We start from the raw sequence: 64,589 nt of genomic DNA on the forward strand, positions 1-64,589 counted from the left end.
CTTGGATAGAAGAAACACATTTGGAAGTAGTAGCAGTGTAATGTTTTTATTTTCTTTCTGCCTTTAGGTGCTTTAATATGTGCCTCTTGGCTGCAGAGCCCACACTTCCTAAAATCTTAAATCACATAGTGCAAAGAACAGATTAGAATTTCAGCTTTACAGAAGAAATTAATGTCTCAGAATTCAAGTATTCTTAAAAAATTTATTTGAAAATGTTTTATACAGGTATGTTACAAGAGATCATATGATCTCCCTTTCAAACACCAATGCACCTAAGTAAAGGCTTTTCACAATGTCAGTCTACACAATCTGAGGCAAACCACCATTAAAACTGGTTAATCTGCTTCCATAGAATCTCATTAAAACAAGGTACTACACAGATCGTTTACTTGCAGTTTTCCTACAGCTTAAAGTTGAGGATTCCCAACAGCTCCACAATTCACTTAATGAAGTCTGCATTACACTTCGGATTGTACCAATACACAAGCGTTCTTTTGCTCAAAGTCTTCTGCCAGTCACGGTGCTTTCCAAGTCTTCTTGGCTCTTAGTTTTTCCAGCATTTTCTGCAAATCAAACAAACCATGAGATGACAGTAGTCTAGCTTAAGTGACTGTACTAAAACAGTGTAGTAAGGTCGATACAACTGAGGTGCTACTCTTGTTTAGGCTGAACATCAGTAAAGGACAGTGGCAGTACTGCTCCAAAAAAGAGGTTTCGCAGGGGAGGTGTGCTTTTTTTCACTTATTTTCTGTTAGTTATGGAATGTGTAAAACAATATAAAAAGAAGAGCGATTTATTCCACCACAAACACATTCAGGTGGTCACTGCTAAAGGCAGGATTTGGGCCTGGAGCCCCTCAGAGCAGTCTCAACCTGTCAGGTTTATCAAACATTTAGTTCCTCCTGGTTGTCTGAAGGCCAGCAGGGGGATGGAGAAGTAACAACTCTCGTCTTCTTGTTCTAGACCAACTGCAGGCAAACGCAGACAGAAATCTTGCAGCTTTTGAGTGCTCAGCAAGGCAGAATCTTAACTTACTTAGAGTAGCAACAAAGCCAGAAAACAAGAGACTACCTTAATGGAAATTCAGTCAAGTTGGGACTAATAAAACCCCTGCCCTTCTTTGGCCCAGTTGACTTTCTAGCAGCTGGAGTCCCTCAAAGCCTTTTTGCTCTACTTAAAGTCACCAGAAACATTCAGCCTGAAGTAGATGCTTTTTTAGAGAAAATTCCAGCCCAGTCATAGTGCTGACAAGGAAATTAAGTGGGATATATGCCAGTAGCACCACCTGAAATCCAGACTGGTTTGATGGCCTCTTTCAGTTGCACTCATACCACAGAACTATGTCTTAATTATTTTGATTAGAAGCTTTGAAGTCATGAGAACTAACCAGGTTAAGACAACACTGTAGTACACTATTACCTTTTGAAACTCTTTCGCCTTTTCCCTGTTTTTAGCATAAGTTTCTTGCCTTGTTTTTTCTTCCTTTTTGATTTTTACTTCTGCAAGTTGATTACAAAGTCTGTCAAAACAGTAGAAAAAAATTGTCTATTGTCAGGAAGTGAAGTGGCAAAGCAGAAATCAGTTAATAGGCTTAAAGGTTTATGCTCAGTTGTTAGAAATTCAAAAAAATAAAATGGACTCAGGTCTCCAGTAACCTAGAATCACTTAAAATTCCTCTTTGGCTGCCTGTATCTAACAAACACCCTACTTAGGAGTTGTATTTGCATGTTAACATTAATAAGCATCCATATACAATTCTGAACTTTGTGTCACGTTTAATCGAATTTCACACGTGAGTTGACGCTAGGAGCTGAGCAGGCTGCAGTCCTGGCTCTCACCGCCAGCGCTGGGGGGAATTTTCCAGCAGGTTCCTGGGTCAAACACAACATCCCCTCTCCCAGCGCGCTGCTGTTGCTCTGACTGACTAGGAGCTTTCACAAGACAGAGGTGAACTGCTTCTCTTTCCTTAATCTAAACTTCTCCCACTTGTGTCCATGCAATACCTTGAAGTACGCTGATGCATTTCAATTTCTCCAGCTTGCCTGTCTTCTGGAGAAGACACCTTCACTTCTCCTACTTTCTTCAACTGATTGGCAACTGCACCTTTTTTTCCTTTTAAAAAAGAAAGCAAAGCATATCTTAACTCTCTGGTTCAGCTAACTCACAAGCATGAGAGGTTTCAAAGATCTTTAAATGCCACTACAAAAAAAACCCCAAACAGGCTAGGAGAACAGACACAAGGGAGATGACGCCTTGTGTTGAAAATAAATCTTCCGTCTCACTCGTTAGGCTGCTGCCAGTCGTGCTTCTCAACAGCCAACGTCCAGCTCCCCATTAACAGACAGAGATGCATCAGTTCACTTAATATGGTTGTCCTTTATCAAAGAACTATTGCTTGCAAGGAGATGATCTATGGCCACAAACATGTGGGCAGACTGTGAAAATATGAAGAGGACTCATGAAGGGCCTTTACAACAAGAGGTGGCTGACAGTGGCAAAAAAAAAAAAAAAAGCTCCCTGCATCACTGAGAAAACAAATTAAAGACTGTTTCAGTCTGCAACAGCAAAGATGCAACAAACGTGAAATGTTTTCTTCAATAGAAAACAGCAACTGAAAGGATACCTAATGTTACATCTTGTCCCCAGATAAACCTACCAGAGGCAAGAACAGATTCCTTTCGCCTGCTTATCTTCTCAGACTTTCCTCTTTGAAACTGTCTGGCTTCTGGCTTTGCATTTTCTCTCTCTTTATTTTTTATTTCTTCTACTCTTTTCAGAGATTTCTGGATGAAGTTCTTCTTTCTTTTTAAAAAGGATTCTTGCAAACTTCCTGGTGTAGACACAAACTCCAGCAGCATCGCTGTGGAAGAAAAAGTCAAGTCTGAACATTTCTCACTTACTAGAGGTGATATCGCTCATGGAGAGAAGTCCTGCATTTCAATGCATTTCTCCTAAAATGCTGAGCTGAACTACTTTTGTGAATCACACAAGAAAATGACATTATGGATGATGAGTAATCTTGCAAAACAAGCAGCAATTCAGACCTGTGGAATCTAATAACTGCAAGCAGGTCTGCGGTCTGCCAAGGCAAATCCTGTGATAAACACTGCATTGAAAGCATCTTGATACCTCAAAATGTATTAAAAGACCTGAGAAGTCCCTAACATGGTTAAATTCTGTCAACTCCTGTCTTTCATGTTACTGCTGTTCATCTCGGACAAAAAAACCCACTTTACTGCTATTCCACACTATCATCAGAATAGAAAAAAGACATTCTTTGGCTATAAAGCTTGGGGACAGACAGGAAAAGAAACCAACCAGCCCACCCAAAACACAAGGTGCATAAACTACATGACAGTAAACCACAAAACACCACAGAATTTTTCAAAATTAAATAGTTACAACACAGTAAAACCAGCAGAAGTTATGAAGTCTCATGAGAGACAGCCCAGCACAGGAAGAGCCAAGTCAAGACTTCCTTGTCAATAAGACACACTTTAAACCTGGGCCAAATGATCTCCAAACCAGGCCTGAATAGGAAGATGCACTTGCCTAGGTAAAAGCAGCTCTATGTTTTCCAAAGGAGAGGTGTATTTTATTGATTATTTTAATACTGTAAATAAAGACTTTCTCTATCTCAACTTCAGTATATTGAAGTCACATATAATTACCTGCCATCTGATGTGATGGAAAGTGACTGTCATTGGGACTCTGGGCTTCAGAAGAACCATCAGGACTTGCAAACACCGAATAATCCACATCTGGAGCTAGCGGTAAAAATTCTCTCTCCTGTTTCAAAAATAATCAGCGATTGGAAACAAAATACGCCACAAATTTGAGTGAAGTGGTAGTACAGTGCCAGTAGCATAGACCAGATTCAAATAAAAGTTGTACTATTATGCCGTTACAGCAGATGCAAGAAACACATCAGAAAATGATCTGCATAGTAAGTGTTAAAAAGCTCCTTTCTAAAAAACATTTTAAAACTTGAAAAAAAAAAATCCATTAGAGACCCTTTGCCCACCAGATCCCAATTTGTTCTTAGTTCGGGGCTGCATAATTTCATCTCAACTGATCTGATTTTCTTTCCTCTCCCCCATCACTCTCCTCCCTGTTGTCAAGGGAAGGCAGCACCCACCGCAGAAGCACATCCAGCCACCAACCTCCACCCTGCCCACGTTTCAATTGCTTTATAAAGACCCATCTTTAGGCACTTTTCCAACCTTCTCTAGATGCTTCCTGCAACTGAACCATGATTTCACCCTATCTATTCATCTAACACACATTACTTGGTTCTACTTCATTGCTTCAGCACCAAAACTATTCTCTCATTACAAACTAGTCCCTCTATAATTTATGGAATCATAAACAGTTTGGGTTGGAAGGACCTTCAAAGCTCATCCAGTCCAACCCCCTGCAATGAGCAGGGACATCTTCAACCGGATCAGGTTGCTCAGAGCCCCGTCCAGCCTGACCTTGAATGTTTCTGGAGAAACGTTGCTTTATGTAAGCACACAGCAAAAAGCGGACCATAGACAAGTGAAGTACAGCAGAATGACGAGCTGATCCTATTTTCCCCATAAACCAAGAGCTGCTATGTGGATCTGGTGTAGCTCCATCCAACAGGCAGGGGCTTTTTTTCCTTTTTTTTTTCCTGTTTAGTTTGTAGCTTTTGTTTTCTCCCACCCTCTTCCTTCAAGTCTTCAACTTAATGGGACACAACTTAGTCCTGCAGACAGTGGCAAGATGTTTCTGTTTCTCAGCAGAAGTCTTCCCAAACTCTACCTCCTCTGATATGACAAGGTAGTGATGTTACGGAATAGCCTTAACTTAAATCAGTTCCATTAGATCTGTCCACAAAACATAACAGCAAAACCAGATGATCCAGGCACTCACTAAGCTCAGGCAACCCTCACATTCTCTCGTTTTGCAACAGTGGATTAACTGCTACCATGGGGCCTCTCCGTGTACCATTAAGTTAAAATCACAATTACATTAGAAAATGAAGACTCACCTCAGTAAAAACATTAAAATCAGGCTGATCCACGCATGCTGCTTTATTGATTTCATCCTCTTTAATTTTCTCTTGGTTAGTATGTTCCATGTCTGATTCTGCCATACTGATGTCATTTGAGCTTATCAGAGTGAGCTCAGGTTCTTCCAGAATACCACACCCTGACTCAGTCTCCTGGAAAATAAATTATACAAGACATCACTATTAAAAAAAAAAAAAAAAAAAAAAAAAAAAAAAAAAAAAAATCACTATTTCCAGCAATAGGATCAGCCATTATCTTGTCAAAAGAGGAGGCTCATTCAACACGTAGAAGAAAGAAAATTCACACCCAAGCTATAAATGAAATACAGAAAGAACACTTTGCCTGAGGTATTGATGTGTGCAAACCCTGGAACCTGAGTCCAATGCAAACTATTTTATCTACCAGTGTTAAAAAACAAAAACAAATAACCAAAAGCAAGCAAACAACAACAAAAACTCCACCTGTCTTCCACTCACCTCAAGTTTAAATTACTTAGTTCCAGAGCAAACCTTTTTTTTCTTTTTTAAAGCTACATCAAAGCTGTTTCCTCAAGTTTTCTTATGCTCTAGTTAAATTACTTACCTCCTTCAGGCTTCTAAAAGGGGGGGAGGGGGCTGCTCACTAAGTAACTGTGCCAGGTAGCACAGACGCGTGTGTTATCCCGACTGATGCTGAGAGAGGGAAATGCAAGAGAGATGCTACAGCTCCCCCAGCAACCATGGGGACTCCAGCTCAGTTTAGCCACTGCTAATTACTGCAGTGCTACGATCTGAAAGAAGTAGTAGGGCAGAAGTCCAGGAAACATGCAGGTCTTAGACTAGAATTGTAAGAATCAACATTTGCCAGGCTTTCAGATAGTAAAGGCCTACAGTGGCTTAGTGCGATAACAATAAAACCCAAACAACAAAAAAACCTGCACAAATTACTGCTTTTGGAAATCTCTAACTCACCCAGACTGGAATAGGACATGAGCTTCTGGGCACAGAATTAGAATGTTTTTCATGTCTTCCCAGGAAAGAACCATTCTGTTGTGTGACAGCCTGTAAATGGATGTCCGTGTCTTCCAAGTTGGCTCCTCTGGGAACCCTTGATGCTTTTTTTACTCCTGGAAAGCCTTGATCTGGCTCCTTTATATTTGTATTGCACTGAGAATCCAGTTCCACAGCTTTATTTGCTTCATGTACATGAACTGATTTTTCAAGCAGCTTCACATACTTCTTATCAAATGCCTCCACGGGTAATTTTTCAGAAGTCACGGTCTCTTTTGATAAGCGTTTAGGGAAAGTTTCACCTGCTGTAACTGGTGTAGCATTTAGCGGATAAAATGATTTTTGCTCTTCCAGTGGATTCAGACTTTCATTTTGCTGATCTTCCATGGAACACTGGAGATTAATATGTTCCATATTTCTTGCCAGTTCTTCATATTCTCTGGCAGATGAAATGCAGTTCTCATTGCCCCATTTTTTAATTCCAGAGGTTTGTTCAAAAGATCTCTGGAACACAGCATCGAGGTCCACTGGCTGATCAGCATTCTGACAGTGGTCACTCAGGGTAGATTCTAATTGCAGTGGGTGAAAAGAGTCTTCAGAACCTGTTTCAAAAAATTATCAAGTCAAAATTCCAGCTAACACAACAGAATTCCAACTTTTTAAAGCCCCTCCATAACGAAAAATTTTAGTAGTGTATAATAAGAAGTCCAGCAAATAGGAAGAAACATTTTATTTAAGAAAAGTCTCAGTTTCTTCTAGCGTAATACCATTAACATATATAAAATGATTCCTTCACTGTACACAAAACAATTTCAAGAAACAACACTTTTTTTTCCTTCTTAGAATATGTTTAGGGACAGACTTTGTCGTGCTAATGACGTAACTACATTGAAAGTCAATGGATTTTACAATTTATACTCTGTAAATGAAACCCCTTGGAGTCACCTTTTGGGACCAAGTCTCTAAACCAGGAAGGAAACAATCTAAAACACCATTACTTGGGCATAAACTCTTAAAAGTAGAAGGAAACATCCAAATTGGAACAATGATTGCTGTTCCTGTAAGCTACAATATTGCACCCTAAATTTCTTTCCCTTAGGATCTACACATACACATCAAGATATTTCTTTCCCAGAAGAGGCTGGGAAGAGAGAAAGATCAGGTATCAACATTTTAATTACTGGAGAAGCATTTCAGCAGGGCAGTATATGCCAAAAAAGGTTTTTTAAATTTTTTTTAATATGCCTCTGCCCTAAGTTTGATAAAATTGGTTACACCAACTCCAGCATCATGCTATCAATAGGCTTTTTATACACACAGAAATATATAACATAAGCCTTTAAGGGTTTCTCTAAATATTTTTTTGCATTCTTAGACACATACAAAACATCTAGTTTTACACGTATAAATAATATTGTCTCCTGATAAATAGCTGTTAATGGGGAGGGAGGAATTACATTGCAACATTAGCCACTACTAGAAAATTCTCCAGATGATGGACTTACACATCAATCTACCTTGAACTGACAACCCAAACCAGTTTTAACTTGCTTAGCCTGTTGATTGTTATTTTTTCCCTTTTTTAAAGCACAACAATAATAGAATAATTGGTTCAGGATTATAAAAACCTGTAAGAGATGGGGAGATTTTGTAGTTACATTTAAGTCACAAAGATCGTTTCTATAAGCAATATAGAAATAGAATGTTTTGAAGTTAGAAGGGAGTTTCCTAAATCCTATTTGCTGTGACCACAGGTAGTCTCAAAGTATAAACCTCTTCTGGCACTTTTTATTACTTTTTTTTTGGTACCAGCATCTGCCAGCTAAAGGGAAAGAGAACTATAATAGACACAGAATAGCTGCTTGCAGTTTTAAAGATAAATTGTGTGTGTTTCCAAAAATTATACGTGTATATATATATATGCAAAGAACAATGATAATTGACCAGGAACATTTACATTATAAATACCTCTGTTACTTAAAATATTGTGCTGTGTTTCCTGTTACTGTTCGGCTTTCTGTTGGAGCATGTTAAAATGATGAAACATCTGATTCTTGGTAAATAAGAGCTTCAGAAATATTTAGACTACTACGAGATGCATATGAAACTTGAGATTGGTCCTTTTGTTTAGAATACATGAAATATCAAGTTAATTTAAATTCAACTGCAAAATATTAAAAAATACTTTTCCTGCTATGACCTGCAGTTAACTTAAAGCAGCATTAATCTACTAAATTAATTACTACATTGTAACACAAAAGTTTATTCCTTCCTTTCTCTTTCCCCCCCTTTAATTTGTAGATAAAGCTGTTCTACAATTACACCAAATATCCCAGCATGCAGTACATAATGACTATTGGTGTGACTTAGAGCGGAAAACGAAAATTCAATGGTTTGCTGAAGGACACAAAGTATAATAGAAAAAGTAAGATCAGAGAGATTCTAACCCCTACATCTCAAAAAATTTTAATTAAATTTATGGAACTTCCTTAATGTTCTCAAACTTAAAAAAATCACGGATATGCATGAACAAATATTTGGAAAAGTACTTAGGCTGACAGTTTCAGCCAGAGTTGATATTTCTTCACTAGTATCATAATTTCTGCACAAGTAATAAGAAACCAAATATCCATTACAATGACATGAATATGCAGGTCTGCTTTTGTATTGAAGTAATAACTGCTGAGAAAATAAAGAACTCCACGAAATTTAGGAGTTCTACCCATTAAGTGTGGTGGAGAAGACAGTGTGTGAGAGCAGCAGCAGAGTTAAGACATTTCAAAGTCTGGCTGATAGAAAAGTGAAGGTTCCTGCCCAGTTTCAACACAGCAAATTCACTTCAAGGGTTGGTATTTACATGCTGGCAATGGGTTGATTGTGAAATCATTGATCTGACTGCACTGTACGTACCTAGAGTAGAATGTTCTTTAACAGACTCTTCTTCTGCTGTAGCGTTTGGCCTGTTTGTTTCAAGAGCAGAAGGCAGACTGCTCCTTTGTATGTTCAGACTGGAGTTTCCCACTTCTAGGAATGCAGACATGTCTTGGCATTTTGTTGAAAGTTTTGAAGTCTAGTGACGGAAAGAAAAAAGATCTTGATTTAAGATTAATTTTCTCAGAAATAAGAAGGTTAAAAGTTAAAGGTAATATTTGATTTTTAGATCACATTTCTGCTATAATCAGCATAAATACTTCCAGTTCTAAGTACATCAAAGATTATTACTGTGTTTCTTCTAAACAGAAGACAGTATAGGGATTATACATTTAAATCTTAAGCCAAAGTATTCCTCCATCAGAGTTTTTCTGTAGTACCTTGGTAAGTTCTCTACTGTCTTGCAAAATTCTGTATTGAGAACTGGATGATGACGAACTATCCAAGTCAAGACTTGGTTCCAAAGGCTGAAAGAGCTGGTGATGAAAGTTCGGAAAATGTCTCTGTGTTTCAGGAAAATCAAGTTCAGCTGCCAGAGCTGTAAAAAAAGCAGTTATTCTAAAAACAAACAACCAACCTCCCCTAGCACCTCCCCCTCAAAAAAACAATGGACATACCACACCTTGCTTCTATATGCAGTAAATAAAACATATGGAATTCTGCAAGTATACAAATACTAGCTTGTAAAAATTAAAAAAATAAACAAGAAACCCACTTTATAACATCCAATTTTTTCACTCTGAAACAATGCAAGTACAAAAAAGCAGCAAGGAAGTGCTATACCAGTGCCACTTCTTTTTTTTTAAATGAAAAGCTAAAATCCATAAGCTGTCAGTTCAGCACTTGTGAGACTGCATCAGAAGTTCTGTGGGCTTCCCAGTACAAAACACACAGTGACAGAGTGAAGCAAGTCCTATGAAGAGCTACAAGGATGATTAAAGGAAAGATGAAGCACATGATGTTCAAAGACACAAGTTTGTTCAATCTTAAGAAAGGGCTTGGGGGTGTGGGAGAAGGGCACAGAAATCTCTGCTGTGTGCTGCATCCTAAGAGACCGTACAGAGGAGATGCAGGCAGTCTGCTTGAACATGCTCAGTGAAAGAAAAAGATAATGGACGCAAGATGGAACATAGGAAATTCTGGTTAAATACAACTGAAAAAAAGGGAGGAAAAAAAAAGAAGTTGTTAAAACGTCGCCTCTGTCCTTGGAGATATTCAGAAGTTGCCTGGACAGGGCCTTAAGCAACCTGGTCTAGGTTGGCTCTGCTGTGAGCAGGAAAGAGAATTTGGATCACATAACTGGTCTAGATTAATTCTCTGATTCTAGGTTTTCAAATATTCCAGGAGGAAGCAGTTCAAATTAAAATACTAGTGTTATCTTCATGACAGCTAATAAAGATGCTCTTATTTTCATGAATCATTACATTTTTCTGGAGAGCACAGAACTCCCACCGGTCTGGTTATCAGTGTTTCATCAACATGTGACCCTATGTGAATAACAAAGTATTACATATTACTGACTCTACCTTCCTGAAGCAAAAGTTGTGCATAAATAAGTTATAAAATTGGCACAGATAACAAACAGCCTTGTAGCAGGAAGCTGCGCAGAACTAGACTATGATCAGGTAGATACCTAATCAGACTGTTTTGGGGTTTTTTTGCACTACACTATGTTATGTGGACATTTACATAAAGCGAAGTATGAAGAACATCAAAGCAAAGTTCTCACATCCTTACTGACTTTAAAATGTAAGCTGAATTTAAATAATATAAACTAACACATAACATCGAATAAGCTCCTCCTCATTCTATATGACAAGAGTGCAGCACAAAAATTCTCTAATGGCAAATACCTTGAAAACATGTATTGTCCTCTGAGCAGGAGTCCAAGTCTCCACTACGTTTCCCCAGCCCCTGCTGTCTCTGATTTCCTTTATAATGATACATCTCTCCGTCAGGCAACAGAGTTCCCGATGCTCCAGACAAATTCTCTTGCCTCTGCCGCATGGTAAAAGGCAGCGAGGAGTTCCAAGGGTGTCTTGGTGTTTCTCTCAAAATTCCATCTTCCGTACTATCAGAAGACAATCCTGAAATGGTAAGTTAAATGTTCAGAGTTTTGCATATAAACCACTTACATGAAATTGTCTGAAAAGACACTGCTCGATATCCTGAAATATTTGTAAAGAGCTCTGGGGTTTTTTTTCTTTAATTGTCTCCTGTCAATGCTCCCACAAACTGTACCACAAATTTCCACAAATTCAAGCTGATAATATCTAATTAGGTAGCAGCCAGTACAGCTTAGCACTTCTAGGGTATGTAGACTTAGGAAAGACTAAAACAATAACATCAGTTACAGAATACACTGTTATTTTATACTAGCTAGCATATTTTCCCTTCATATCACATATAAATTTGACAATCCTTTAATGTGGGATAATCCTTATCCCTTGAATTTCTTTATGACATCGGGCAATAGTTTCATTCATGCTTAAATAGAAATTGCCTAATACCAAGACGTCTGAGGAAATCAAGGAAACCAAAATGGGGTTCCTAGTTAGCGCACGAACCCCTCTTTGTCTATACGCTTGCAGCAGAATTGCACAAAGCCATCAGAAAAAGTCATTACTAAGCACCAAGTGCATGCTAAAGATAAAACTAGACTTGAAAAACTTATTCGTGTAGCTAAGTAACCAAAACCTTTGGTATTTTTCTTCCACAAATAAAAAAATTAGAAAAGCTACTATCAATCTTAGAATTTGCCTTAGCTTTCTTATGTCAATAAAACACAGATTTGTCACATGAGTTATGAAGTTTATTACTCAAAATACCACTTACCAATTTAGAACATTAGGGTTAAAATAAAGCCTGAGATTTCGGTGGCTCAAAAACTGTAGTCTTCAAAAATTGATTTATAAATATGGACTAACTCATACATGTGGTTGTGTATAAGATCAGATGTGTCACATTAACACAATATTAAGTCTTATAGTATATAAATCCACAGGTCACTATCTAATCACTTTCAAACTCATTTCCCATGTTCACAAGTGAAAATGTCAGTATAAAGAGAACCAACTACATATTTATTATAAAGGAATTATTTTTAGTTTTAAGGAAAGGTAACTTAAGATCAAGAGGTAGACTGCAAGCAAAAAATGATACTAACAGATATCTTCCAGAAAACTATTAAACATCAATATGGCATTCAAATGACATTTTTGCAAATACGTTATTAAGAAATACTATGGTGACAAGCACGTATTGGAACAATTCTCTTAACAGCAAGACAACAATCATAGCTCTATAACAATCTATGATATGTATCAGTTTATCATTTGGGGATAATTTTTTTTTAATTTGCCACTTGAAAAAACTGCTAGTGTTCGAGTTGCTTAACAAAATTCAAAATACCCTTATTCAAAGCTGACATATTATAAGGTTAAATTATTATAAAAATTAAAAAATCATAAGCACATAATGAAATATTTTGGTTACACTTATCTCTGTAAGACATATTATCATTCTTAAGTGAGGTTCCACATTAGCCTATTTCAGAATAACGTATGTCCAGTGGGTTAGACCCATTCTGCTATAAAGAAAATACCCAACTTTCCTTTCACAAGAACAATAACAAAAACCAAACACCTACCAGTATCACCAGGGCTTACATCCAATGTTTCACTAGTCAAAAGGCTTCCAGTCGAAATTGTTGAAGATAAGTCACAGGGTTTTCCTGGCATGAAAGCCTCTGAACCTAAGGTCGTAGATTCTACTTCAGAAAGTACTTCCTAGGATGAAATAACACACCTGTTACCATGTATCTGGATGTCCATAATTAAAGCTTTACAACTACACATTTTATTCTGAGCTCAGTTCAAGTGTAGAAGCCTTCATGTGTTTGCGCAGTCAGGCAAATACAGATTCATCATCGCTCAGTACAGAACACTCACACCCAACAGCACAGACACGTCACCCCCCAACACCCCCCCAACACACACACACACAAAATTTATAAAGCCTCTCAGAACTGCGTACAAATCATGACACCTGGAAGATCACCTTATCTTCTGGTGGTCAGATTTGGCTATTTCTCATCACAGACCCACTTCTACTAATTGTGGATCTCAGAGGGACATATATGAAATACATGAAAAACTCAGGAATTTTACATGCAAGACTGAGCCTTTTACATACAAAAAAACTCATACAAAATATCCTAAAATATTATCTTCCTTAAATTTGAGGTAAGCTCTACAAAGTCACAAAACATAGAATGAGTGTTCTTGTACTTCCAAATTTTGAAGAATTAGATGTGAACATTTCTTCCCAAACTCCAAATTAAACCGTGCACAGTGCACCCTGGCAGCAGAGGGGCACCAGAGCCCTGCGCTGTAGGAACAGGAATACAGCCAGTAGATCCATCGCCAAGATTACCTCTCTTTACTTACTGTTTGTTGTACTGCTGCGCCTAAAATGCTACACCCAGTCTTAGCCACCCAATATGGGATAGAAAGATTTCTTCACAAAATAAAAAGTGACATTACATGGTTATTTTGAGATGACTAACCGTATTATAGAGCTTGGATGATGGTCCAGAACGTGTTGTAACTCCCTCTCCAATTTCAGCAGCAAGAACTGGTGAATCTTGAACCACATGAGAATCCTGGGACTGGGCTGAACACAAATGTAACAGAATCAATACAGAATAGAAAACCACTTTCTATTATAGTTCATGGTTCGCATTTTTTTTTGAGCACCAGATGGCAGCAATACTCTGCTGCTCCTGTCCTCACTACTAAGGCACCCATTTTGCACATCTTTACCACTTTGTTCTCACCTGCAACACACTTTCTGCTCCACTGTACCACCAAGTTAATTGGCAACCAGTGGTTCTCCTTGACCAGCCTTTCTAAAATGTCTGACTAGCATGACAGCTCTCTCCAGAGCAAACAGAAGCTAGAAATTCATGCTTTGGCTTTGCAGAATGAAACATGGCTTTGCTAGAGTTACCACAATCATTTAATTGAGGTGGGAGGAATCTTTTGTCCTCTACTATTACAATGATCACAAAGAAAACCAGACAGTCTATAATAAGCAGATGAGAAAAATCAGAAACAATTAATTACTTAATTATAGCCTGACTATTACCACAGAACTGAATCACCTTTGCCATAATGCTCTTACACATAAAAATAAGGTCAGTATCTATGCGAAAGTACCACCACAGCAGCACCAGAAAAATGCAATTTCTTCATTCAGTGCTGAAAAGCGCCTTCGAGTTTGACAATTCTAAGATTGTAAATTAATTGCCAAGCAATTCTAAAATAACTATTCTTATTTCCAGTAATAATTTTCAAGAAAGAAGTGCTAAATATCAAACTGAAATTAAACAGTAGTTCAGTGGGTGTGTTTTCTCCTGATTCTACGAGGGCTGCTCGTGACAGACATTTCAAACCCCCAGCATTTGTAAGGCTCTATACTAAGGCAGATATCGTAAGAGTTTGTGAATCCTAACACTAGTTTGTACCCTGTATAAACCGAAACTCAGTGTCTCACTGGAAGGTCAAGTACAGTTGTTCCATCTATACTACTATACAAAAAAAGGAGGGAAGAGATTTACCAGTGAGGTAACATCAGTAAAGTGTCTATATGATGTGATATTTATGTATCTGAATCCATACGAAACATTTAGAAACTCATTACAGGGAAGGGAAAACAAAACAAAACAATCCAAGGTTTTCTATAGCCGCTATCATCCAGCAGTCTTCTAGGAGAAAGTACAAGACATGAAAGGAAATAGATTGAAAATGTATTTATTTGAGTTAAAAGAAACTATGTTATTACATTAACTGCTAACCAACTGATCTCAAAATAAATGGTAAAGAAATTCTCAAATGGCTTCTTCCGCCCCCCACTCACAAATTCTCCAGAAACTTCTAGCAGGCTTGATCCTGATCATTTATGACATTTTAACTGGTAAACGAACAGAGCCATTGGCAATAGAATTTGCAAATAACATGAAGGGTGGAAGAATGGTGGAGAAATGCAATACCTCACCCTCCTGCGGAGCTGGGTCTGTTAACGCTGTTCCAATATAAATAAAACTACAAATCTAAGAGCACAGAACACTGGTTTCCGATCCCTTTTCTACACATATGTGACAAAGGTCTTCAGGCTGACAGGCAAGATAACTTTTAAGGTTTGAGTAGACCAAGGTGGGACAAAGGTGGCAACAAGCTCCTTGGCTGGATGTGGCAGTTGTGAGACACAGCAGAAGTTCTGCTCTTTTTCTTTGGAGCAGCGTATAGGAGACAGAGCATCCTGAAAATGAGCGAGGCCTTGAAGAAAATTCCTTGAACCAGCATGAAAACTGCAATCATGTCATCTCTTGGTATTTCAATATCTCCACAGGAGGAAAAAAAAAAATGCACAATCCAAAAGATTTCTAAACTTGAAGAAAGTAATAACAAGAAGCAGTGGCTAGAAATGTCTGCCAGACATTTAGAAACTGGAAATAAACCATTTATTTCATAATTTGGTAAAAAAAAAAATGCTGGAACAAACTACCAAAGAATTCTCCATTTCCTAGTACCTTTACATCAAGCTCAGATATTTTTCTGAAAGAAATGATTGTACTTTCTACAAAATACCAGCATGACAGGAAGTAATTTAGGATACATATGAGATGAGACTGAAGCATTTAATACTCTCTTGTATATAAATTCCATGGAGAGCTATGCTCCAAGTTTTTCATTATTATACTGTAATAACCTGCACTGTTCTTGTGACATTAATATAAGGAATGAACAGTAGCAATTTCATGCTATAAACCATATTATTTAATTAAAAATACAACATGCTCATATCTCATGACTTTATTACATTAATATCCTTTATCCTTTGGTGTCTCATAGAGGAGGGTTTTTTATTCTTCTCTCCTCTCTCCAAAACAATAGTGCTTCACAGCCTTCCTGTTACAAAGACACTGGTGACAGTTTTGGCAGTTGAACTGCTCGAAAGGACAATCCTCTTAAAAACATAATCACAGAAAGCTTTGCTCTTTTTTTTTTAATAAATACAGATGTTCACATGAAGTTTTCTAATCCTCTTATATAAATCATTTCACTGTTCATATATAACTCTCACTAATGTAAAAAGCACCACACTAAGATATTTCATATTAATTTGTTAATGTCTGATCTAGCAATGATTCTATAATTTAGTCAAAAAAATACAAGACTTTTCTTCAAATATTGTTAAAAAAGACAAAATTCTTTAGTGATAATTTAAGTTTAGATATAGGTATATTTCAAAAAGTGTATTCTGAGAATTAAATGAAGCAGCTAAAAGAAAATGAGCTTATATGTACATATTCAAAACAACTTAAATTTCTAGTAAATATTGATTGAATTGAAAAGGATGTCTCAACATAAACTAAACGAAAAGTTATCTTAAGATTTGGGGCAGTGGTGACATTTCTAGCAAGCCCAGGAGAAGCACACTGCATATTGCACATAAAGATGTACATACAAGGCAGCAAAGTTGCTGGAAACTCCTTTGCAGCTCTAGTAATATATTTCTTTTAGATGGCTCCTAAAAACTGTACTGGACCACAAGATGCTGACATCTTGCAATAAGCTTCAAGTTGCTTTAGTCAAGGTTTCGCAAACTTTGTGTAACAGCTCCCAACAAGTCCGGCACAGCATTTCTCAACGATAGCAGCAATAAACTGCATTTCAATCTGCAGGAAAATTGAAGAGAAGCAAGTGCATTGTAACTGAAAGTACTGGAGCCTTTCAGTTAACATTACTCCAAGACTGGAGAGACAACCTAAATTTGTACAGGCAGGGAAAAACAGTAGGAATTAAAAACCTTGACGTCCACTTGTTAGTCCAATTTCTAGAAAAACTTCTTAATAACCCACTTGCTTCATTTACTTAAGACTAATCACCTTTGTCCTTTTATAAGGCAGTCAGGCTACCCATAACATGCTTAGCAGGCTTCAACAATCTTGTAAGAAAATTATTTTGAACATTCACAAACCATGTTATAAGAAAAACAGAGGTTTTTTTTCATAAGGAAAACAATTTGGTTTAATTTATGGATCAGACTTTGTGACATATGGACACAGCCTATCCTCAAAGGTGTGATCTATAATAAAAGCTCTTCGCAGATGAACAGAAAAGATCAGAATTAAAGTAATTCTTACATTACATCCACCTCAAATCCTGTGTTCAGTTTTGGGCCCCTCACTGCAAGACAGACACTGAGGTGCTGGAGAGAGTGCAGAGAAGGGCAACAGAGCTGGTGAGGGGTCTGGAGCACAAGTCTGATGAGGAGCAGCTGAGGGAGCTGGGGCTGTTCAGCCTGGAGAAAAAGAGGCTGAGGGGAGACCTGATCGCTGTCTGCAACTGCCTGAAAGGAGGTTGTAGCATGGAGGAGGTTGGTCTCTTCTCCCAAGTAACAAGTGATAGGATGAGAGGAAATGGCCTCAAGTTGTGCCAGAGCAGGTTTAGATTTGATATTAGGAAAAATTTCTTCACGGAAAGGGTTGTCAGGCATTGGAACAGGCTGCCCAGGGAAGTGGTGGAGTCACCATCCCTGGAGGTGTTTAATAAATACATGTAGATGAGGTTCTTAGGGACATGGTTTAGTTGTGCACTTGGCAGTGTTAGGTTAATGGCTGAACTCAATCATCTCGAAGGTCTTTTCCAACCCAAACGATTCTATGATTCTACAATTGCACTTCTACAATTTTTATTTCTGTCATAACAGACAATTCTTTCAAAGTTGTGTCTTTGAGCTAAGGATAACACCCAGCCTTCTGTTTTTTTAATCTCAACGGTATTTTTAAGCAATTTCTTATACACACTGATCTTTCAGTGGACATCGATATTAGCATGTCATCACTGCAGAGTCTTTAAACAGTGTGAATTCAAGGAACAGTGTGAATCCCAGGAATCACTGGGTACTGAATCAGGCACATCCCTGGTCTGCTCAAACCAGGTTCCCACCTGGCACAGCTGCAAACCCAAACACCCACATTAATTACTTTTCTTTTATTCAAAAATGTCTCATATCAACCGTTCCAATTAAGTATTTCATTATTTTGCTCAAGATGAATCAAGACAAATCTCTGAATTTTTTACAAAGAGTGTTTTGTAATTGAAAAAACCTAAATATATGGTCTAAAAATTTCTGTAACTTTATACTAAATCCGTATTTAAAAGATTTCACACTCATTTTCTTGGTATGCTCAAAACCTAAACCTGTAAGCACCTTCCATCAACTCCAGTGGTTCTCTTTACAATTATTGTACAATTGTCTACTAAGGCAGACCCTGCCCAACAGAAAAATCAACAGGGAACTTAAGTCATGGAATTATGGTGAATTTTCTTTTCTTGGTGAATTTTTGTTTCAGTTATATTTTTCTAGTCAAACACTGACGGGATAAGCTTGTCTCAACTTGCTAGTATATAAATTATACCTTATAAAAGGGAACAGTATCAGATATTATTTCATAATCAATACTCTCAAATACTCTTCAGAAAACATTAGTTCATCCAATCTGTAGTTCTCATGAACAGCAGCATTTATTATATATTTATAACCATATATATACACTTTACCTGCAAAAGAAATGTTGCAGCTCTTCGATGTGTCTACCTCTGGTATAACACTAAGTTCATGTTGTTCCAAATGGAGCCCTAACTTGACTTTTGTCACAGGTGGTTTGGAAGATCTCCATCTTTGTTCTCGCCAAAGAATATTCTCAGACTGTTCTGTAAAACAAAGTTTTGCATGTTGAAATTATATATATATATATGTATAGATATATCTAAAGTTAACTTGGGGAGGTGGAAGAGAACTCCATCTCAGCAGCAAAAACAGAAAAATAATGAAAAATACTACACAACCTTACCAGTTTGCTCAGCTGGACCAATGCACCATGAAGTCATTTCACTTCTGTGAAATTTACTCCTGCCACAATTCTCTTGCTGGTAGTTTTCTGAGACTTTGAAAAAGTCAGTCCTATTAATCCAGTCAGGGTTTTGTGCCTCTGTCATTTCTTCATTTGTGCAGGTATGTCTCGCCTTAGAGGGAAGGAGGAAGCAACTGTATATATTTAAGCTCATTTATCAAATTAGCATTTTCTTTTGAGTGTATTCCATGCAGGACAATACTGAGCACTTTGAGGAAGCAGTTCAAATATGCGAGATATTGGACTGACTTGCTTAGCTTCCAAAAACATTTGGACATACATGTATTTTATTCAGCTCTACAAACCTAATGTGCTAATGTGCTTTGTTAAATCACATCAGAATACTCAGCATTTTTAACAGGAACTATTCCTGAAAAGTCTGCTTTTAGTTTTTCAGCTCTTGAATTCAGGAATTTTAGCTGTTGGACTCAGCCAGCAGTTATTTTTCTAAGATGGCTTCTGTTTGGTTTTGGGTTTGTTTTTGTTTTTGGGGGGTTTTTTTGTTGTTTTTTTTAAAAAGGGCAAAAGGAGGTTCTTCCAAAACTCGAAAGTAAACTTGGCTTTTTCTTCTGCTATTCAAAACCAAGCAAAATTACAAGTCAAGAGTGCAGCTGCCAAACCAATTTCCTAACACGTACACATAAAAAGACAAACTTTAAAAAATAATCTATTCAAAATGCTTACAATATCCTTTGAGGTACTGCTGAAGTATTTTTAATACAAGAGCCATTTTACACCTACACATTTCTAGAGGTGAAGACAACTATACCTGCAGATATTTCAGACAATATCACTGTTTCAATAGGCATTATGTTCAGAGACCAAGCACAGAAATTCATACTACTTCTGTTAGACTGAACAAAACAGCGCTCTTGGGGCTTACAGAAAAGAACTACTGATTACAAATCACAAATCCTAATTAAAATTTTCATCATGGTAAATCACCTAAAACTACCAACACTCCATGGGATACTTTGCTAATTGGTAGCATTCACTCCTAAGTTTGACTCACCTACTAGATGAGTCCCCATGCAAAGCATTTATAAAACTTACCTGCTTGTTCAGAAATTTTTTCAAAGCCTCTTGCTGTCTCTGCATCTGTTCCTTCAATTTATCTTGCTTCTCTAAAAGCAGTTGTTCTTGTATTTTCTGCCTAGAAAGAAGAGCTTCTCTTTGTGCATCGAGCTGCTCTTGCAGTTCTTTCAAATACTTTTGCTGAGCTTGGATGCTTTCTGATGAGGCCAACACACTGTCCCTTAAATTCAGTATACCAGAATAGTTTAACAAAGCTGCATCTCCCATTTTTGACAGCAAGAATTCCTCAACACCTTGGGCTTTAGATTCTTCATGAGATAAAGTCACAGGTTCAGAAAGACTGAGAGGTTGTTCAAGGCTTGATTTGATGGTGCTCTCTGCAGATCCCTGCCGATACGCCAAAGAATCTACTGGGGCTGCCTGAACTAGAGGAGATCCCTTTGTTGATGGCATAAGGGGTGTCTTAAGCGGAGGCTCTTCTCCAGCTTCTGTCTCTGTCTGGTGGTTAGACATCTTCTGAGGTGACTCTTCACAGTGCACCGTTTCTGAAGGCTCAAAGGAATCTTCTGCAGGCAAAACAAATGTAACATGTTGTGCTCGTGCTTCCGGTTGCGTTCTTACTGCAGTGACATCTTTCATGACTAAACCTGATGGCAGCTGGAACCGAGATGGTTCCCTGACATAACTATTGGAGGTTTTCAACATTCCCACTTGTTCCTGTGAGGGACAGCCACATGGCAAACGAAACTCTCCATGCTTCAATTTTGATTTTTCTAAAATCTGCACATGTCTGCCAGGACAAACGTTATGTTTTTGCTCTTCATGTTTCTGTGAGGATGTTTTTTCCAACATACGCAATGTTCCTGAAAACACGGGTACTGACCGTGCATATTCTTGTCCCTGAATGTGTTCAGACGACTGGTACTGTGTTGGTTGCACTCCTTGCCTCTGTATAAGTGGTTCTGAGACAGGCTTTAAATTAATTGATTTTGTTTCCACAGAGCTCAGAGGTGTTGCAGAAGTAGATGAGTATCTTTGCTTCAATTTATTCTGATACTCCTGTAGATGTTGTCTAGTTTCTTCAATGGTCTGTTTGTGCAACCTGAACAGAAGGAAAACACGAATCTTTCTACAGTAGTACAAAGATAAACATCAGTTTCAATAATCAAAGCAATTCAAATTCTTTTGAAACAGGCAACTCAGACTTCCATTTCATAAAGGAATTTACCTATTTTGCTGTAGAAGGTGTTGTTGATAATTACGAATTCTCTGTAAACGGCTGTCTTCTCTAGCGCTCCTGGTTTCTGATACAGTAGCATCTCCAGTCTAATAAAAATGAAATAATTTTAAGTACACATATAGAAATAACTCACAGAAAACTATTAAAGCAATAACCTTAAACTGTATGTTCTATCTCCTAAGTTTACAGAAGCCACTCAGTACCACTGTTTGAAGTCTGTGAGATTTCAGCCCGAGGCAATGAAGCTGAAGCAGTTTCTGGAACAGATGGCCCACAGCTACGGTCTCTGTTGGCAAGTCGAGCATACGCCGTCAAAGTCAATGGTGCTTACAGCAGCCTAGCTCAAAGAGGTAAATGTACCCGGTAGCAAACTCAAGGAGCAACGATCCAACAGAGCTGCATTTTCAAAGCAATCAGGTTCTCAGAGGAGTACAGGTTGTGCAAATGATTCAAGATTTTAAAGAAAGATTACTTCAACATCTTCAATAAATTCCCCTCCTTTAAGTAGCTGTTCGAGATTCAGACAGACAAAAACACAGAGGTGGGGTTTTTCTTGTCTTTTTTTCCCTCAAAGATTTTTTTTCTTCTTGAAAAAGGATATGGGTACATGCATAACCATTACATGACTATAATCAGATTTTACTAACAGGTATTTTAAACAGACATGCTGCCCCAGGGACTATGCAAAGATAATCCAATATTCAAAGTCCAGCGATATCATTTGAAATAAAAGTTTCTACATTAGACAAAAGGAAACTTTTATATGTACGAACATCTGACTCACAGCCTAAGAAATACAAATTGATTGACTGACAATTTAAAACTGGCAGATGGTGCTCTTGATGTTTATAATCAAGATAATTTAAACTACACACGATTTTCTACAATTCTTCACCTCATGTTCCACTTTGTTCTGCTGATCTGTAGAAGAAACACTGTGGCTTCGTACCAGTTGACCTTGGTCTTCCTCCTCTTTTTTTTTCTTAGCCTCGTCCAAACAGGCCTGCATTTGGATCTTCAGAAAAGCAGCTTCCAAACGTGCTCTCTCTTCTTCAATTTGTTTAAGCAAGGCCAGCTGCTCCCGTTTCTGTTGCTCAATTTGCTCATTCTGTTCAGAAGAAAAATAAGAGTGAATTTCCAGAACTGAATGACAAACAATCGAAGACCCCTAACAAACACCACCATACACAAAACTTTGTTTCAAGTTACAATGCAAATTTTATTGCTTGTGACAGGCATTACTGAAGTGTAAGAGGCCTTTAAAACATGTTCCAAAGTTTACAATAATTTCGGTTTACTGGCTAGATATTTCTAATAGTACCTGGATCCATTTACTATTGCACTATTATCTCTTCTCAAATTAATAGAATGGATAAAATCAGAACCTAACCATTCAAGATACATTATAATTTCCCAGGGGCTGCAAAAGAAGTCCTTTTCTTAAATTGAATTCAGAAATCTACTTTGCATTTTATAGAGCTTTCCATCAAGAGTTCAATACATTTAAATGTTAATTTAAGCCTTATAAGACTTCTGAAATAGCTAAGGTATAACCACTTTAAAAGAACTTAATAAACCTCTGAAGTGTATTGTTTTTTCTCTTTCCATGTACCTATCAGTTACAAATCACTTAGAACCATGTGTAGAAACAGCATATATATTTTTAGAATGGAAATGAAGAAAAATTTCAAAGTACTGGCAAAGATGAAATGGAAAACAGTCCTTAATGAGACAGTCTGAATGGGGATGTCGGGAAGAGCAACCTGAGAAAAACCTTGACCTGAGAACAGTTCATGTGGAATAACAATATATACATCTGGGCAAGTGCAAAGTGGGAGAAAATGAATGTTACAGAAAGTAATCACACTTTTGCAGAGGATCTGATGCCTTTTTTTCCCTAAAACATTATTATTATTATTTTGACAATTTTTTTCCTGATTTTCTGAACTTTAACTATACAATTTAAGGCTGCACTAAGACCCGAATTTCAACTTTTTTTTTTCTTTTTTTTTAATTGATAAACCACCACATAATAGCCGGTAGGTCTCTAACGATACAACCAAAAAAATATAATGAAATATATACATGATGCATATAATGAAATAATACAGAGAGTTGTTATTTTCTAAATATAATAAATGTAGCATTCTCATACACACTAAAGAATTTCTGAATTTGTTTCCTAGTTAATTAAAAATCCAAACAACCCACAGAAACCAAAGCAGTCAAGGTCTGTAAGCTTTTCCTGTCACTCTAAACACAATCCCACAGACCTTACACAGGGTTAGTAAAGTTTTCAGAGAGTTGTGTATTGTTGACTACATCCTCCCTAAAGCAAAGCTATTAATCTACAATTGAGATTCTTATTTAATCAGAGAATGGCATCCTTGTCTATAGCCTGTTCCATTTTAAGAAACTGGGTTCTTCTACTCTATTCTAAATTCCAGCTCACTTTTGAAAAGTTAATACAAAGAGTTTAAGTATAGGAAAAGTTGCAGTAAAGGTTTATTTGCTAAAAGTATGTTAAAAGGATCTATAGCTGCTTTATAACCTGAAGCATTTTAAAGTCTTTTGTAAATCATTTTTTTTACATCGTAACTGGGATAGGAATAAACACACACACACTTACCCACTTTTGTCTTGCCTGTTCCATTCTAATTTTAGCTGCTTGCTCTTGAGGATGGATTAGAACTGAATTTTCAGCTGTGACTGTATTTTCCAACATCTCCACAGAGTCTAAAATACAAGTTATTTAACTGCAATTGTAGTCAGAAAGGGCCTTGGATCTTCTTTACATCTTGGTTTACAGCTTTGCAACCTCTCTAAACAAAATTAATAAGCTGCTCTTGAAAAGATTACCATCCCCGTCCCACTACTCTGCCTGTCCTCGTAAGCTGGAAAATCAGTTTTTTGTATTATTTAAGTCTTTAATGGCCTTTTATCACATCTTTCTTGAGAATATAGTAACGGCTCAGCTCCAGCAGGACAGGAGATTGCTTCTACCCACATTACTTGGTAGCTTAATAGCAAGATCATCTTGAGGAATAAAAAAACACACATTAACCTCTCAGAATAGAGGGTATAAAACTGACACTCTCTGGGCAAATGATCTAACATTTGACTAATGCATAAAAAGCAACTTTTCATCGTGTACCACCAACCTAAAATAGCAGCATAGTTTCCCCAAAGGCATGTTTTCACTCATGCTGCACTCTCCAATACCCAGCAATTATGCTGGTGTATCCATGTACATGATTGAACTATACGGCTTAATCTCATTTTAAAAAAACAAGGACCCTATATGAAAGGAATAAAAAAACCCAAACAAACAACACCACAACTTAATCACTTTAATAGACTTCAGAAACCCCACTTAGCATATAAGTTTACCAACTTCAGCACTAGCAAAGCCAAAACAGCACAAAGGATAGAAACGGAAAGTAACCCAAAAATGATTTGGCTACCAAACAAATGGAACATCTAATTGCTATAAATTCCAGTTTTACAAAGAAGCTTTCCAGAATGGTGACTAGAAGCAGACAAAAACCCCCATGATTTCAGACGCATCAGCTCATGCTTTTCTTGTGCATCTCCAGCTGTGAACCTCTGAAGCATCTGGCTTTTCCAGTTCAATGGGTACAGAATTTCAATGCCCAGTTTCACACTGAGAATTCTACTCCTGGAGGCAAACACCTATTAAAGCATGGCAATACCGAGTGTGACTACAATTTGGGTGAGATTTAAAGGATACAAAGGTATTTTGGACAAAACCTTAATGGGCAAGTTGGACATAAGAGCAGAAACCTCCTTTTTGTGGTTTCAACAAATCCACAAAGCACGGTCAGCAAAGATAGAAGAACTGTACTTTCTGGCAACATGAAAAAATATAACAACTCAAAATTCATTAAACAGTTTTGTTACAGTCCATCCTTAAAAGTCTTTTTGCTCCTACACAAAAAAAATTGATGCAAGCATGTATTACGTACCTTTGGCTTGACATACTGTATTCTTCTGTTGCTCATAGTTAAATTCTGAATCACATAATGGTCTCTCTTCACTAGCAATTGTGCCTGATTCAATAGTCCCAATTTCACTTTGACTCTCTTTCTCACTTTTTGACGTCCACTCCTCTTTTTGGCTCTGAATCTTGTTCAGTAATTTCTTTAGGGCAAGTTTTGACTGAGGTTGGCAAGTTTTTACTTCTTCATGATCTATAAAGAACATATACTGTTAAGAGTTTTGGGAAATTAATATCTTCAGATCATTAAACATTAAAAAACCTCGTTTTTTTCCTTAATTGCTTACACAGTTGGACAAATAGCTCAGATATATTACCAGTTTTTAAAAGCTTAACAATATTTTGTCTTACCTGAAAACAAGCAGCAGTAATTTGTTTCTGTATGCTATAAAAGGAGGGCTAAGCTAGTTGTAGTGTTTAGTGTCAGACTACTCTGGCTGCAGAAACAACCACCACTATCCCCTCCACCCACCTCTATGTTCCTTTGGATTAGCACTGGCAACACAATGTGCAACAGATCAAAAATGGATTGTGCCCGCAAACGGCTGTAGCAGATTGGCGAAGCAGCAAAGATCATTAACACACTTCTTGTTCATGCCACAAGTGAAGAGAACACACACACACAACTGTTGCAGCCTACTCACAATATGGAGCAACTCAAATCACAAGTCTGAACTTAAAGAACATATAATAATTAGACTTTCATACAAAGTCAAGCTTTAACTTTGAAATATTTCAAAATACAAAATGAAAAATACTTAAGTTGTGCTGGTTTGACTGAAAACTAGTCAATTTTCCTTCATGCCGTTAGAAACCTTTCTTTTTTGTAGCTAGCACAGTCATTGTTTGGACTTAGTTTGAGAACAAGACGATAACACCCTGGGACAGAGTTAATGTTTTTAATTACTCTGGCCTGAGAGCCAAGGATGGTTCTGAGTGCTCTGCCCACAGGTGTGAGGCAGCAAGGGGGACATGGATGGCGCAGAGCTTGACTGACATCCAGACTGATCAATACAAGTATTCAATCCCATTAGTGTCAGGCTTCAAATTTAAGGAGAGTCAGGATCTCCCAGCTGGTTCTTCAGTGGGAGTCGGGAGAGAGAACTGTTTGGGGGAAATTATGGTCGGGAGTTTCTTTAGTTTGGGCTCTTGCCATTCTGCCATGTTGCAGGGGCCTCTAGGCCTTTCTGCCTTTTTTCTCTTTTCTCTCTCTGGGATCTGCTGTTCAGGACCAGATGCTGCTTCCTGGGACTGGCAGAGTTGCAGACAGAGTTCATGAGGAATTGCATTGAGTATCTTATATTCTATTTCCATTTTATATATAGTAGTAGTAGTAGTAGTATATTAGTGTTATTTTGTTATTTTATTAAACTGTGTTTATCTCAATCCACGAGTTCCTCCCTTCTCTTTCAATTCTCTCCCCTATGCAGGGGGCAGGGAGAGTGAGTGAGCGGCTATCGTGGTTATATTGCTAACTTGGGTTACACCACAACACAAGTTCACATATCAACATCATCCCATAATTATATAGGAATTATGGCTCCTAACAGTGTAGTTCTTACAAAAATTAAAAATTATTCTCAGTACAGTAATGAACTGAAGTATATTAGAAAAAGAAGTCAAATTTTCATTTTTAAATTCATAATTGTCAGAGTATTATCATCCATGACAAACATCATAAACCACTTGATACTGAAATACTTCATAGGCATTAAGAAATTTTAGTACTTAAGACATTTTAGTCAATACTGAAATTAATTTATTTGATATATTAAACTAAAACTCTTCTACTATAAAAACCAAAAAGCTTGTTAAATGTAAAGTTTAAAAGCTTTACTTTCTGATTCATTGGGGACCTCCTCTTCCATCATCTGTCCTGATTCTTGTTGAGTATCAGAAGCAGGTTCTTGTGGAGTGTCACAGGCAGATTCTTGCTCCAAAGAGATATCAAGCTCATTATCCTGAGATCTGTCAGAAGGGGCTGGCAGAGGTTGTGGCTCAAACTGCAAAATCAGGTCTCCTTTCATTCCTAATGAAAAACAAAACCACATTAAGATGACCGATTGCAATAAAAAGCAAACAACATTGCAAGACTACATTCATCACACAAATCCCTAAGAAGTTCAGATATTAATAGCTTGTTTCACAACAGATTTAATACAACTACTTTCTTCCAAAATAGATGACTCGAAATTGTTTAAAACATTGCCCATCTATTAATTTAGAAATTCTACAGTGTTTTCCACTAGAATATGCCATGTCTTTCAAAATAAAAGATTATGTGACAAAAGGCTCATCTTTATGCAAAAAGCAGCACACAGGAAAAATTACATGCAGGAGGCTCCAAAAAACTTCATCGGGGAAAAAGCCCACCCTGACCGGGCTGCTCACAGGGCTGTCACAGGAGAGTGATTGATCACAAGGTCCAGAAGTGAAATCCTAGAAAACCCAGCCAACAGGAGCTCTGCCACCATCCCTGACTGAGGGGGTTACTGCCTACAAGGGATGTGGGATACATCAGAAGATCCTCTTGGGATTGTACATTTATAGATATTTAGGAGAGGAACCAAAGGCAGGGAAAGGAAAAGATCAAGTTAGTCTGAAGAGGAACAAGTCCGAGGAAAAATATAAGAACAAGGGCATAAAAGAGACCAGTCAGTGCACCTGTCTGGCCATGCACTGTGCCTGACAGTCCGTCCTGTCCTCTCACTAAATTCCATTTCTAGCTGTTTTCCTCAGTGAGGAACTCTCTATTTTGTATGCGTGTGTATGGATATATAAGGGCCAGCAACTGGAGTGGGGACCAAAAGTCACAGATGCACCTGTGTCTAGAGCTCTGGCTAACAACTCCAGAGGCCAGAATGAGTGCCTATTATGTGGGCACGAGTACCAGCATGCAGTGGCTAGCACATCGCAAGCTGGACTAGCCAGTAAGAACAGTAAGAGGCTTAGGAGCTGGTATCAAGCAGATGCAAGGCTGGGCTGGATACTAAAGAGGCCAAAGGATCTGTGAATTGGCCAGTGGAGGGATCAGAAGATCCAAGTCAGATACAAGGGAGACCACAGGGTCTCAGGATCAACAAAGAAACCTGCTAGGACATGTGTGTGTCTGTCTCTGAGACAACTGGGGACAACGGGATCCAGGGTCAGCTACTGTGCAGACCAAGTACTTAAGGTCAGCTACTGCAGCAATCCATAGCATGTGTATGTCTGCGCATATGTTCACCTGAGGAGACTAAGGATCCAGGGCCATCTGCTCGGCAGAGTGAGTGCCTAAAGCCACTTAAGGAGTGGCCCCCAGCACGTATGTGCGCATACCAGTGCATACCTGTGCACACCACTGCGTATGTGAGCACGCGAGGTAACTGGAAGGCTACAGGGTCCAGGATGAATTACTGGACAAACTGGGCGTCTAAGACCTGTTACTGGGGGATCTGCAGTGTGACAGGTGGAGACCTGGGACACAGGGGACAGCTACCAGGTAGACTTGAGTCTCTAAGACCAACTGCTGGAGGGCTCCATACTGTATACGCAGATGTATATCCCACTAACAGGCCTTCATCCTGACCAGCCAGAGCAGTGAACAGGATAAGTACTGAGTGTACTGAAAGCCTGCTCGTGTGTGGGCCAGCTGAGAATTCACATACAGCCTTGCTGGACTGGGGAACAAGCAACTGCAGCAGCCTCTCCTCTACCGGGCTACCAGGTTCAGCAACCTCCAACAAATTACTTACTCCTGTCTTCACTGTACATATCTTCAAACGCAAACTCCAATTCTCTCTGCCATTCTTCTTTGATCTCCATGCGTTTGTATGCAGGCACAAAAAGCTGAGGTGGCATCTGCGCTACAACCTGTCTTCTGCGCATTCGATCCATATTCTGCATTTGCTCAAGTTCTTTCAGTAGCCTTTCCCTGCCCTTCAAGTATACAGAAGGGATAACATAAACATTTAGTGTTCACATTCAGACAGCCATATGTTAGGACAGATAAAATATTTCCATTTGGTTACCATGAAGTTTGTTTAATCCTTAATGTTTAAAGTTAATTTTATTCTAGGGAGAAGGTGCTTCCTTGGGAGAACACTCTATCTGACCTTTAAACACAAGAGTCATCAATACTACGTAGAAGATCTGATGTTAAATAAAGGATCAGGACATCTGCAGGCCAACCTTCCTCAACAGAATTAAATCTTTGCTTTAACAGGTTGTCCTGGTTTTGTTAAAAACAAGTTTCTCTTTTAGTGAATTTCCCTGTCAGCTAAAATCTTCTTACTAACTGCAGTTTTCCTGAAAGTTAGATACATGTTTTGGTAGACATAGCAATGGAATGCAAGGTCATCGATAATGATGCATCTCGCGAGATGTGCAAGCAGGAGGTGAACTGAAAGTTGACCAACTAAAGTATTCCATCCCATTCACGTCATACTTCATATAAAAGTGGGGGATCACGAGGATCTCCTCCCTTTTCCTTATGGCCGACATTGGGAGAGGACCTTGCGCGTTGTCCCTGCGAACTGAGGCCTAGTGACAGACTGAATCCAGCTCCGGTTGGCTGCAGAGTCCAGTCCAGGACTTCGGGTGCCGGCCCCACATCTGCCGGAGCAGTTGCCGGGACTGTCAAGATTGGTTTTGTATATTTTGTATTATTTTCTCTATTTTTATTGGTAGCATTAGTAAAACATTTTTAACTTTTCCAACTCTCTTCCCTCTGTCCTTCTTTCCCTCCCAATCGCCTTTCCTTAGTGGGAAGGGGGGAGAGGGAGGGGCTGAAGGGGAAAGGCGGGGGGAGGGGAGGTTAACAATACATCTGTCACGGTTTTATTGTCACCCTGCAATCAAACCACGACACAGGTAAATTACTATCTCCTTTGGCAGTTTAGTTTTCTTAGTATGTACTTCAGCAGCTGCTACTTTTAAAGACAAGAACTAAATACCCTTGGCACACTACAATTATATATTAAAGCTATTGTAAAAAAGCTTTATTTGAAGTTTTGGGGGTTTTTTGCTTGTTAACTTAAGGAGCATCAGTAATATTTCCACAGTTCCCCATTTTAATTAGGTTACTCATTCAGGATCAATCATATCTCAACTAAAAACAGGAGGCTTTTGCTATTTCTAGCCTCCAAAAATACTGGTGAAGGTAACAGACAATAGAACAAATTTCAGAGCATACCTCTATGTACAAAGACCTTTCTCAACAGTTCAGTTTTTACTTCTTAAAGGAAATAATTTCAATATTTTCAGACTTATACACTAACAGAACCTTGGTCTTTAAGTAAAAATTTTGAAAAGTTTTCAAAAAAATAAACTTTTGCCCTCTGAATAATAAACCATTTTTCCCCGGAATCACAGAATAATCAACTCCAACTCAAGCTGATGTGAAGAAGTAGAGCTCATCGCCTATTAAAATTCGATCTTGATTATTTCCAATTGGTTAATAGCTGGTCAAACATTAAGATAACAAAAATTAAAGGATGTTCTTCTAAAGGTTGGTCTTCATCTGCGTGCTTTCAGTCTCCCTCCTTCCAGATCACCAAAATAAGTGAACTGAGTTTGATGGATTTTAAATGCTCTGAAAACTCCATTTAGTCCACCAATTTTCCTCCTGTAATTCCTTTACTAATCAACTTCCTATAACTTACTTAACACTGGTCATTTTGACATTAAAACCAGGCACAACCACTTTGCCTACCTGAGCCAAATGGACCTTCTTCAAGGCATGATTTCCTCTGAGATGAGCCTTTTCAAGCTGCTCTCTTCTCTCCCTCTCTGCCTCTCTGTGTAGTTCCTCCAAACGCTTCCCTTCTTCTTCGGCAGCCAACCGAGCATCTGGCTGGCAGACAATCAATACTTTAGTCCATTAAGTTCTTTGTGGTAGTTGAAAGCATATTCACAACAAATAAATGAACAACTCTGCACAAAAGCACTTAAAAAAAAAAAAAGGCATACAATGCCATATAAACACCCTTGAAAGTTCATAATTCTTGGTTGCCAAAAGGACCAAACTAGGTTTTTGATCTTTGGGAAAAAAAAATTACATATTCCATAAGTGTACATGTCAAAGTGTTCTTGTTTCAAGCTGTACTAAGGACAATCACTTGTCTGATTTGTTATAGCAGAATGGTTAATTTTCCTACAACACAAGGTAAAATGAATAATATAGTTGATATTACAGATTGACTACTTCTATCCTCACAGTTTTGTTTTGTTTTAGACAAGAGGGGGAAATAAGTGCAGAATTGTTTGCATACTCATTTGGGAAACCAGAAACAATCTGCAATTTTTAAATAAGAAAAATCTGACCAACACGTGAAAATTAAAAAATACTTAAGTAAAAAAAATAAATCATTGCACATAAGCAAGGCAACAAAGGTTAACATTTTGGAAATTTCCATTACAAAGCTAAGCAAACTACGGCATCTCTTCTTACTACTTCTTACTGTTTAGGTCTAGTCCTTCAAATGTTATGAAAACCTAAAACTTCATGAATGAAAACTTCATTAATGCACTGAAGAAAAAATTGACAAAAACAAATGTATTGAGAAAGCTTTTCTAGTCTAAAAGAGGCTGATCGAGAACAAGAACTTAGACTTGGTCTCATATCACCGATAAACCAAATATTGTTTGTTTCCCTTTCCAACAGCACTACCTTAATTCAAAAATCACCTCTAAAAGCTAAGCTCTTGCCCTATCTCTCACTTTTCCACATCCTCCCCTTTTTCTGATCTGACTTTGGCCTTTGTCTGACTGTACTGTAAACATGAGTATGATTTCCCATTTGGCAGAAATCTATTCATAATTCTTTTTCCCAAATTAGCCTTCTGCCATCTTGGCAAGGTGAAACCGCTGAATGCACGAACAGATGAACACAAATACAAGGTAAGTCTGGGACTACACAGCTAAAAGAGGAGAAGAGAAAAAAGCTGGGTAACTGCAACTATTAATTTAGCATAAGCCACAAAGTGGAAGATTTGGGTGTCCCAACGTTATGTGAACTCACCCCCTTGCAGAAGCCTGCTCATGTGGGAAAGACTCTCAGGTGTGATCCTGCAAGGGACTGAGCACATAACAGGTCTTGCAAGTCTCCCCATCTAAGAGTCTGGTTAGGAAGTTGTGCAATGGCTGCTTTATACAAGTTCTTGTTCTTCAACAAGTTCTAGAAACCCAAATTGCTGATATCCAGAATGCAATATAAAGATACATGCAAACATGTATCACAAACACCTGGAGTTAATCACCTGCTCTCCGTCCACTTCTCTGTCCACATAAGGTTCAGAAATATGATAACGTGTAACAGAAAAGTTGTCAGCACTATAGGGCTTCACTGCAGGAGTCTTTTTCACATCAATATTCTAGGAAGAAAAGTACAAGTACAGCCATGTCAGAGAGCAGTATCTCTAGCAAAGCAACTGAACACAAGTGATCTGTACTATTAAATTAGTATTAAGAGAAAGCCACTCCCCCAAATTCTCTCCTGAAAATACTGTTGTTTAAAACTTTACATACATTCAAGAATCAATAAATCACATCAGCACAAGACAGATCTAGAGGGCTTAACAACTCAGAGCATCTAACAGCCTAAGGCAAACTCCTCCACTCAAATTGACATTCATCAGAGAGCTCAACCTGCATGTTTCAAAAGCATCAGTTTAATTCAAAAGCACTTGAGTTTAATGTACTAATACAAATCCCGCTTACAACAGCTGTCACACTCACCTCAAAGCAGGGCAACCACAGATCCACAATATATCTTACAGCAAAATAACACTACAAGTACACTTTCTTTATGAAACTCAGAACCCCTTATGTCCAATTTACTAGTTGACCAAAGAAAAGAGCATTTTCCACAACCTCACTGAAAAGTGTCTATTCATACAATACTTTTAAGTTTTGGGTACACTACCACATTTCAATCCTTGTCTGAAAGAGTTTGAATGCTGAGCAACCAGATCTTCCCTCTTCTTTGGCCCAGCCTGATATTCTCAGTAGCAAGGTAGCCGGGTTAGCTAACTCAGGACTCTGTAGGACCTGCCTTTGTACTTCTGACATCTCCTCCAATTATTCTCTCTCAGCTTCCTCTTCCCTACACTTTCTCCTAAAAAAGGATTCTTATCCACATTAAGTAAACCGGCAAGTTTCATAGCCCAAGTGGTTTAAAACTAACATGACCGTAAACAAACGCAAATACACAAAGAACAAAATTAAGTCTTGGGAATTTCTTAAACTTATCTGCATGTTAGATGAGGCATACAAAATTTCAGTATTGATTACCTCCTGCTATTTTATAAAGACTTGTATTCGGTTTGCATGGCAAGGTTTTGGTAGCAGGAGGGCTATAAGGGTGGCTCCTGTGAGAAGATACTAGAAGCTTCCCTCATGTCCGATAGAGCAAATTCCAGCTGGCTCCAAGATGGACCCACTGCTGACCAAGGCTGAGCCCATCAGCAACAGTGGTAGCGCCTCTGGGATAATGCATTTAAGAAAGGAAAAAAAAAAAAAAAATGTACAACACCAACAGCAGCCAGGAGAGAGGAATGAGAATATGTGAGAAAAACAACTCTGCAGACACCAAGGTCAGTGAAGGAGGGCAGGAGGTGCTTCAGGTGCTGGAGCAGATTCCCCTGCAGTCCCTGGCGCAGCCCATGGCGAGGCCGGCTATCCCCTGCAGCCCATGGAGGTCCACGCTGGGGCAGGTGGATGCCCAAGGGAGGCTGTGACTCCATGGGAGGCCCATGCTGGTGCAGGCTCCTGGCAGGACCTGTGGCCCTGTGGAGAGAGGAGCCCATGCTGGAGCAGATTTGCTGGCAGGACTTGTGACCATGTGGGAGACCCAGGCTGGAGCAGTTCATGAAGAACTCTAACCTGTGTGAAGGACCCATGTTGGAGAAGTTCATGGAGAACTGTCTCCCATGAGAGGGACCCCACACTGGAGCAGGGGCAGAGTGTGAGGAGTCCTCCCCTGAGGAAGAAGGAGCAACAGAGACAATGTGTGACGAACTGACCACAACCCCCATTCCCCATCCCCCTGCTCCGCTTGGTGGGAGGAGGCTGAGAAATCAGGAGTGAAGTTGAGCCTGGGAAGAAAGGAGGGGTGTGGGGAAGGCGTTTTAAATTTGGGGTTTATTTTCTCATTATCCTGCTTCGATTTGATTGATAATAAATTGAATTAGTTTTCCCCAAGTCAAGTCTGTTTTGCTTGTGATGGTAACTACTGAGTGATCTCTCTCTGTCCTTATCTCAACCTGCGAGGCTATTGTTTTATTTTCTCTCCCCTGTCCAGCTGAGAAAGGGAGTGATAAAGCAGCTTTGCTGGGCAGTTGCTGTCAAGCCAGAGTCAACCCACCTCAAGACGGTAGAAAGTGAAGTCCTTAAATTAAAATCTATGATATGCAACTAGTTTTAGCCTTACCAACAGAACTTCAGTAACTTATTGTTCTTAAGCAAGTGCATGCTACTCTAGTAGGAAAAAAAAAAGTACAAATAAAAGCACACCATCAATAACTTAAATTTTATTTGTACTTGATAATGCTGTTTAAAAATTGTCAGCTTACTTAATCGATAAACCATAGTAGTTGTAACAGATCAACATTAACCAAAATGCCTGTAGATATTGACTATAGCTCTGAAAACAGACAAGTCCCATGTCTAAGCCTCATTAGCCAGATCACTGACTGCTTCACCTATACTGTGCTACTTTCACAATGTACAATTAAAGCTCAGTCTTCTGAATGGTTTAAAAAATGTATAACTAACAAGTCAGTAATTAATAATTACAGTTAATCAACCAAATCTCCAGAATTTTATTCAAAAGCTGTGAAGATTTGAGAATTATGTTAGAGGCTGCAATTTTCCAATTAAAAGCAATTAATGCTGAAAGAAATAATACTTGTAACATTATTACACCTCATGCTGGAACCACTACAGTTAAGAATCCATCCACATCTCCATAGAGAGGTTTGTAATTCCTCCCTCCTCTTTCTTCTTTTTTTTTTTTTTCCCTAAAAAAGTAAATAACTCTATACTAAAATCTGGCAAAACTGGAGCAGCAACGTATCATGAAATGGAAAAAAAAAAAAAAAGAAAACCTATCTATAAATGTTATGAATACTCAAGAAGAATATAGTAACATGTTTAGGTTGTATTTCCTTTACATAAAAATCTTACACATCATATAAAAAAGTAAAGTTCAAAAGAACTCTGTGATACTTGTCAATAAAATGGTCTTTACAGTTTAACTTCAATTAAATAACTTAACAGTTGGTCTAACTACATAAGGCCTCAATTCCTAAAAGCCATCCTCTGAGAATTAAATTTGATTATGACAATATATCAAGAGTAAAAACACTTCTTTTGTAACTGGGTAAAGTAACAATAGTAGGACTATCTTCAGAAAATGTTTCTTATATTCTAAGTAATCCTGCAATGAACAACACTGCCCTAGCTCCATTTTATGACATTTTATTCAATTGTTATTGCAACAGAGCATCAAATTATGATTATGGTTATGTTTAATAAGCTCTTTATGTAAATTGATTCAAGAAAACAAGCATGCTTATGCAGATGACCTTGTAATTTGCTGTAATTCACAGGATTCAGAGTGAAGTTAAGCAATTCAAATTCGGTGCCTTTTGAGTAATGCATTTGCAAGACAAAGCTCCAGATTTTTCCCCCTGAAACTGACAGTTAACATCTTTTGTTTTCTCTCTAAATACACAACTATAAATAAGCCACAGCTCTAAGCATCTCTGATCTTTCAATTACTTAGTATTTACCCCATGCAGTACATGGCACCCAGTTACTCTTCCAAGAAAATAACTTTGTTCTTCACCCTGTGCCCTCCCAGCTACACAGGCCTATGACAAAAGGATTGAAATGCATACAGATATGAAAACTAGGAAAAAGACTCAAAGTCAGTTAGTCTACAGGGATCAAATTGACATGCTCTTTTATATTCCAACAATGCAACGCGATCCCTTTCCTCAACAAAAATCCAACATGTCTGCAGAATTGTTGATTCAATCTGCCATTATCAGAGCATTAACTTATTAAAAGAAACAAAACCCACCTATTGTACAAAATCCAGATGTTTGCAAACTCTGCTAAAAGTCTGTTTGCTGAAAAGGTGAGTAAAGGACTTCTATTTATGGACGTAAACGCAGTAAATTGTAGTATGTCAGGAAAGGATGTTACGATTCTGTAATACTTCAACAGGATACTGACCCAGACCTGTCATCCATTTCAATCACAAATGCAATTGTACCAGAACCTGGGGAAACCTGAACAAAGTCTCCTTGCCTACCCCAGTGAAAAAATACTAAAGAGTAAGAAGGAAATTCTGTATTTTTCAAATGGAAAGAGAGAGGTTACTTACTGAGGTTTTTGGATGAAAAATATTATATAGGACTGTGTCTTTTTAGTCATTACACCATCTACAAACACACATGTTAATTGCAGCTGACTTTCAGTCACCAATTAGAAACTTTTTTAATAGAATGCAACATAAAGCACATCCTAAACCGCAAAAGTTACTAGAAAGCAATGCAGCATCTCACGCTTTTCCGACAACGCCAAACTGAGCAACAAAAGCATCTGAAAACCAGGAAAGAGTCAAAGTTTTAACTGACACAGGCTTAATCTGCCCTGCAGCAGATAAATCAGCAGCAAGTCACGTGGAGCAAGGTAGAGAACAGCAGCACAAGAGAGTGTCTGAATTTGCGTGAACTGTACCATACAGAACCTTCTTCCTTCTGTTTCAAATTCCCATATTGCATATACTTCACCAGAAACAGCCCCAAACTTTAGCACTCCCTTACAACACTTGCTTTTTTCCTCACTTATATCCAACCACCACAAGAAAACTCTTGGGCAGCCAGCAAGGCGGCTTACAGAGAAGCAGGTACTAAAAGACACACATCCAAGCATACAGGCACTCCTTCTTCTAATCAATCTGCAAACTGTGAGGGTCAGACCTTACTCAGTTTCTTCAGATCCATCAGTACCAAACCCCCATCATCAACCATACAAAACATGCTGGATGTACCTGGGAAAAGCTTTGACAACTTCACTGGTCCCTCTGGGAGCTGGTATACCTTAATCCTTTCTTGTCAGTGGTCTGAATATCCCTGAACCTGACAGTGTGAAAAGTACAGCACTACATACGGCAACTTAGACTTGGCTTTAATGAAGTTCTGTTAAATTAAATATACTAGAAGCTAACTCCAGAGTAAAAAATGCATGTAATGTTCTTCCTGCAGTTCAGATCTGCAATCCTACAGCAGAATCCCCATGCAGAATCTCTCTGAAATCAAAGTATGAAGGAAGTACAAAGTTGCCTTCTAAAAAGGGTACAGGATAGAATTAAAAATATGGTTTGAATCTACTTTCCTCCTCAATAGCCTTAGGTACTGGTTTCCTATCAAAATTAAACACCTTACCCTACATTTAGTATTCCATATAAGCAACAAGGAAATTGGAGGGGGAAAAAAACCCCAAACAAATCAAACAAACAAAACCCAAAACACACGACAAAAACCTTGCAGCTAAAAAGGTAGAACTATCAGTATTACAGAACTAAACAAATCTCTACTACCACATCATTATGACAGAAGTCTGAGGCAGTGTGTACATGCTGAGAAAGATTATTGTACAGTTTAATACCACTGTGACTCTTAAATTAAAGTGAGATCATGATAAAAAGACATGTTAACCACAAAAATAAAATCTCAGATGACAAGAAATAAAATCCGCACATAACAAGAGATCAGAAATAAATACCAAAGCTTAGCAGTGAGAAGTCTGCTTATACATAATTCATTAATTTTCTTGATTTTTGCTGAGCCACTCTCCTTCTAGTATGCAAATAGCAATTTCAGATATCCTGCTGTGGGAAGTCAGATCAATAAATAAATCATTACATTGATATGGTACCCTGAAATTGTGATCACTATTGCATCATGGATACATACCTCAAGAGGACGTGGCTGAGGAGGTGGCAGGCTTGCCACTTTGGCTGCTCTTTGTTTTTCCACTTCCAGAGCGTATTTACGCGCATTTGTTCGTCTTGGGGAAAAAAAAAAACAAAACAAACATATATATATATGCGTGTGTGTGTGTGTAAAACCAAAACCACATACATGCAAAAACACTCACAGAAGAAAGAAGAGAAGGAAAGTAATAATGACAGCACTGTGCAAAATAAAAGGCAAACCTGAAAATAAACAGATTCAGATGTACCTGGATTGTACGCTCGGTGGGCAAGCACACTGAAAAGTCAACAGAACTTATACTGGAAGGCAGCAATAGAAAATGCATTTTTGAAGTAATGCAAAAACATTAAGACATACAAACTTCTAAAGAACAAAGCAAAATCCCTGCTTTTCACTGAAGTTTTCAAAAAGCACTGTATCACTTCAACATATTTTAATTGCTCAAGTGTGGACAAAAAGTATTTAATAAATAGGTCTCAGCTCTATTCAAGCACAACTATCCCCAGGAGTATACAGCTAATTTTTCATTCCAGATCAAGTTTGGTCCAATCTGCTTAAAAAAAAAAAAAAAACCAAACACAAACACACAAACAAACCCAAAACACTAGGAAGGAAGATCATGACAAATGCGATAGGTCCTGTTTTCAAGTGCGTAACTCTCCATCAGGAACTGGCCTGACAACATTTCATATCACTGAACAGCTGCCAGCCAACAATGTAAATTGCAAATAGCAATACAGAGATTAAAGGCTTCTCACTCATTGAGAGTCTATAAGGCCAGCTTGTATACTTGACATTTTTGTCTTGGTTTTGAAACTACAATTCTTACCAAAATCCACAAGCTTTGTCCACAAGTATTAATTCTCTAACCCATAAATTTTCAAGCAGCTCCAAGCAAGGAGCATCAAGATTTTTGCCTTTCACCTTATGACATGGTAAAATGTATTCCATGCTTAGCAAAACTAGATAACTATTGCATACCGTGCTTGCTCATGAAGTAACTTTTCTTTTTGGTACTTCTGCTCTTTCAGGGCTTTCCTATGTCTCTTTTCAGCTCTTTGCTTCCTTTCCTCTGCTTGCTTTGCCAGAGCTTCTAAGTCAGGTTCCTTAACAATAAAATATTGTGAGAATATTTTACTCATTTCTCATACTATCAGTGTAATATTTCAAATTGAGTACTGTTGGTAAGAATCACAAGCTCAAAATAACTTTCGACCATGTTAGAGTAAAAATACTCTAAATTGTAAGTTTTCCTTCTCTGCCATCTTCTTTATTCCCTTCTCTACCACCAACAGCAGCAAATTTGCCACATTCCCCAGTCAATGTAACCAAATATTGCTGTGGAAACCTTAGCTTCTCTCTTCATCTCTTTGATAAAGAGAGTAATATAAATATACTTACACATCTTAGCAAATGCTGACTAAACTGCACAGAGAAAGCAATTTACTGCCTTTCAGTCATTAATGACGACAATCGTGTATCAACAGAAACATTTATTTATAATTAGTTCTCTGTTCCTATGGCATTCGTACCACAGTTTTCCACAAAATTATCCATCCTAGCATCGGAAAGAACTTTACAAAGAAGTCAGAGACACTGAGATATGGAAAAGCATAATGCTATTTTACTTGGGTTAAAAAGCCTGACTAATCCGGGAAGTGAGGCAGTCTGCAAAATTCATGCAAGAAATCTGTAGGATCACTGACTTCTAGAAACCTGGTTCAAAGTCAAATCTGTGGAAAAGTTCTACCCAATAACCTCAATGATTTCTCAAAGAGAGCCTACACAAATTATAGGATTTTAAAGAAAGTGAAAATAGTTTACAGGTGCAGAATTAAGAAGTGACACCAGTTCACAGTCTAGGCAAAGGCCTCTGAGGCTCTTACCAACACTTTCCATGTCACTTGAGCACTGAAGAAGAAAAAAAAAGGTTAAGTGTATTTTCTGAACCATAGAAAAGATACTGTTACACGGTAGAGAAAAAAGGTACTATATTCCTGGCATACTTGAGACAATGATTCACCATGTGCAATTTAGTCAAGTCCTAACACACACTATCATATATGTGTATAATCTAACATAAAACTTGAAGAGTTTGCACAGCAAAAGCCTTTGCAGATGGGCCTGCTAGACCATTTAATCCCGGTCTTATGGAAAGCTATCTACAAAAAAGTACATAAAAGTTTCTAAGAAGTTTCCATTCTTGAAAACCTGTCATTTTAGGTATTAGGACTGCAAAATCAAGAATATATAAAAAAAAGAAAACAAAAAAACAACACGCAAGCAGCAACCTTGGTATTTCTCGAACATCAATAATTTCTCCAACAACAGTATTAAGCTGTTTTACTTACGTGCTCCTTGGCTTGTCGGTGACCCTCACCAATTGCTCTTAAGCTCGCTAAATACAGTTCTTCTAAGGCTTTCATCTTTTCATCCTGTGCTTTCTGCCATTCAGCTCTCAGTGCCTCCTCTAACCGATGTAGTTGTTCTTCTCTCCTCTGCTTTGCTTTCTGCCTTATCTGCAAGGCAATATACTTCTGTTGCTCTCTAACCTGTAGAAATAGCATTTCTGTTTACTCAGCAACTTAAAAAAGCACAATTTTTTTTTTGCAGCAAGCCTTTCCATGATATACTGTGCCCTCCTTTCAGCTTTCCATCTCATCTCCTATTCCATTAACAATGTACCCAAAAGATACTTAAAGTTGTTGTTACCTTTTCCCATAATTAATATTTAAAGAATACATTTAATCTTAGTTAAATGTTTCAGTTCAAGTCCAAAGAGTAACATGTAACTGATAAACAAAATGCAAAAACTGCTTGGAACATCCTTCCCTCCAAAAATACAACATAGTAATTTATTAAAGACTCTATTACAATGCATCACGGTTTAAAGAAAATCAGCAACTATACTGATAAATTAAAGTCTGTTTACTAAGTTTTTGTTTTTACTTTGTCAGTAAATTCTCTTCACTGAAGAAAAAAACATAAAGAAGCTCAAGAAGGGTGAAAGATTAGTATATGGTAAACATCTTGAAGATGTATATTTTTTGAAGATGTGAAAGACCTGAACAGCTTGTGTAGGACAAAGCAGAGGAAGGCTGAGAAAAGAGTAAGAAGAGGAATGGAGAAACAGCTCTGTGTCCTAACAGCAGGACAGCAGAACAGAAACAGAAGGATGAGCTGATCAACAGACATGTTCTGAAGAACACAAAGGTACTTTGCTCAGACATTCTACAAGGAACAGTACTTAAAGCATCTAGAGCTATGACATAGTGTAGCTATTCAGTTCATCTAGCAGAAAACTCTGAAATTTTCTATTAGTAGCAATTGTCTTATTTCTTCTGCATGATCACTGTGAAAACACCTGGAACACTGTAAGAGGTACGAATCCTTACACAAGTCACACAACAGCAGAAAAGAGACACCTGCACATTCACAGCCAAATAAAAATCGTAGATACTGGGAAACTGGCAGGGAAGAGATTTTGAAACAGATGTCAAAGCGAATCTAAGAAACAGAGAAGGTATCACCAGCAACCTATGCATTTAGGAGTAAATAAACACGAGAAAAGGAAAATAATTCACAAACTAAATACAAATTTAATATACACTATTATGACCCTGAAATTTTAGTTAATTTTCCTAAATTATTTGTTACATCATTGAATGAAATACACAACATGCAAAAATACAGGCATACTTGCTGTAGCCTCAGTTTTCTTCTTCTTTCATATTCTTGTTTCAGAAGCATGGTTTCTTCATTAGGACTAAGCCTTAACTGCCCAACTTTTGCAGCTTTCCTCTTCATCTTTGGAAGCGTTGAATAATCAACTTCTATGAGAACAACATGAAAAACAGAAATTGTGCATAAATTACATAGGTAAACCAGCTACAAAACACAGATAGTGACATAATCTTACAAATTTATCGTGGTATCTAGGACTGTGAGCTACAGCTGTTCCTGGCTGTTTCAATTGTACTCAACAACATTTGTCACAGTCAAAGCGTAAGGCTTTTGAACTATTTATGCAATGTAGCAAACTCTGCAACAGTATCACGTTTGCATTCTACACTGTGGACTAGACAGGCACATCTGCGAAGTGAATAGTAAACACTATCAACACAAAATCTGAAAACCACCTCCCACAGTAAAGCAGGCTGGTCACTTGGGAGATTTGCACTGAGATGTTCTCATAACAATTACAAGATACTGAGTTTGTGAACATTTTTGACTACAGTCCAAGGTTTTCTGCTGTGAAGACTGTGAAACTCCAACAGTCTGCATGCCAAGCATTTCACTAGAACACTGAAATCGCTCACTGACAATTTTTTATCCAAGTTTTCTTAAGCAGCCATTTCAAATGGTGTTTCCCTTTAGATTTTACTGTAGAACCAGGATCTGCTGGTTCTACAGATCGTTTCCTGTTGCCCTCACAATTTAAAATTTCATCTTCATGACAAAAAAGACTTTTTTAGTCTGATATACAGCCTAGTCCAAAACTGCCCCCTAATCTTTATTTGATCTTTAAATATCTATATCCCTGAAAATACTCTCCCAAAACAAACCAACAAAGACTTTCAAAGGCCACTGTTAAGTTTTTAAAATCAAAAGCTTATTACTAATGAACAATCCATCTAGCACTAACAATTTAACCAACACGTTACACCTGGAAATACTTATTTTCAGTATCATAAATTTAAAAAAATAACAAAACTCTAATGACATCAGCTAAGGTGTATAAACAAAATCATTATCCATAAGACACTTTTCATACAGGGTTATTAAGCCAATGGATCCTGTAGGAAACAATTATTTTGCAAATATAACAGGCCCAGGCAGGATCTCTCAGCAAAGCATATTTTAATAACGATTTTGCAAGATCGGGTGTTCTACCTAAATGTAGGCACACATAATAGGGCAAAAAGCCCCTGCTTATATCCCCCCAAAATCCCGGCCGCAATTTCCCTCCCCTGTTCCCCATTGGTTGGGTACTTCAGGGTTTACAGACTACCCAACGCCTGCCTCAGTTTACATACAATACCCTCCCCCTTATCAATCTATTTAAGATATGGATTCCTGGTACTTTGGCTACCCTTCCCACTAAATTAACTCGTAAATACAGGTATCAGTATGCATACAGGTACGAGTATATATTCCGGGAAGAGACTGTTTTACATTAAGGATTCACAGTCCGATGTCTCTCAGTCCTACCCCCCTACTGGGGTCAGGCGCCAGGTCCTCAGTTTTGTAAAAACAACATTCCTTCGTTAAACGTTCCTTACAATCCCAAGTTCGTTGCAGTATAAACAGGGGCAGAATATCGTGGTTCCTGCGAGCTTTCCCTTATTCAGCTGATGAGGCACAAAACAGAAGTTTATCACTACAGACAGCTAAGGAGCAAATGCCTACATTCTCCTCTCCCAAAGCGAGGCAAATTCAGGCGATGAACGATACGAAGATCTAACATTTAAAGGCCAAGAGCAAAAGCAGGTGACGCCAATGCCACAGTAACCAACATCTGCACAGGTTCAACTTCAGTTCCAGCTAAGCCAGCCTTCCCCGGGACCCCTGTACTACAGAGGTGCTCGTCGGCAACGGTAACACCTCTTTCCACCCTGCCAGGACAGCGGGCACAGCGCTTCCCCGCCGCCGGGGGGAGAAGCTGTTCGGAGGTGACGAGCGGCCGGGGCTCACACCTCAGGGGGCGGCTCGGGGCGCAGCGGCCCGGGGGGTGAGGAGGACGGAGCACGTAGGGCCGCAGGGAGAGCCCCACCGCCAGCGAGTTCTGCCCAGGAGGTCCCGATCAGTCAGGGGGAGCCGCCAGCGCTCGGCCAGCCCGAGCCGAGCAGGGACAATGCGGAGGGAAGAGAAGGGAACGCACTCGCCCAGCCCCAGCCGAGAACATCACCGCCGCCTCCGAGCGGCCGCGGCCCCGCGCGGGAAGGCGAGAGCGGAGCGGAACGAAGGGAAGCAAAGGGAGCAACCCCGCGGAGGGGCCGCCCGCACCTACCGCCGCCTCTCCCGCCGCCCGCTGGGCCCCGCCGGCCGCCGTCTCCGCCAACGGCCGGTCCCTCCGGTGCGTCACCCGCAACAGCCAATGGCCGCGGGCGCAGCGGGAAACCAAGCGCCACGGCGGGAACTCGGTATCTGCGCATGCGCGGTGCTTCCCAGCCGCGCACCAGGCTGACCTCAGCGCGCATGCGCCACAGGGCCGCCTCGGCCCGCCTCCCTGTGCGGATGAGCCCCGCCCCCGCCTCCCGGTGACCAATGGGAACGGAGAGAAGCTGTGACTGGCGGGTGAGACCCAGCGCGGCCAGTATAAATTGGCGGCTGGCGATGGCAGAGAATCACAGAGCGGCTGGGGTTGGAAGAGACCTCTGGAGACCATCTAGTCCAACCAGCCCAAATAGACCAGCCAGGGGAGGCACTCGACTCCCTGCTCTCCCCTGTCAGGTTCTCAGTGAGTCCCTTCCCAAGGCTGGATTCAAACGGGGTTAATGTTTTGCCCACTGACTCGGGTGATCTCAGTATGTGTTTGAAGGTGTTTATTACCACAGTTTTCTTAGAGCACCATATCAGCATGACTTAGGGCTTTCAAGCGCCAGAGCTCACGTAGGAGAGGTATTGGCTATGCTAGCAATGGTGAGGGAGCAGAAGAAAACTCAGCACTGCCAGCTTTACTTCACTAGTTTTACCTCTTTCTTGTTCGATGCTCTTTTTGGATGCACTGTGTGAGTAGGAGTAAACTGTCGAAATTCAGTGCACCCAGACGTGCTGCTCTGCCGCCTTCTGCTCTGTGTTCCAGGCTTGCATATGGCTAAGTCACTTCTACAATGCATGGATCTGTGCTGCTGGTCTGTCTTTCATAAGCCTCCTTTTTTTATAAACTAATGTCTGATGCAATACTTGTTTGCTTCTTTGCTTTAATCTTCACATTTTAGTTTTCTTTCCAAAAGGGACCATTTATTATACGTAAGAGACTTGCAGCAGTTGGGATTTGAAAGTGGAGTCATCTGATATCTTTGATTTATGAGGAACATAAAGCTGAGCAAAAACTTGTTGACGTTTAGAGAAAAAATTGTGCTGCACATTGGGATGAAGCAAAAGAGGCCATGATAGACTGGGGGTTTTTTGCATTAAGTAAGTTCGCAGGGTTTGAGCTCCTGCTGCAAAAATGGAAGAAATGCTTGTGACTTATAATTGATCAGGCACAAAGGAAATAATTGGTCATCTTACACTGAAACGTGAGTGCAAAATACAGCTACTTGCTATGGTATTTTCTTCTAGACAAAGGAAAAAAGATTTGTACTAGGAGCTAACTCCCACAGTAACCCACCATATTGTGCCTTACAGGACTGAAACCAGAAGGGCTGAGATTACTTGGTAAAACTTTGTGGGTTCATGTGCGCAGATGCATAGCCACAGAAAATGCTCTAAAAATATGGGATTGCAAAAAATAAAAATACATGAACATTGGAAGAAGAGGTAACATAGCAATTTATTCTCCATCTTCCGCATTTTACTGCTGAAGTGCCTTCTTATTCACAGATTTCTGTGCTGTGGGATCAGTTAGGGAGATAATTTGCTTTCTGTCAAATGCTTGCAACTTGCTGCAAACTGCTGACTGTAATAGCTGGTACCAAGTTAATACCTGATTGTACATTAAAGACACCCGTATGTTTCATAGTATGCATACTGAATAAATTAAACTTCAGCAGTGCGCTTCCAAATGTGTTTTCTAGTCTCCTTATTGGATTTTTTTTGTCCTTCAGCATTTTCATTATGGCAGTGCTCTCCACAATAACATCTCTTCTAAATAGCTTTATCCTGCAGGTCAACAGGTGAAAAAAATTTAAGACAGTCTATTAAGAGAGTAATTGAGACTATAGATTTTAGAATCCTCTACTTATAAAATGTGAAAAGGTCAAATAAATGCTCCTCAATTATGCTATTGAAAAAAAGGGATATTATGAAACCTACACGTACTGGGTTAGAATTTTGTTTCAAGGGTGTTTTCTAGTCAATGGGTTGCAAAATTATTTCTGCTACTACCTAATTTACATACATATACTGAAAAACAGGGATTTAGCAAACAGTCATTTTAATACTGTAATGTTTTTCTACTTTTTACTACACCTGTTTGAATTATAGTATTACAAGCTTGCATTAATCCTTTCCCCTTGTGAAGCAGATGGTTTTCCTTTTATAAAAGGTGAACAGCGATGCGGCAGTATCAGCGCATCTAGCCAGGTATACATAAAACTGGAGATAATGGCTTCTCTGTGCTTCAATTACTGGTCACATTTCTCCTGGGGGAAAAGAATGATACTTGGAGGAGTTATCTACGCATTCCCAAGATAGTTGGGGGAAAATCTGAATTTCTTTTCAGGAACAGAATGCTTTCCATACATAAAAAATGTCTTGCAGTGTGAATCTATGTGAAAACACAGATTTAAAAGAAACCATTTGTGTTTCATGTGTTTGAAGTCGAGGATGGGTTGTATGACAGAAGAGCTCAAATCACAGCACAGGCCTTCTGCTGCCCCAGAAAATTGCTTTTCAGGGTGCGACTGTCCGTACTTCCCTGTCACAGAGGATGTTTATTCCATCAGTGGATGAAGTGTGACAGAAGCTGTTGGCACAGGCAGGTTGCCTTGGCGTGCTCTGTGGGACAGTTAACTCCGCATATAAGGTCAGTGAGACTGGAGTTGCTCTCGTGTGCCCAGAGAGAACAGATTCCCTGTCTCATAGGCAGGTCGAGTAGAGCAGTGCATGCAGCCTCTGCCTTTTGCTGCCGCGCAGGAGCACCTGCTCCTTTCTTCATTAGAAATTCTTAACTGCCCACTCATGTCCCTCACTCTCACAGGGCAAGGGTGACCTTGCAGGCTTTTCTGCATCTTCAGGTTTTATAGGTTTTCTGAGATCCAGGAGCGGAACATTACAATTACCTGATGGTTTACCCTTGTGGAGGACTCGGCACCCTGCAAGAATTAAGTATTCTCCTTGAAAACCTCTGAAGGAAGAGCTTTAAAGAAAGTGTCGTATTCAGATACTAACCCCCCCACCCAGAGTCCTCTAACACCTCATTAGACAGCAATGCAGTTTTCTGTTTCTCGCCTCCTTCTTGCTGATCAGTATCTGAATAAGAACTTCTCTCAGTTTGAACTGGCCTTTCTCTGCATTCAGTGTTCCTCAGTGTCACATATCACGTTATCATATGGTCTTAAAATGTTTCCCTGTGGTTCATTTTGGTCTGATCTGTGATTACTTCTCCTATGCTTTTATCTTTTTTAGCACCTGACACCAAATGTCTAATTATTGTGACTACCAGGAAGTAACAGGATGTGATTTTACAAAGGTTTGTAATCCTCCAGTTCATACAGTCTCAAAACTGCAAAGTGCTTTTGTTAAATAGTTAGTGTTAAGTACGTTTTTCATGTGTAAGCTTTGCAAACATAGATGAAGTTTCCTAACAAGCAAAAATGGCTAATCTTTGGTTTCGAGACTGACTAATCTACTGTGGCCAGCCCATGCAAGTGCAGCCTATAATAATCTCTGCCAGAGACTGATTTGGAGATAAATTTTCTTGACAGATGGGGAAGGGTAGCTTTCATTGTTATACTCCATGTCATGTAATAGAAGGCTGCAAGGCTCTGCTTTCCAGTACCCCAGCAACTGCATCCAGAGCTCTGCCTGGATAAATTCTCAACTTGCATATTGTAGTATTGAAAAAGATACTACAGTTAAAAAAAAAAAAAGGTGCAAAATACAAGGCATAAAAAGCTAAGTAGCTGTTAAAAGGATAATATCTTGTAATTAAATTAAATACAATGTACATCCTAAAATTATTGCCATGGAAAGACAAAGAAGTGGCTCTACATTCAGATCTGGGTAGTGTCTTACAGAATAAAAACTGCATGCTTTCTTACAACATCAGTCTAGAAGCTCATGTTAGGGAGCCAACAGCAACCTTAAGCAATGCCCGTTCTCTGTCACGAATGTCCCTGGACTTCACAGCATCCTTAGCCCAGCATAATGGTTTGGTTCTCTGGAAAACAACCAGCCTTGGGGTGGTAAGAGATTATTATTCACATATGAACAATGATGCTGCGTAAGGTCATTTTAAAGTGGGCTCTCAAACTCTCTCCCAAAGCTTGATGCCAACAGAAGTGAGCTGGATTCGGGTTTTTACAGATAAAAAGGATCCTTGTGTAGCTGTACTGCTGCATGTCCTCAAAACCACTCTGCCTAATTACTCGGTGGTGCCGGTATATGCAGAATTCTACAACACAAACTCGATTTGTTTACATTCATCTACTAAAATTCTTGTAATCTGTGCTCAGCCTTCTAAAATATATTGGAACCACATACCGAATTTTCCCCAATTGTTATAATATGCATAGTAACTATGTGCACAAATAGGCCAATTATGCTCAGTCCAGTGAGTTCACAGCTGGCCTTTGCCAGCTTTTCTCAACTACTGTGCCATATCTCGTTTGGCTAACCTTCCTTTGTTTCTTCTCGTAATGTCTACTTTTATTCAATTTCAAAAACTATACTGAACATTACTTGCTTTATTGCACGTAGTTTCAAGCAGAAAATAGAAAAGTACTGGATTTTCTGGTATTTCCTTCAAATAATGGATTCTACTCCAGCAAGATCTCTTAAATAGCTTAAAATTTCACTGTGTAGAAAAAGACCTCCTTATGTGATTAAAAATGCTTTTCAAGTTTAGTCCTTCATTGGTAGTAAGCATAATATTTTCAGCACATAGTACAGATGAAACTGGGAGAAAACTCATTTTTTTCTAATTTTAAAACGATTACTTTTCCTCCAACCTAAACTGGCTTGTTTTGTATTGTTTGCCTCCTCCTTTTGATTGCTTATATTCATTACATTCTGCACAGGAGATGTTGGAGCTTCAGTTTCCCTCACTTGTGCATCCAAATGGTGTGCTGTAAGCAGTAAAATTAATGTAAGAACATCTTGAAGGATAGTTTAAGGCTTTAAGTCTACAAATCGCCAAACAAGAGGTTAAAGGTTCTGATGAAATCATAAAGAACAAGTGAATAGTCAGGTTCTGCCAACTTAATCACTGATTCAATCAGAATCCCTTTTGATGTGTTAATGGTCATTTACAGATAAAGCAACTAAAAATGCGTGCTAGATACTCCCTTTTCCTTACTGTTGGCTTCTGCCATCTCTGACGACTTTTAGTGTGGATGATGTACAGGATAAGATACAGAATGCAGGAGAGTACATGTCATTATCCTGGGATATCTGTTATAATATCTTAATATTATTTCTGAAATACCAGCAAAATATCCACAGTGTAAAAGAGTGGATCCTGGTTTGATCAAGACCTTCACAGTCTAAATCAAACAGACTATATGATCACAGACTTGTGATATACCAGATTACACTTCTGCCACAAATTACCTTTGATGTTTTCTTTAGTAGAAAGAAACTGATTATATAGATGGAGTCATTAAAAGGCTTTATGGAGGAAATATGTTTCAAAGAGAACCTTACAAAAGGAATGGATGGTGAAGAAAAATTTACGAGTGAGAATGAATTTGCACCAAGGGGAAGAACTTGGAAAAAGCTGCAGAGTGAACAAACCTGTGTTTAGAAGAATGCAGTGAACATGGAGCAGTGATATACTGGTTCTTATTGCTCCCATTTTAGTCTTTTTAGCAGAAACAAATCTCTCTGCAGACATGGAGACATTTTCTGTCATCGTTTTGCTAAATATTGTAGAAACCAAGGAGGGACGAAAGAACAAAGGGTCTTCAGTGATTGGAAAGAGGTATGTTTAGAGTCAAGTATGAGAGAAGAAAATATGGAAGGGAAGCTGATTAATGACTTAGATGTGAGCTCGTTGAACTAGAATCTGAGCTTCAGTTTTGCACAAGACCATAGATTTTTATGTGTGTTATCTTGGTTTAGTCTCTTTGGGATTGATCTAAGTGAAACTAAGTCCCAGAATCCTGATCCTGAAAAGCCTAGCTAAGCTAAAAAAGTCCAGAAGTTAGCATATTTAATCCTAAAGACCCCTGAGCTTCTAGATTTGCTGACCTTTACATGCTCAAGCTGTTCCCATGTAGACAGGACTTAATGGCTCAGAATCTAAACCTGAACAAGATTCAGGAATTACTTTTTTTAATATCAGTCAGCATCTAGTGTACTCTAAGTACATGCGGCACAACAACTGCACAGAGTTCTGCACAAAACACGCTACTATTTTCTTTTGTGACTGAAGAGACAATTGGAGACCAGGCCTCCTGTTTTCCATGTTTTGGTCTGAACAGCCTGAGTAGAGTCTGCTCACTCTCTCTATGGCCAAATCATTAGTGAATGATATTTTGCACAGTGGCATGGCTTCACAGGAAGGGGGACATGGTCCCATCTTCCTACAAAGAGCTGTGTCTGGTGGTTAGAACACCAACACCATTTGACTCTGACTTGTGCCAAGAAACATTGCATCTTTCCCGCTTCCCCAACAACTGCTGTGACCACCAAGCCGCTGTTAAGTCAATGCAGTTCCTACCACCTGCTCCTGTTGGGGAAAAAAAGTGCCACCTTTGCCCAGCTTTTTTATTTTTCTTAAATGTGGGTTTCTATATTTAGTTGAGGTTTGAGGCTAAAGATACGTTTTCTGAAAAGTATTTCCCTACAGGTCTGAGAGGTGGAATTTAAGATCTATTCCTTTTCTCAGTATTTCCTACAAGCTAGTGCTAGATAGCTGAACCTTTGACTTTATGTGGTTCCCTACCGGTGTGCTCACATCTTTAGATGATATCTTGAGGTTCCAGGAATGCCGAGGTGTAGGAGCCTACATCAGCCCTAAAATCAGAGGCATCTATTGAATCTGACCCTTTGTTTCAGGTATTAAAGTAATACTGAAGTCAGTAAAGCAGACAGCAGCGGTAGTGGAGAAAGACATGGACAGCAGTGTCATTTGCCCCAGTAACGTCCTTGGTAAAGCAAAACCATTTTTTTCCCACTGGCCCAATAAAATTGCATCAATCTGCTTCCTCGGGTGATCAATGCTCATCTGGAATTTTATCACTGTCCTTTTTAGAGGATAATTTTATTGTTTTACATCTACAAAGGCAAAGTAATAAACTTGGATTTACATAGAGCTAATTTCTTTCTTTGTGAGTGTGTTCTGCAGGATGTGAGCAATTAAGCTTCTGTGGGAGGATACGGAGAAACATGATTAATGGATCAAAGAGACACCATCTAAGGGAAATGAGTATAATACCAGGGGAGATAATGCTCCATTTCATAATAGTTATGCAAATATGCCAAATGTTGGAGAATTCAATTAATATTTGACAAATGGATTTTCTGTGATGCAGAGTAAACACATACTGGGGAAAAAATAAAGCTCTATTGCACATTATCTGTCAGCCTCCTCTCACACAGGCTGGGCTGGCTGGTCAGGCATCTCATTCCACTGCAGGTGGCAAAGAACAACTAGGCACGAATCGGTGCCAGACAGTGACATTGTTTGGATGAAAAAAGATTGACCAAGGTGAAATTCTATGCACACAAGGCCAACCAGCGCTTGTCAGGCCTATTGCTCAGTCCTCTGCTAAAAGTTAAATTTTATTCCATGTAAATGAAAAGTGGTTTAAGAATGAAGGTGACAAGGATTAGACATGCATGTTATTTTCTTTGGCACTTCTCTTGTCTGTAAAAGCAACATTAGTAGAAAAAACAATGATCAAATAAGAACAGCATTCGTGAACTAGTGGAAGACATTGGGCTGGGACTCAAAAAACCTGAGGCTCAGTTACCCAAGTATAAAATGAGTTTAATACTAATGACATATAAAGGCAATGACTCATTTAGACAGTGTAGTGATGGGAGATGCACAAATATCTAGATTTACTGAAAACATAAGTTTCTTGTTTGTTTGCTAGCTTCCATACTGGATGTGGTATTTTAATCTGTATCCTTAAATAGTCCATTCCCTTACTAAGGATTTAATAAGAGGTTTTGTTCTGAGAAATTATGATCCAAAGAAGGAAGCCATTTGAGAAACATATTGAAGAGTTTCTGACAGTACAGACAGAGCTAACAAAACGTGGCAAGAGTTATGGAGCTGAAGTTGTAAGCATGAAAGCCAAGCTTGTCCCTTAGTTGCAGCTGTGCTGTAGGTCAGGGCTGCACCTGTGCACACGCCCAGAGCCCTTAAGTCATTAACTCCCCGGGTGGTCTAGGAGCTCCCCAGCTAGTCATCTGCATCGACAATTTAGATTGATTTGAAACAATCGACCAACTTGAGACACAGTGATTGACTGGACTTCCAGCCACCTCCACGATTTAAAATTTGACTTTCACAGAAGCTCTCCAGATAGGAATTGTGGACAGTTTTAGAGATTTCCACAGACAGCTCCTGCTGTCCCTATATCAATTTATATGCTTAAGTGTGTTGATTAACATTCTGGGTGGAGAATCTGCTCAAGAGACCCCCTTACATGGTTCTTGCTGCAGAATTTACCAAACTTTACATAGACATTTGTAAACAGGCAATAGAAACTGTTCCTACATATGCAAAAGCAGTCACATAGGACCTCTGTAAATTCTTACAACAGTTAGGAGATGTTTTGTATGGTGTTTAAGATAATCTGTAGGAATGCATCATATACATGCTGGAGTGGTCACGTAGCACCACAGGCCAGTTGGCTTATCTAAGAATTGAGCCAAACAGTGGTTTCAGAAGCTTGATCACAGGATCCAGTTAAGATTCCATTGCAAGGACCCCAAACGGCGACTCCCATCGCCATCTCAACAAATAAGCATCCTGTTTGAGAGATCTAATTCACCGTAAGAACGTTACCCTGTGCCAAGACCTCAAGAAACTATTTCTTTTTATCCAACACTCTGAGTGTCTGTGCAAAAATCCTGGGCTGTTAGGACATCCCATGCCTTGGAGTCAGGAGGAGTTCTTGGGACGTTCCTTCAGTGCCCAGAGACAAGAAGTTGGGGAGAACTTAAGAAATAAATCTTCAAAATCCTGTTATCCTCAGCAAACCTTCTCTCAGAGATGGCACGCTCCGACTTGACTTAGAAGTTCTCGAATGCTTCAAATGAGACTTTTGTTTATTGTTTTTTTCTGATAAAGCAAGTGCCTACTCTGTGAAAACAGGAGTCTACCGCGATGCAACCAGGAAAGACTTCATGAACTATAAACTTATATATATCACACAAGGACTGTATTTTTTTCAGTGTATAGCATGACAGCCAAGTTACCCTATTTAAAAGTGATACTGTTGCTTCCTCAGTGGTGTTGCGTAGTAGTCAAAGCAGTTATTCTGGGCAGTGGAGATTTGGGGTCTCAGGCTAGGAACGTCTCTCTGGGGCATGCCTTGTGCCAGCTGGGCTGCTGTGCATCCTGGAATGACACTGGCAAGAAAGCAGACAGCGTGGTACCAGCCTCTGGAGCCATGGGGAGAAAGGTGAGGGGACCTGGCAGTCAGGCAAAGATGGAATTCTTCTCTGCTATGCTCTGAACTATCAACGCATTTTACGTTAGGCAATCATGAGATGAACACTCAAAGCTAATGAGGGAGTTGAGACCCCAGGTTGGGCTTGTCCTCCAGAAAGAAGGAGCCACGCTCAGGGCACTACAGCGAGGGGAAGGCTCTGTCCTGTGTATCCTGAGCAGGTAGAAGCTCCGAAGTCCAGGAAAAGAGAACTGCTCAGACACTTGTTATCCTCAGGATTTTATACTGGCTGACCACCAAGCCCTTGTGTGGCATTCTGGGCTACCCTGGGTAGCATCTAATTCTTTTCTTCGAGAATATGGACCTTACATGCGTAACTTCATTTCTTTGATTCACCCTGCTGAGACCAGACTTTGTGAAGCCTGTAAGAAGGGCATAAATAGGCACTTTGGATCTCATCCTCACATCATTTAAGTGTGCATTTTCCCTTTGCTTTTGAGAGTGCAGCCCTATTTTGTACTGGCGAGGCATGTTTCATTTTGATTCACTATGGTCAAGTTACAAGATCTTAAGAAAATCCTCATCTCTTCTACTAAGCCATCTATTTAAATCAGAGGTAATACATTTTAATAAACATTGATATTTTCATGAGTTTATGATTTCTTTTAACAAGCAGTTTTGCTGTGATCTTGGAGTAATTGCCTCTAATAGATGACTTCCCTGTTGTCAAGGCTGATTCTATCTCAGAATGTATTAATCTAACCCACATGTACGCTTCAGTTAAATGTATCTTGGCAGACATCCACCACTGGAATCAGTGCTGAACACCACAGAGTATTTTTCTAATTGGACATAAAATTCATAGTTTTATCATATGATTCTTTGTTATACAGTGTGTCCAATTAGATTTAATGAGCTCACTTGCAGGACAAGTTGGCCAAACCAGTGCTGTTGCTAATTTATAGAGACTACAGAAAAAGTTACTTGATTAATTTATTTCCAAAATTAAAACTTTCTAGGAAATACTGTTGCGTCTTTTCCTTTTAGCACATGAATATACAAAAGCCTAATATTGGAAATAAAATGTTTTCCCGGCCTGTAATGCCCAATGATTGTTGTAATATCTTTGTTTTTTTCTTGCAAATATTTTGGCAACAAAGATTAGTCTAGCATATTCTTATATCATGTTGATAAAACCAAACTCAGTAGCATGATGACTGAAGAACCAGTAGCAATGTAGCTATCATAGCGTGAATTAGAACAAGCCAGCTTGAAATCCTGTGTAAATACTTGGCAGCTGGCGCCCGAGCTACTCTAGCTATGCTGCCAGCTCAAGGGTTCAGTGTAAAAACATTGTCAGTTAATACAGAACTGGTTTAACAATGTTTTGCTCTGGAAAAATTATTTCACTGGAGAAAATCATGCTGTCTGGGACAGGAGAAACCTTCAGCCATTACTGTCTGAATTCTCTAGACCTTGCAAGATGTGCAAACCTGGGCTGGTCCACGCTGGAAAGCTGTGTACTACCAACCTAATTCAAGAGATCAGAATCACAGAATGGTTGGGGTTAGAAGGGACCTCTGGAGATCATCTAGTCCAACCCACCTGCTAAAGCAGGTTCACCAGAGCAGATCACACAGGAATGTGTCCAGGTGGGTTTGAATGTCTCCAGAGAAGGAGACTCCACAACCTCTCTGGGCAGGCTGTTCCAGGGCTCTGGCACCTCAAGGTAAAGAAGTTTTTCCTCATATTCAGATGGAACCTCCCGTGTTTCAGTCTGTGCCCGTTGCCCCTCATCCTATTGTTGGGCACCACTGAAAGGAGTCTGGTCCATCCTCTTGACACTCACCCTTCAGTTATTTATAAACATTGATGAGATCCCCTCTCAGCTTCTCTTCTCCAGGCTGAACAGACCCAGCTATCTCAGTCTCTTCTCATAAGAAAGATGCTCCAGACCCCTGATCATCTTTGTAGTCTGCCACTGAACTCCCTCCAGTAATTCCCTGTACTTCTTAAACTGGGGAGCCCAGAACTCCACATACAGTCTCACCAGGGCAGAGTATAGGGGCAGGATAACCTCCCTTGACCTGCTGGTCACACTTGTCCTAATGCACCCCAGGACTGAACACCTGGAAAGATTAGAGCATGGAAAACACCACAGAGGAAGGATTCCATTTGGCCTCCTCCTCACTGCAGCACAAGCAGAGGGCATAACAAAGCCAGCTGGCAAGTTGGTGGGTGAAGATGCAATGCAAAACGTCAGTGTCAACACACGGTTGAGAAGAGTGGTATCTGGGGGAAAAAAAAAAAAAGGGAGATCCAAACACTTGACACAGTCATTCACAAGGAAGAGTCTAACAAGCTGATGCTATTTTATATGGAACCCTTCTGTCTTCTGCCTTCCATCTGATGTCAGTGGGTAGATGATGGAAGCTGGTAGGTTCTCTCTCCAGTTGCGAGAGCAGAGATGGGAGCAGCTCCGTGGGCAATGGCAGCCTGTGTTGGCAGTTGCACTTTCCTCCCCCCCACGCCCTGAGAACTGGTGTGGCAGTTGCACATCCCCCTCTCAGAACTGGGGCCTTCAACGGGCAGTTAACGGCTCTTTGTGAGACCCAGGGTCGCTGGGCAGGGTCGTCAGCAGAGGAGGGGCCCAGAGCGCCCACAGCCCGGAGAAGCTGAGAAGCTTCTCGAAGGCCCACACTCGAGGGGGCGGGGTGTAGAGAAGCCGAGAAGCTTCTGGAATGCCCACAGCCAGATCTGAGCAGACTATAAATGGGGTTCCCGCCGGCGACTCCCTGTGTGTGGTCTCCTCGGAGCTGCGGGTCTGCTGTGCTGCCGGAGTCCCTCCCCTCAGACAGAGAAGCCGTCTAAGGTGACCTCCCGGGATGGGGAGCGCCTCACCTCCGCGTGTGGGTGAGTGATAAATTACCAAATATATGCTTTAATAAGTCCTCGCCTGGTAGGCGAGTGTACCTTCCTCGTCTGGGGCAGACGAGTGTAAATTCCTGGCCGCAGTGGGCTAGCGTTTATCTATTATAGGCAAAATGGGGCAGGGAGGGCTCTGGTTTGCTTTTCTTGTGAGTGCGTATATGCACGCTGTGGATCCTCATTCTTATTTCACTGCACCCCAAATAATTTCCTAACCTAATATCCGAACCTTTATCTTATGTTATCGGAGTGCTAGTCCGCCTAAACTTATATTTGGGATGCCTCCATGACACAGCCCCACTGCCACCCTCTTCTTCCCTGTGCCCATCTGTGTGGCTTCCCCCCACTGCCTTCACCTGCTGATTTGCTTAGGCAAGGCACTTGTCCTCGTGCGATCACTTTCCACAGCTGCAAAATGGGAATAGTCCATCCATTTCTGACAAATGCATTGAGAATTACCAGCAGAACAGGGGTGGAAATTATTGTTATTGCAGTTTCACTTGCCCCTACGTGCTTTGTGAGTGTCCCAGGCGATGACTGCTTCAGGAATTGCTAGTTCTGAGTTATTAAGAATTAAACAGTTACAGTCCTGTTTGTATTTGATAGACATATGCTAAGTCTTTCATCCCTGGTATCCTTGCTACTTCTTACAAAGTTGTTTCTCATTTATATACAGAAATAACGAGGCAGAAAAATGTTAAAAGGATTACCTGAAAGCTGCAGATCACTTCTGGCAATAATTATTTATCTATCCACCATTCTGTCTGGTTATATTTTTTTCTCCCTCAGTGTATATATATAACAACAAATCACTTAGCAGAGTCAAAGCTGCTTATTTTAAACTTGCAATTCTCTCTTTTGACCTGTCCACTAACAAGCAGCATAGTGGAGGACATGTGCACATTTTACACTTAGTGATCTTTTGGTGTTAATTTATTTACATGCATCTAGTTGCTTTCCTAATAGAATAGACCAGTATTCCTTCCCTAATGAAAGTAGTCATGGGAAAATTGCTTGAGGTGCTATAATGAAAGCGAATTTATTATGATTTGTCTTTAGCAGAGCAGGCTAAGCATGGGTACCTTGTGTGTTAACTGTTTCTTTCACCTGTACAGTCCAAAATTTGCACTAACAATGACAATGTATTACCAATTTACACAGTGAAGAGTCAACATTAACTAAATATCCTTCTCTTATCCCCCAAGAGAGGACAATGTCATTAACCTCTTTCACGGATGAGGAAACAACACTGGATCAGCATTGTAATGTCATTGACTTCTGTGGACTTATTCCAGATCTACAGCAGTAGAAATAAGACTAACATTAGTCCTCAGAAGAAAAAGCCATTTGCTCATGGTTATTTGGTCACAAAGCTGCACGCTCAGGACTAGACACTGAAGACATCCATGTTTCCTTTGTTGTTATAAGAAGACTTTCTACTGAAATAGCATCTATAAACCTTTAGTTAAGATTATTTAAAAAAACCCCACACCACCACGGAATCTTACCTTGCTCTCACACTTGTGTCTGGAAATAACTGCCCTGTGTCTAGAAAGGCCTGCATCCTATGGAAATAAATGAGCAAGAATAAATTATTTTTGATGAACTTCTACTTGCCCAGAAATGTGGATGTTTTTCTGAGCATATTTAATAGTAGCAAAGAATAATGGGCTTCCAAAGATTGCCAATGAGCAAAGAATGTAAGTTAAAAGCCTTTTTATATGCAAATACTTCATTATGTTTGTGGGTTTTCTTCTTTTTTTTTTTTCTCCTCATTTTTTTGAAAGCAAAAGCACAATGGGACATCAGTTATTTCAATTTCCATATGAATATCCAGAATTCACTTTCCGCTTACAGTTACTCCAGAGTCCTGGTGGTACCTGTCAGCATCTGAGGCTTGGAGTAAAGTGGGTGTCTGCTGACTTCCCCAGACAAGAGTGCTCTGCAGAAATCAGGGGTCTACACTGTTTCTGCAAAAACAGAAAATCTTTTTGCAAGGTATGTGTTCATTCCCAAGTAAGTGGTGGCAACAGCATTATTTCTGAAGCAGTATGACTTGAAAACACTTGGAAATACAACTATCATGTCTCCTAGTTCAATTATTTCTAATGTATCCATTACAAAAACACTTAGCTGCCAGTTGTAACACACTCACTGCAAGTCTGGGAACTAAAGCTGAAATTCAGCCTTACATTGAGGATTAGTACTGAGCTTCACACGTAAGCCCCGCTCAAAACAAGGTTAAGTCTCACTCATTAGTCTCCTTGCTCTGAGTGGTCCTTATGGGTTAAACAGGCACTGACCACACTGGGCAGTGTCCCCTTACCATGGCTGAGCAGTACTCCAAGCATTCACATTCCTTCTTGAAATCAGGTTAGGGGGTAATTGTAACTAGATCTCGAGTATTCCAGATGAAATAATATCAGATCTGCAGACTGGAAAACTACTTTCTGGGTCAGAAACCAACAGGGAGGCCTGATTTCATGAATCAGTTCAGTGATATCACTGGCACAACACAGCTGGTCTGCCGAAATTAAAACTAATATTCCAATGTGGTTTGATATTCTTCCAAAAATTTAAAATATTTAAATATTTAAAATCTAAAAATCTGAATAGAAAATGAAACAATTATTTCTTCCAAAATTGTTTTTCACATTCAGCTCCTTCCAAACTTAAGTGTATACGAAAACCAATTACGTAAAAGTCTTTGCAAGACCAACTTTGAGCCAGAAAATTAAATCAATTCAGATTTTAGCAGAACTCTAGAGATTCTAGTCCGTTTCCAAAAGTTTGTAGAGATGACAATCAGAGACTGAGAAAACTGTACTAATCTCAAATATCAAAGGCAGCATTTTTAAAAGTATGGATTATTTATAGTAGTGTGTAAGTAACCATCAGTGTTAAGTTGCCAAAATATTCACTAATAATTAATATTCAAAACCTCAATTTGCAAAGGGAATTTAGAGAATACTTATCACTGTTTCATTATTTCCATTATCCATGAGCGCTGCTCGTCTTTCTCTGTCAGAGATGCCTCTTTCCTATTACAGTTTATCATCGGGTGGGATTTTTATCTGTCTCACATGGCAGCACTTAAATGTATGAGAGATGCTGGCAAGTCTAAGAGATTTTGTGTGGAAAACTCTTCCTTTGTAAACAGTAATAACAACCTTCCTGTACAATAAATAGGAAAGCCTATGGATTTCTTTGTTCTTGAACTGTATTGCCAAATAGTCATGAAAGTGAATTCTATTTCATTGGCTGATAGTTGCTTATTTAAAGTAAGGCATATTCACCTTTATTTTTAATTAATAGCACTAGTAAAACGTAATGGGGTTTAGATGCTAAAAGCTGAGATATAGATAGTAAAATACATTCTCTCTAGGGAAAATCTATGATTTACATATTGATCTGTAGTTTTATATGGGGGGATGTGTCCCCATCCCACTCTGTCCCTGCTCTGTCTTCTCCCCCACACGGGTCACGGAGCCACAGGCTGAGAGACGGTTCTGTCTCAGGGTCACCGTATCACCAGATCTGCAGGTGAATAACTTAGCCCGGGGTTACATTCACCCACATTTAAAGCACTCGGCCTCTTGTCAAGCTTGCTCCCTAGCAGCGGCTTGTTGTAATATAAAAGGGCAAGTCAGTCTGGGATGTGACGGGATCAGGCCAGTGCTTAACCAGGAGTTCAGACTGTTGATTCCTTCAGAACTGCACTCTCTTAGTTGGCCTTGTGGTTTCAAACCCACAGGGCAGGAGCAGATGAAAACAGACGCTGCCAGGGGGAGCTTACAGGATAGACCTTATTTGTTCCTTAAAACACACAACGTAAAGTGCTGTAAGATGGTTGTTTGCACAACTGCTGCAGCAGTGACAAAATGAATGTGCACAGCTTTATCACCGCAAATGTGGTCCTGACTTCCTACACCTCACCATTTATGCAAAATTTATTTTGACAACAAAAGACATCTCGGAGTCTGAAACACCTGTAGGATAAAGTAACGCTCCCAGTTTGGAAACAAGAATTTTCACATGTTCTCTCTCTTCTGCTGTGCCAAAAACCTCTGTGTCTCTGCCACAGACCTTTTTCTTTGAAACTTCAACCAACCAATCAAGGACTGCTCCAACTCCTTCTGCAGTCAATGGGAACCCCAGTTGACTTCAGTCAGATGCGTTCAGTCCCTTAATCTGCCTGAATGTATTTCTATTCAGACAAGAAGCAGACATTGCTATTACCAGAGAAAATGAGGGTGACATGAATCTACTTCCAAACAAAAGAGTTTTATGGGCCAGTTGGAATTACAGCACATTTATTTTCTTTAAAGTTAATGGGCGGCATGATCCAATAATAATTGTATCTTATGCTTTTCATAAACCTCTTAAGGCATTTCATAATAAATTAACAGTTCAAGCACGTCATCATTACAGAACATTTTGCAATAATCCATTAGGAATTAATGTAGAGTGAGCTTTCCATCATCACTAAACAAACCACTACACAGCTAGGATCCACGCCAAGCAGACAGGCTTTGAATTTTCTAATGAAGATTATATATTCCTTACAAGCATATTGCCAGGACTTTCTATTCACCTCCTCCCCACCACCTGCAAATTTTATGTTTAGCCATTTCTCTAGTGAAATTAATAAAATCCGATGTTTCACATTTAATTCAGAGATTGTGGGCAAGATGGATCATAGAAAATGGAATATGAAGTAGCTACACTACTGGATTGAAAATCAGTCCCTAGAGTGGCTTCATGTGTTTCTGAATTCTTTCTTGCTCTTAAGTGAGTAAGATTCCCAGATAAAATTTTGCTGCCTCTTCTTAAATCTTTCTGCTACTCCTATTTTTTCCAGTTAATGGTTCTGGACGTACCCCTTCCTCCTCAGATAAAACACAGCAAAGCAGGAGAGAGCACCTGTGTAGGTTTTTCCTAGCTGTAGTCAGACCTAGAAATTACGTGCCCAGCTGTTAGGGGTGTTTTAGGGCAGCAGTGATGCAATCAGGCTTCTTATACTCCAGAGATAATGCCTGGATCTAAAATTCAAGCCCTAAACAGCTCCCTCGCCTGGCAGCAGCCGGCTGGTCCTCTCCCCTAAGCTATTTGTGGCTTTCCCCGACTGTCTTCTGCCCAGCAACAGTTTGTCCCTTCCCATCTGCAGCAACGCTCTAATGTCAGCATCCTGCCCTGAGATCAGCAGCACGAACTTCCAGTACGATTTACAAAGAAAAATAGCTTCTTCTTCAAAGATTAAAACTCCCTTTAGATGTCTGACACTGGGCCCCCACGCTGACAGCATCACACGGGATGTAACTTTTAAGCCATTTAAGTGAGACGTGGTTTTGTTTTACAAAGACGGCGCATAGTCTATTATTAATCTTTTGCATGAGAGACATGGCAGTTTCCCCACTGTTCTGCCAGACAATATGGTTTGATTGCTTCTGCCTCCTGTCAAATCTCCAGTTGGAAATGTGTAATATGAAATGAAGTGCAGCAAAACAGAGACGGATGTGCTGAGGTAGTTAAAACAATGGTGGGGTAATTAAGGATCGGTATCTATACCAGAAACAAAACAAGCTACTGTTCGGATGGTTTGATTAACACTGCAGGTTTGCAAGGCTACCAATGACACATCCTCTGTAAAAAGTGGAAGGAGAAAAATCATCTTAAAATAGGAAAGTTTGACACTAAATGGTGCACACTGGGAATATTTAATTTATTTAAACGTTTTCAGGAAAGATTCTCCTCCAAGCAGAAACAGGAATAGAAAATGGTTCTTGCAGCAGCTATAGCAGCAAGTTATACAGCGAGAGGCCACTCTGATCTTTTTGCTAACATGTACTGCATCGTTATTATGTACTTAGACCTGTGGCAAACATAGCAATAACAAAGGAGACTGAATGCCAGTGGCAGAAAAACTATCAGTAACTGACTACATAAAACATGAGAAGTTCCTCCTGTGCATGCCACATAGGAAAAAAAAAAAAAAAAGAAAAAGACAAAAGCTCCTTCTTTCCCTGCACCAAAAAATGATGAAGTACTGCCTAGAAGAGCAGTGCCAAACCATGAATTGCTCTTATTAATGCTACATCATGCAACTTCAAAAAACAACCAGCTTGGCACCAGGAAGTACCAGAATCCAAGCAATGAAGTTTACTGCTAGGTGTCTGAAACATAGCTCCTGTTCTTTTGCATCTTTTTTACAGATTACATTTGCCCTCGGTACCCTGTAACCTTACAAGAATCGTCCCCTCTCGTGTCCAGCTGCACTTCAGAGAGCCATTAATTCCTAAATCTTTAATTCTATAAGATATTTATAAAGTAATGATCCCTCTTCTTTGGAGAAGAAATACAGTCTGCACCACCATTAAGTTGCGTCCATGGCTGTGTGGTGTAGCACAGATTCCCATTGGCTTCCAATGGGATAGATGACCAATAACAGAAAAAAAATCTCCTTCAAAAAGATCCAAGGAAAAACAAATGAAACAATTCTCTCCAAAAGATATATTGCCTCTCTTTCTTTTCCCTCTTGCCAATAGTGCCTTGCCTTATATGCAGTCATCATCTCTCTTTTCTGTGAGGGAGGTATTCATGCAGCGTAGCCTCGCTCAAACTGAGAATATTTTTACTTTATTTCCCAAAGTGAATGTATCAATTGAACCAACTCATCAACTGGAACTCACCGTGCATGAGCCAGCCCCAGCTTTCTCTGTTGCCTACTGAATGATGCGCATTGCTGACAAGCCCGGCAGAACAGGCCATTTCACCGCTGTGAGCTGCAGAGTGAGTGCGGCTGCCGATCTCCAGTGGCGTGCCTGCCCGAAGAGCTGCTGCTTCGCATTCCACACAGCAAGCGTTGGGGATGCTCTATCCTCACTGCTTCTGCATGAAAAAAATACTGCAGCCATTATTTCTAAATAATGATTAACAACAGAAGAAGGAATATTAATATCAGCCGTGGTTTTGTGACTAGTGTACTGCTAGGAGGCTGCTTAGATTAGATTCAAGGCTGAGCTCTGCTGGGTCTGCTGGATGCTCCTGATAAGTATTTTACCTAACAGCTTGCTGATAAGGATCACAGAATCATAGAATCACAGAATGTCCTGAGTTGGAAGGGACCCACAAGGATCATCGAGTCCAGCTCCTGTCCCTGCACAGGACAACCCCACAGTTCACACCGTGTGTCTGAGGCCGTTGTCCAGTCTCTTCTTGAACACTGTCAGGTTGGGGCCGGGACACCTCCCTGGGGAGCCTGTTCCAGTGTCCAGCACCCTCTGGGGGAAGAACCTTTTCCTCATGTCCAACCTGAACCTCCCCTGGCAGATCTTCCTGCCATTCCCTCGGGTTCTGTCACTGGTCACCAGAGAAGAGCTCAGCCCTGCCCCTCCTCCTCCCCTGGTGAGGAAGCTGCAGCCGCCATGAGGTCTCTCTCCCCTCAGTCTCCTCCAGGCTGAACAAACCCAGTGACTTCAGGCGCTCCTCATACGGCTTCCCCTCCAAACCCTTCACCAACTTTGTAGCCCTCTTCTGGACACTCTCCAGTAGCTTTATATCCTGTTTATCCTGTGGCGCCCAGACCTGCACACAGCGCTCCAGGTGAGGCTGCAGACCAAGGACGCAAGTGGCCCAGTTGCTTCTTTTGCCTTAAAGGCTTGACCTTGTTTTCCCATGAGGGTGCCATAATGTCCAAGTTGCAGAGCACTCGGAATGTCTCTCTTGGCCACCTTTGCTGAAGCTCTTCCACCCTGCGTAGAATAATTCATATTCACAGGGACCTGAGAGAGTACGGCTTGTAACTTAATGATTACAGCAGGCATCTGGAGAGGGGATGGGGTTTCTTGTCTGTTCTGCAGGGGGTAAATGAGTTTTAATTTACTAAGTATGTGATTGAAAATTTAAGATGAGTGCTAGGCGGGCAATGCACAATGACACAGACTTAAATTTGTTCATAACACTACTCAGAGACGAACTGCTGTGGTA

The 64,589-nt window shown here is 39.6% G+C and overlaps 1 protein-coding gene and 1 non-coding gene across 3 annotated transcripts; both read right to left on the reverse strand.

Moving 5' to 3' along the window:
- Positions 1-220: 220 nt before the first annotated feature.
- Positions 221-44,372, reverse strand: CEP295 (centrosomal protein 295). Of its 2 annotated transcripts, none has more exons than XM_065638223.1 (28): positions 44,228-44,372; positions 41,917-42,050; positions 40,569-40,769; positions 39,199-39,323; positions 38,197-38,290; positions 32,470-32,583; positions 30,924-31,064; positions 28,966-29,149; positions 27,069-27,260; positions 25,200-25,424; positions 23,843-23,949; positions 22,109-22,321; positions 21,202-21,299; positions 19,992-21,075; positions 18,879-19,050; positions 18,586-18,738; positions 13,524-13,630; positions 12,606-12,744; positions 10,810-11,043; positions 9,337-9,494; positions 8,936-9,095; positions 5,987-6,627; positions 5,015-5,188; positions 3,672-3,789; positions 2,657-2,860; positions 2,004-2,112; positions 1,420-1,519; positions 221-563 (listed from the first exon to the last, which is right to left on the reverse strand). In XM_065638223.1, exons 1-28 carry the CDS (start codon positions 44,370-44,372, stop codon positions 516-518), a joined length of 5,574 nt encoding a protein of 1,857 aa, XP_065494295.1. In that variant the 3' UTR covers positions 221-515. The 2 variants fall into 2 exon arrangements, with proteins under 2 accessions (XP_065494295.1, XP_065494304.1); XM_065638232.1 differs by having other exon boundaries at positions 22,163-22,321; positions 44,228-44,287.
- On the reverse strand, positions 12,976-13,059 carry LOC135984651 (small nucleolar RNA U2-19). The gene has a single exon (XR_010605696.1). It is a non-coding gene; the product is annotated as a small nucleolar RNA U2-19 (small nucleolar RNA).
- Positions 44,373-64,589: the final 20,217 nt, after the last annotated feature.

The sequence above is a fragment of the Caloenas nicobarica genome, chromosome 1, assembly GCF_036013445.1.
Source record: "Caloenas nicobarica isolate bCalNic1 chromosome 1, bCalNic1.hap1, whole genome shotgun sequence".
NCBI classification, from domain to species: domain Eukaryota; kingdom Metazoa; phylum Chordata; class Aves; order Columbiformes; family Columbidae; genus Caloenas; species Caloenas nicobarica.

Coding starts and splice junctions, on each gene's coding strand:
- CEP295 (XM_065638223.1), bottom strand. CDS start 44,372: ATGCGCAGATACCGAGTTCCCGCCGTGGCGCTTGGTTTCCCGCTGCGC. Junction 27,261..28,965: donor TATGTACAGTGAAGACAGGA/GTAAGTAATTTG, acceptor GTTTTTCATTAG/GAATGAAAGGAGACCTGATT. Junction 11,044..12,605: donor TGTAAGCCCTGGTGATACTG/GTAGGTGTTTGG, acceptor TTACCATTTCAG/GATTGTCTTCTGATAGTACG.